Source organism: Eptesicus fuscus, chromosome 6 (assembly GCF_027574615.1).
Source record: "Eptesicus fuscus isolate TK198812 chromosome 6, DD_ASM_mEF_20220401, whole genome shotgun sequence".
Lineage (NCBI taxonomy): Eukaryota > Metazoa > Chordata > Mammalia > Chiroptera > Vespertilionidae > Eptesicus > Eptesicus fuscus.
In genome coordinates, this window is record NC_072478.1 from 66,996,751 (window position 1) to 67,068,839 (window position 72,089).

The 72,089-nt window shown below is 38.0% G+C and overlaps 2 long non-coding RNA genes across 2 annotated transcripts; both read right to left on the reverse strand.

Annotated features, from left to right (window-relative positions):
* Positions 1–16,759: 16,759 nt before the first annotated feature.
* Positions 16,760–40,287, reverse strand: LOC129149331 (uncharacterized). The gene is made up of 3 exons (XR_008556251.1): positions 40,228–40,287; positions 17,441–17,504; positions 16,760–16,832 (listed from the first exon to the last, which is right to left on the reverse strand). It is a non-coding gene; the product is annotated as an uncharacterized LOC129149331 (long non-coding RNA).
* A 7,594-nt stretch (positions 40,288–47,881) lies between these two features.
* Positions 47,882–51,764, reverse strand: LOC129149332 (uncharacterized). Its single transcript, XR_008556252.1, has 3 exons — positions 51,635–51,764; positions 48,641–48,692; positions 47,882–47,922 (listed from the first exon to the last, which is right to left on the reverse strand). It is a non-coding gene; the product is annotated as an uncharacterized LOC129149332 (long non-coding RNA).
* Between the last annotated feature and the right edge of the window lie 20,325 nt (positions 51,765–72,089).

Below are 72,089 nucleotides of genomic sequence, written 5' to 3' on the forward strand. Positions count from 1 at the left end.
AGGCCACATGCCCCTGGGTCCAGGTGAGGCCGGACTCCGGGTCCGGGTGAGGCCAAGTGCCCCTGGACCCGGATGACGCTGGATCCCGTGCCCGGGCGAGGCCAAGCGCCCCTGGGTCTGGGAGAGCCCACACACCCCTGGGTCCAGGCGAGACCATGTGTCCCTGGATCCGGGTGAGGCCGCGTGCACCTAGGCCCGGGTGAGCCCAAGTGGCCCTGGGTCTGGGAGAGGCCAAGCGTCCCTGGGTCCGGGTGAGACCATGTGTCCCTGGATCCGGGTGAGGCCTCGTGCACCTAGGCCCGGGTGAGGCCACGTGCCCCTGGGTCTGGGAGAGGCCAAGCGTCCCTGGGTCCGGGCGAGACCATGCGTCCCTGGATCCGGATGAGGCCTCGTGCACCTAGGCCCGGGTGAGCCCAAGTGGCCCTGGGTCTGGGAGTGGCCAAGCATCCCTGGGTCCGGGTGAGACCATGCGTCCCTGGATCCAGATGAGGCCTCGTGCACCTAGGCCCGGGTGAGCCCAAGTGGCCCTGGGTCTGGGAGAGGCCAAGCGTCCCTGGGTCCGGGTGAGACCATGCATCCCTGGATCCAGGTGAGGCCTCGTGCACCTAGGCCCGGATGAGCCCAAGTGGCCCTGGGTCTGGGAGAGGCCAAGCGTCCCTGGGTCCGGGTGAGACCATGCATCCCTGGATCCGGATGAGGCCTCGTGCACCTAGGCCCGGGTGAGCCCAAGTGGCCCTGGGTCTGGGAGAGGCCAAGCGTCCCTGGGTCCGGGTGAGACCATGCGTCCCTGGATCCAGATGAGGCCTCGTGCACCTAGGCCCGGGTGAGCCCAAGTGGCCCTGGGTCTGGGAGAGGCCAAGCGTCCCTGGGTCCGGGTGAGACCATGCGTCCCAGGATCTGGGTGAGGCCTCGTGCACCTAGGCCCGGGTGAGCCCAAGTGGCCCTGGGTCGGGGAGAGGCCAAGCGTCCCTGGGTCCGGGTGAGACCATGTGTCCCTGGATCCGGGTGAGGCCTCGTGCACCTAGGCCCGGGTGAGCCCAAGTGGCCCTGGGTCTGGGAGAGGCCAAGCGTCCCTGGGTCCGGGTGAGACCATGTGTCCCTGGATCCGGGTGAGGCCTCGTGCACCTAGGCCCGGGTGAGCCCTGGTGGCCCTGGGTCTGGGAGAGGCCAAGCGTCCCTGGGTCCGGGTGAGACCATGTGTCCCTGGATCCGGGTGAGGCCTCGTGCACCTAGGCCCGGGTGAGCCCAAGTGGCCCTGGGTCTGGGAGAGGCCAAGCGTCCCTGGGTCCGGGTGAGACCATGTGTCCCTGGATCCGGATGAGGCCTCGTGCACCTAGGCCCGGGTGAGCCCAAGTGGCCTTGGGTCTGGGAGAGGCCAAGCGTCCCTGGGTCCGGGTGAGACCATGCATCCCTGGATCCGGGTGAGGCCTCGTGCACCTAGGCCCGGGTGAGCCCAAGTGGCCCTGGGTCTGGGAGTGGCCAAACGTTCCTGGGTCTGGGTGAGACCATGCGTCCCTGGATCCGGGTGAGGCCTCGTGCACCTAGGCCCGGGTGAGCCCAAGTGGCCCTGGGTCGGGGAGAGGCCAAGCGTCCCTGGGTCCGGGTGAGACCATGTGTCCCTGGATCCGGGTGAGGCCTCGTGCACCTAGGCCCGGGTGAGCCCAAGTGGCCCTGGGTCTGGGAAAGGCCAAGCGTCCCTGGGTCCGGGTGAGACCATGTGTCCCTGGATCCGGGTGAGGCCTCGTGCACCTAGGCCCGGGTGAGCCCAAGTCGCCCTGGGTCTGGGAGAGGCCAAGCATCCCTGGGTCCGGGTGAGACCATGTGTCCCTGGATCCGGGTGAGGCCTCGTGCACCTAGGCCCGGGTGAGCCCAAGTCGCCCTGGGTCTGGGAGAGGCCAAGCATCCCTGGGTCCGGGTGAGACCATGTGTCCCTGGATCCGGGTGAGGCCTCGTGCACCTAGGCCCGGGTGAGCCCAAGTGGCCCTGGGTCTGGGAGAGGCCAAGCGTCCCTGGGTCCGGGTGAGACCATGCGTCCCTGGATCCGGGTGAGGCCTCGTGCACCTAGGCCCAGGTGAGCCCAAGTGGCCCTGGGTCGGGGAGAGGCCAAGCGTCCCTGGGTCCGGGTGAGACCATGTGTCCCTGGATCCGGGTGAGGCCTCGTGCACCTAGGCCCGGGTGAGCCCAAGTGGCCCTGGGTCTGGGAGAGGCCAAGCGTCCCTGGGTCCGGGTGAGACCATGCGTCCCTGGATCCGGGTGAGGCCTCGTGCACCTAGGCCCGGGTGAGCCCAAGTGGCCCTGGGTCTGGGAGTGGCCAAACGTTCCTGGGTCTGGGTGAGACCATGCGTCCCTGGATCCGGGTGAGGCCTCGTGCACCTAGGCCCGGGTGAGCCCAAGTGGCCCTGGGTCGGGGAGAGGCCAAGCGTCCCTGGGTCCGGGTGAGACCATGTGTCCCTGGATCCGGGTGAGGCCTCGTGCACCTAGGCCCGGGTGAGCCCAAGTCGCCCTGGGTCTGGGAGAGGCCAAGCATCCCTGGGTCCGGGTGAGACCATGTGTCCCTGGATCCGGGTGAGGCCTCGTGCACCTAGGCCCGGGTGAGCCCAAGTGGCCCTGGGTCTGGGAGAGGCCAAACGTCCCTGGGTCCGGGTGAGACCATGTGTCCCTGGATCCGGGTGAGGCCTCGTGCACCTAGTCCCGGGTGAGCCCAAGTGGCCCTGGGTCTGGGAGAGGCCAAGCGTCCCTGGGTCCGGGTGAGACCATGTGTCCCTGGATCCGGGTGAGGCCTCGTGCACCTAGGCCCGGGTGAGCCCAAGTGGCCCTGGGTCTGGGAGTGGCCAAACGTTCCTGGGTCTGGGTGAGACCATGTGTCCCTGGATCCGGGTGAGGCCTCGTGCACCTAGGCCCGGGTGAGCCCAAGTGGCCCTGGGTCGGGGAGAGGCCAAGCGTCCCTGGGTCCGGGTGAGACCATGCGTCCCTGGATCCGGATGAGGCCTCGTGCACCTAGGCCCGGGTGAGCCCAAGTGGCCCTGGGTCTGGGAGAGGCCAAGCGTCCCTGGGTCCGGGTGAGACCATGTGTCCCTGGATCCGGATGAGGCCTCGTGCACCTAGGCCCGGGTGAGCCCAAGTGGCCCTGGGTCTGGGAGAGGCCAAACGTTCCTGGGTCTGGGTGAGACCATGTGTCCCTGGATCCGGGTGAGGCCTCGTGAACCTAGGCCCGGGTGAGGCCACGTGCCCCTGGGTCTGGGAGAGGCCAAGCGTCCCTGGGTCCGGGAGAGACCATGTGTCCCTGGATCCAGGTGAGGCCTTGTGAAACTAAGCCCAGGTGAGGCCACGTGCCCCTGGGTCTGGGAGAGGCCAAGCGTTCCTGGGTACGGGTGAAGCCAGATCCTGGGTCCGGGTGAGGCCGTGCGCCCCTGGATCCATCCGGGTGAGGCTGGGTCCCAGGCCCGGGTGAGACCACGCGCCCCTTGGGTATGGGTGAGGCCACGTGCCCCTTAGTCCAGGTGACGCCGTGCCCCTGGGTTCGGCCGAGACCAAACCAGAGGGAGTCGGACCTCCATTACCACCATTTGTCCACCATCCAGAGCTGAGGGGTCAGTGCTGACATGTACACATAAGGAACTACTGGTCATCGAAATTGGGTCTCAAAAGAACTGTTGGTCCAGGGGGAAGCTCGCTACAGATTGATTCATTTGCCTGTCAGCATAAATATTATTGCTCGTCTCACATTCAGTTCTTATTAGTATATATCTAGTGACATTTGATCTTGTTCATCTAGAGGAAATGATGAACAACATAGACTGAGGAACAAGAACAGAACCAGAAGTAAGGAGGCATCAATCGGACTATCGGGCCTCAGAGGGAGGATAGGGGAGGGTAGGGGGAGGGTGGGGGGAGGGGGAGAGTTCAACCAAAGGACCTGCATGCATGCATATAAGCCTATCCAACGGTTAAGTTCAACAGGGGATTGGGGCCTGCGTGGGGAGAGGGGTGGGATGGGAATGGGGGGATGAGGACAAATATGTGACACCTTATTCAATAAAGAAATTTAAAAAAAAAAAAAAAAAAAAAAAAAAAAAAAAAAAAAAAAAAAAAGAAATCTGGAGAAAATAAATGATTTCAGGGCAGATAAACATAAGAAGATACAGTAATTTAGTTCCTCTGGTAATGTTTTCTACAAGTATTTTCAGTGAAAAAGAACGTATGAGATCAAAGAACAAGCTGTGTTAGAAAATCACAAATTTTGTTTCCAACAGCAGATTTATAGGTTCATGAAAAAATTGTAGTTTTTCTACTAATACAAGAATAATAATTTTCCTTTCAAGTTAAATAAGAAGGAATGAAGGCACATATTTATATAATTAAAAATAGACCTAAACTACGTGTATAAATATATTTTCTTTAAATATAATTTCATTGTGATTTCAAAATGATTGCAGTGTTTATTACTGTGCTTACCTTTTGAAACTATGTTTTATTTAAGAGGAAAATGTTTTAAGACAGTCATTTTTCAAGAACAATTTCTCAATTATTAAAGTTTTTAAAAAACCTGGAAGAGACTTTAAAGTGAAAGGAGAGGAATGGCTAAGTAGACCTTGAAAATTATTGAGATAGTGCTTTCCACACAACTTGATGTTTACCTTATCAATAGTGAACTAAAGACTCATTCTTCTAAATCCCACAGGATGGAATGATTAGTAGTAAGAACCATCCCTCCCTATGAGTAGACTTAAATGTAATGAAAATCAGAGCTTATGGTATATCTGGACTTCTTTAAGGTATTTACTTAGGTTTTGATAATAATATTGTGGGTGGGCTGAATAGAGGAATAGTATGCATCTCAAAATGCTAGATAGCCTGGAGTAATTGGGGGAAAAGTTACAGGATAAAACTGAATTTTGGTTTAAAAACCCCCAGGTCTTCTTAAGAAAGGAGGAAATGATAGACATATTAGCAGATAGTGATTTAATAAACACATAGGGATTTTAGTTTACAATAAACTTAAGGTGAATAAGCTGTATGATATAGTGGTAGGATTATTGTGTAGAGATGAAGGAAGAGGATATGCTAGTCTTACTTTTGATTTGTTAGAACACATTCAAATACTATGCTGTGTTCTGGGCACCACACATTAAGAGGGAGGAAACATACTGGTGAATATTCCAGAGTGAGGAACCCAGGTGAAAAATTGAGCAATTTGAACACTGTAACCCAGGAAACCATAGTTTAAAAATATAAGATGGTAGCTTTTGGCTAAATGTAAATAATTCTTTAAAAATAAGTATCTTTTGAAGATAGAATTAAGTTATCTAGGATATATATCAAATATGTTTGAAGGGGGGTATTTTGACCTCCTTTCCCATTGTACTCAAAGAATTTCTTTACTGGTCAGTGTTTCTTTAACTGTCAGATTAATAGATTCAAGATGGATGGATTTATTATTTACTTGTTTCATTGTTTGTTATGTTCTTATAATCTTCATTTTTAAATAATGTATTGCACCAGTTATTAATATTTAAATTGGAAATGATACACAAAATACTGTTAAAATTTCATGCATTAAATCCCAATATTTTGGTTAGCCCATTTGCCTCTTTTGTATTAAACTATACTTTATAATTTATATGCTTCAATGTAATCATCTGTTTTGGATTATGTAGAAAATGAATGAAGCTCACCTGGATTTGGAACAGTTTCAAATGTCTGAATTGTTGTGCAATCTTACACATTATTTTTTAGCATTTTTAAAAAGAGACCCTCCAAAAATAAATGCTTAGTTGAAAATAGACATCTTATTTTACTGTCCCCAGATATTAAGGCCCAGAATTAATTGGAAGAAGCAAGTACTTTAGCAGTGGGATACTTAGGAATAGCTTGAAATGTACAGATGATGAGCCACCTTTTATTAAATTCATATCTGGGCTAACTTATCTATGATTGTTTTTATAGAGGGAGAACACTGTGTGATAATTGATAATAAGTTTTTCTGTAATGAAGATATGACAGGCATGAAATGCAACAGAAGTCAAAATTATACTCATCCAACATATTTGTATTAAAAGACACTTGGTAAATCATTTTAAACTGTCTCAAGCTCAGTTAACTCTATGTAATAGGAGAATGAATAAAATGTCTCTTACCTTTAGCCAATATGAAGATTATGTTAGGTACAATGTATGTATAATACTAAACAGTACCTAGCACATTTTGAGTCTTCCATTATGCTTGTATTGCTCTGTGCTTTTTTTCTTTCTCAAATGCTTAGAGTGGGATTTTGGACAAAGAGTAGTGCCTTCTATTTAAATTAATGTTTCTAGCCCTAACTGGGTAATGCAGTTGATTAGAGCATCGTTCTTATATGCCAAGGTTGCAGGTTCAATCCCTGTTCAGGAAACATATAAGAAGCAACCAATGAATGCATAAATAAGTAAAACAACAAATCGATATTTACCTCTTTCCCTCTCTCTCTCTCTCTCTCTCTCTCTCTCTCTCTCTCTCTCTCTCTCTCTCATCAATAAAACATGTTTCTGTGCTTCTCCCTGCATCTATGAATATCTTGGATTCTACCCTAACAAAGGTGCAAAAGAGAAGGTATAGTTAATCTGAAAACAGAGAGAAGGCCGAGGAGTAACAGAGGGAAGACATGCCCTAAGTAGTTCTCATTTGAGATGGAAGCAGACCCCCATCTGTTGACCAGATTCTGAGCCCCTGGATAGGTTCTGTTTATTGGGGCTGATCCCAGAAATATCAGCCAATGTGGCTGACTCTGAGAACATAGGGAAGGTGGTGAGGGCTCAGGGGCATTTATTTTTTTGTATTTTTTGCTCATAGTGGGGAATGTCTGTGCTTTGAATTCCAGGTCAATGAGAATGTCTGGAAAATGGATCCCATCTGGTTACATGACTACATGAGGAAGGGAAGACTGTCATTGTGTACAGACTGGGGAATCAGACCTAAACAAAACCCAGAGTCAAAGGAAGTAGACTTGGGAGAGAAATTTCAGCTCGCAAGTCAATGCCAACAAGTGGGGTAACGTTCCAGGAGGAAGTAAGGGACAGCAAAATGGGGAACCTGCCAGTAATGAATTCCAGCTGGAATGTTGCAAAGGGACAGATGTGGGAGGCCCTGTGCCACAGGTGGTTTACTTTTCTAGTTATTATTAGGCATCTGGACACTTTGGGGGAAGCCACTCATTGCATGGATTTCTTGAAGGTTCATTCAAGGGCCTAGACAAGCCTGGGTAATCCATTCAAATCCAGGCACAGTCTCCTTGAATGTTTTCAAATGAGTTGGTATTATTTTGTTGAAATAGTTACTAAATGACTATTTGATAGTGTGTCTATCTGATAAGCAATATTTTTAACCCCTCCCCCCATAATTTGTTTTAGTAAAAGATCCTTCAGTTACGATCACAATTTCTTTAAAATTAGGCTCAAATTACTTCACAGGCATTTATTTTATGCATAGTCTGCAGTATTTATACAATCAACACTTAAAAGCAAAATAGGAGCAGTTATGCCACAGACCAAATCAATCATACAAAAAGCAAGCTTTTTTTGTAAATGTAGTCTTTTTGTTCCCTATAAAAATATGCTGCTTCCCTTTTATTATCAGAATCACAGGAAACAAGATACATTATTCATCAGTTCCACTCTAGCAAGTTCATGAGAGATGAACACTCCAGACTAGGATTGAGGAAACCTGAGGTTAAGAGAAAAGTTTAATACTTATTATGTGTTTGAGCATGATAAAATTAGCTAATCACTGGTAGCCTCTGATTCTTTCTCTGCAAATTATTACTTCTCACTGACTTCATGTCTAAGATTTTATGATATAAAATTGATGCCATTTTAGAGTACTTTGTGAAAACTAAACTATAGCTGTATATTATTTGTGCTCTAGAATTATGGTTAATTTCCTTGGTATAAATGTAAAAATAATCCAGCTGGTGTGGGTCAATGGTTGAATATCGACCTGGGAACCAGGAGGTTATGGTTCAATTCTTGGTCAGGGCACATGCTCAGGTTGCAGGATTGATCCCCAGTGTAAGATGCGCAGAAGGCAGCAGATCAATGATTCTCTCTCATCATTGATGTTTCTATCTCTCTTTCTCTCCCTTCTTCTCTGAAATCAATTTAAGAAGAAAAAAAAAGAAAATGTAAAAACAAATATCAGATGATCCCATTTCCTAGATAGTAATCATTTATACCAATATGCTATACTGGTTGTTATATAGTTCTTTAAAAATTAAAGACTTAAATGTTAGATTCAAAGCCATAAAAATCCTAGAAGAAAACATTGGCAATAAAATCTCTGAATTTCTCATAGCAATATTATATATATATATAGATATATATATAGATATATATATATATATCCTCAGGCAAGGGAAACAAAAGAACAAATAAACAAATGGGACTACATCAAACTAAAAAAGATTTTGCACAGCAAAGGAAAAACCATCAACAAAATAAAAGAACAACCCAATGAATGGGAGAACATGTTCGACAATACATCTGGTAAAGGGTTAATATTCAAAATGTATAAAGAACTTATAAAACTCAATACCACAAAAACTAAACAATCCAATTAAAAAATTGGCAAAGGATCTGAATAGATAATTCTCCAAAGGGGACATACAGATGGCCAATAGACATATGAAAAGATGCTCAATGTCATTAATCAAGAAATGCAAATTAAAACCACAATGAGATATCACCTCACATCTATCAAAATGGCTATCATCAATAAATCAACAAATGAGTGTTGGTGGAGAAAAGGGAACCCTTGTGCACTGTTGGTGGGAATGCAGGCTGGTGCAGCCACTGTGAAAAATAGTATGGGGTTACCTCAAAAATTAAAAATGAAACTGCCTATGATCCAGCAATTCCACTTCTTGGCATTTATCCAAAGAAACCCAAAACACTAATTCAAATGAATATATACACCCCTATGTTCATTGCAGCATTATTTACAATAGCTAAGATTCGGAAACAGCCCAAGAATCCATCAGTAGATGAGTGAACAAAACAGCTATGGTACATTTACACAATGGAATACTACTTGGTGGTAAAAAGGAAGAACATTTTACTCTGGAGAATATTATGCTAAATGAAATAGGCCAGTCAGAGAAAGACAAGTACCATATGATTTCACTCATATGTGGAATTTAATGAACACACTGAACTAACAAGCAAAATAGAGACAGACTCCTAGATAGAGAGCAGGCTGACAACTCTGGTGTGGGGATGTGTGGGGTACAGCGGAGGGACTGAGCAAAAAAGAAAAAAAAATAGAGAAAGAACTCATGGACACAGACAATAGTGTGGTGATTGTGGGAGGCAGTATAGAAGAGGGTATATAGGGGTGATAAATGATGATGGGAAAAATAAAGATAAAGAAAAATATTAAATTGTTTTATTCATTATTAACTCTGTTAAAGATAGCTAGCCTTACTTTTAAAATCAAGATTAGAACCAAAAAAGCATAGTGGAGTAAATTGTCACAGCATGATATTTGACAAAGTTCCATTTTAATCTGTGGTGATATATGTGGAATGTGTGCGTCTACAGATGTAAACTCATGTTAAGTCTTGGGCTGCAGCAGGATGGACTGCAGGATCTGGATCTGGAAACCAGATTAACTAGATGGTATGTAACAGATGGGACTAATAGTAGGACCACAAATTCATTAGCATTTCTGTGTAGACCAAGGGACTGTGCTCATACTTGGGGTGGGGGGCGGGCAGGGAATCTAAGCCAGGGTCCAGGGTTTCTGATCAAATTGGACAGAAAAAGAACTCTGTAGACATAATGTAAAATGAAAATGAACACAGGAAAGAAAATTAGTTTTAGTTCTCAGGCAGTAAACAGGATCAGAAGCAAATAGAGACTAATGAGTGTGAGAGAGAGGGAATTGGGACTTCTGGGTCCATTGCTGAGGATCACATTCTAAAATATTTAGTTTTTTTCTTTCTGTTGAGAACTTTGTATGCGTAGGTAAGCTCTACTTCCCAGAGTGAGGCAGGGCTCTTGGTCCTATAGCCAACGATTATAGCTTAATTGAAAGTGTTGTATTCATGGAGAAAATCTTAAAAATCTTAAACATGTGCATATACTGTGCATTTGTGTGAATAGCTTCAACTCATTCTATGACATGGTATAAAACGATAGATAATTGAAATTGTAAAAGTTGCTAAGAACCATTGGATTTTTATTTGGTCACCAAATAAGGACTCTCTTTGTTTATCACACCTATTGAGATCCCCACAATGATGACACATGTTAGGAAATGCTCTCGCTGTCTAAAAGAAGAAGCAGGTGTGGGGAAGAGAAGCAAACTCCCAAGTCCACATAATTCAGGGAGCTGTAGAGTCGTTTCAGATTCAGGTCAGTGATTCCTCAGTCCTTTCTTCCTAATCCCAACACTAATCTCTACTTTACACTATGACACTTGGCTAATATTATTTTACCCAAATGTTCCTGAATGTTCCATTAAATTATGAAATACAGCTCTTAGTAAACCATGAATTTAGGTGATTTGAATTTTACTTTGCTTATATTCTGGTCAAGGTACAATAGGCAGCAAAAAGGAAGAAAAACCAAGAACTCAATGAAAGAGCACAAAAGAGGATAGTTAATGTACAATTAATGCCTAGGGGGTAAGATAAAATATACTAAAGTGAGAGGGGTGAGGAAGAGGGAAATTTCCCTCTCTTGCCAAATTTCCTCTCTTCCTCATTCCTGTTCTCTACTCAGAAACTGTGATTTATTCCTTCCAATGAAATGGAATTCAGCATTTCTATAGTTAAATGTTAAAAGTAAACAGAATTCTGTGTGACTGATGAGACCCTGTGACTTAGGCTTAGCTCTGCCCTGCTTGGCTAAAATTGAGTTGCTTTGTGAATAAAACAACTTTTATTTTCCTTCTAATGGTAGGGGAAATGTATGATATATGTAGGTCTGGAGGCCAAACAAAACTATGTCTTTATGACATTTTTCTTAAAATTATATAACTTATATACAATTTTATTCTATCACTCTTACAAACTGACAGTCAGTTTTACTGAGAGTAAATGTTTTCAATTCATACCATGAAATGTCAGGTTTTAGAGGGAGATTATAAAGAATCTAGTAAAATCAGACCGAAGAGTTTATAAATAGCTTTCCTTAATTTACAGTCAATCCTGGTAAATGCTAGAGATACAAATGCTTGTTGTAGGAAAATCAGGTTTTCATTTTAAGTACACATGGCAATTTCACACTTTGAGCTGCATAATCTGCACATTTCAGGTACCATAAAAAGCCACATATAACATGGACTAAGCCAGAAGGAGTTAACTAAAATAATGCCTGATTTGACCTCCCCTGTCCTTCCTTGAATTCATTTAGCTAATTGTACCAGGTAAGAATGTCTCTAGTTGGCCAAATACCCAAGGTCAGAGTCATGACTAATGATCATTGTCTGGATAAGGATGCTATTGTTGTTTTAAAAGGAATGTTAGTGTTCCTGAGTAAATAGGGAAACATGTTATTAAACTGTGTAATTAGTTTTCATACAAATTCCAAAGATGTATAATAAACCACCAATGCTATATTTACTCCTAATTCAGGACATTGTAGGCTTATTGAACACAAGAATCATAGCAACTACTTAGTGTCTTACAGAGACAAGTACTCAATAAATGCTTTTGATAATAATTGTTGTTATAGTTTTTGTCTCTATTTATTTCTCTGTTCCCCTATGAAAACTTGGAGCAAGTTTGCATGCATCTGAAATCAGGTCAATTGATAGTGAAGTAATCAGAGAATTTGTTGCAGTAATGCACAATCATTCAAGTGGAAATTATAGGTTTCCTTGTTATAAAGCATTTAAAAAGATAGGAACATCAACATCAATTTGATTAGTTATATTTCTGTGAGATGTTTTCCTTTAATTTTTTTACATTCCTTTTTCCTTGCCTTTTTTTTTTGGTCAGTATGCTATCTATTCTTTTTCATACATCGATAGAGAGCTTACTGCCTGCAAAACACTGTGCTAGTTCCTGAGAATAAAATGGAATTGTGTGCATATGGCTAAGGACAACACAGGAAACAAGGGGGTGTTGGGATTGGAAGCAGGTCCTAAGGCTTAGGCAGTACACCTGAACCCCAACTGAACCAAGTGAATCATTCTTTTGTGATTAAGGTTATTAAGAGATAATAACGTCCTAATTGTAATATGTTCAAGTTAATTTTATTTATAATTGATAGACATAAGAATATATATTCAAGATTATATTAGTATTAACTATATTTAAAATACATTTTTACCTCACCAGTTATGTTATGAAAAAGTCATATGAAGACATGAGAAAGCACAGTTAAAGATATTTTAAACTTGCTTATTCCCCTTAACTATTTGCTAGTTTTAAAATTGATTGAGGAAGAGTTGGAAATGAGGATTAAGATTAACAAAACCAAATGTGAATAAGAACAGAACTTGGAGACTCTGGCACTATAAAGAACCTTTAATATCCTTCATGATCTTAATTTTTGTTTGTTTTAAAATTACTCTAGAGATAAGGATCTGAGCATAAATGCATCTATATCAATCCTCCTTTCTACTTAAAAGCATATTAAGTGATAGAAAAGACTGTTTTAGAATGAATAATTCCTAAGAAAGAAAAAGAAACAGAGAGAGACAGAGAGGGAATCAGATCTGTAGGTCAATGCCACAGCCAATCACAGTTAGGAAGAGCTAGGAGTGACTGCTGGGAGCCCGACTTTCACCATGAGAAGACACAGGCAGAGGAGCCCAGGCCCCGCTTCAGGTGATGGTTTAGGTGTGGCATTTGGACCAAATAGGGCTCTCTGACATCCTCCTCTATCTGTGGAAAACTGGCTAAACAAGCTCATGGGCTAAAGGTGAATCGTCAAGTTCTAGTTTGGATGCTGGGGGAAGCAAAGACATGTCCTAGATAGTTCCTAGACCAGGTGTGACACTTTGGAACCTCCATGGCAAAATAAAAAATAAAAATCTCTCTTCCTCAGTAACTATTGGGTTAATAATTAACATGACGGGAAGATGAACTGGGATTCACGGACAAAAATGTGTCACAACACATCTGAGGCGACCATTCCCTCTAAAGAAAGGTAGAAAGTCCCAAAACGAAGCAAGCTACACACAAGAGTTTCCACCAGTAGCTTGTAACTTCTGCAGTCAGACACTTTTCAGGGAAAACTGGGAAAAGTGCATTTTTGCCTCCTCCCTCTTCAGTTCATTATATAACTAACATTTACTTTGCTTCCTTTTTAAGTGAATCCCTGCCAATGATTAACACATACACATACATTTAACTGCTAATATGCATAGTTGCCACACCAAAAAATATCTAAGCATAAGAAAACATACCTCCCTCAGGCATACCACTTATAATCACATTTTGTACACACAGTGGTCCATTCTCTTATACTTTAAGGACACTAACTTTGGAGAAATAAAGTAAAATGTAATACAATAAATCTATGAATACTTTGAAGGATTTGTATTCTTGTAATAAAACAAGGCAAAGGATCTATAGTAAAAATTGTAAAATACTAGTAGACAAATTGGTCCATTAACATCATTTCAAAATTCTTTTATATGTTACTTGTCTGTCTTTATTTTAGTCCACATAAGTTCTAAGTGCTCTTTCTACCTCTTCATCAAACCATTCACTACTAGTGCCCTTTGTACTCAGAGTTTCCAAAGGGGTGACTTTAACATAATAAATTACATGTTAATTTATTATGTTAAGAATATAAATATCTTAACATTAAAAGATTTTTAATAGAAGTTAAATCATAGTATAAAAAAGAATATACCTTAAACATTGAAATTTTAGTAAGTAGGAGATAGATAAGTACATGAAAGTTATGAAGCCCTCAAAATTCATCATAACATAACATAATGCCAATGAATGATGCTTTAAGCAATTTAAGACTTAACTATGAATTCTCTGATTTTAACATTCTCTTTTGTTTTAAAATAGTTGAAAATGTAGTCACCAGTTTTCAAAACTTGTAATCTCTTTAAAGGTCAGTTAGCCCTGGCAAGATGGCTCTGTTGGTTGGAGCATTGTCTCATACACCAAAAGATCACAGGTTTGATTCCAGGTCAGAACTCATACCTAGATTGCAGGTTTAATCCCTGGTTGGGATGCAGATAGGAGGCAACTGATGGATACTGCTCTCCCACATCAATCTCTCTCTCTCCCTCTCTCTCTCTCTTTCTCCCAGCTTCTTGTTTCTCTAAAAATCAATAAAAACATATTGTCAGATGAGGATTTTAAAAAATAATAATAAATAAAGGACAATTAAATATTGTTTTAATGAGTTATGATAATAAGAATGATTCTATACTTAGCCACTATAATAACAAAGTGTGTGGTTTTGATGACCTTGTCAAATGAAGCTTGCTGGTAAATAGGAAACATTGATTATGTGCTCAAATCAATCTATATTGAAGACTAAGACAGCTGCAGTGAATTGAGCAAAAAGCTATGGAAACACTTAGGCTTACTATCTCAAAGATCCCACTTTATAACTTGTCATTCTCAAGAGGTAAATAACATAGGCTGTTTCTTCCATATTTTTATTACAGACAGGAGTCCAAGAAGGAAATTAAATTTAGATTCTTTAAGTGATGAATTGTGTAAACATTTATTACATTTTCATCTGAGTAAGACAGCTAAGCTGACCTATTTTTACAGGGATCATGTAAAAGAACATAAGGCAATAATCGTGCATGGATCCAAAGGCCCCATCTGTCTTCATGATCTCTTTTTCCATTGGCTTCATGTGGAACTTAGTGGTTGCTAGGCTCGGTAGTGCATATTGAAACTTGATTAAAGTTGTAGATGAAATAGCAAGACCTTTTTAGTCCTCACGAACTCGATCCATATAAGACTTCACAAGCTCTTCCACAGATGATTAATGCCACTTGCTCTGCCTGGATAGCAGTGTGTTTCCACAGCTTCTCTTTCTGCTACAACAGACTTAGATGGAAATCTATTTCCTATCTATGTGACCTTGGGCAACTTACTTCACTTCACTGAGCTGCTGCTTTCTGGCCTATAAAGGGATGGTACTATTTACTTCATAGTGCTTTTGTGAGGTAAAACCTGACACATAGTAGGAACTCAACAAAAGTCAGTGACTGCCCTTCCCACTCATGTCATTATTGCAAAAGGAAACATTGAGTTTAATCATTAATTTTATTAGAAGTGGACTGATTGATATTTTGGTTGAAACATGGAACAGAAATTTTATTTTCATTCTCTTAATGGTAAAATAAAGTCCTGACTCACAAACATGAACTTGTACCTATATCTCATTTTAGGCAATCCACTTTGGTCTGAGAACATAAATGACATTTGTGAACAATTATCCTAGGAAAAAAGAAATTGATATTGAGGAGCTGAAGTGCTATTTATTTATTTATTTATTTATTATTTTTCTATATCCTTACAGAACATTTTTGATCACTCTTCCTTTAGAAGATCAGGGGAGAGCGCTACTAGGACTCTCCATTCGTCATTCAATGATGTTATTTGCTTTGTTTTAATAAAAGATCATTTCCTTGAGAACAAAATAATATTCACAATATTTAGCTATTAGTTTAAGTTTTATTTCCAGACAGATATTTGATCTTTTCTAAGCCTTTCAATCTCCCTCTACCACTACTTCACATTCCAAGAGCAGTTAATAATCTATCTGTGAAGGGTTTATAGAAAACATTAAATGCAGGGGTGGACAAAAGTAGGCTTACAATTATAATACAAATAATATAATAATTAATAAATAATAATATAAGAATAAACTGTTTCACATAGTAAAATCCTACTTTCGCCTGTCCCTGTACATCCCTCAGAGCAAGTTCACTTGCATAGCATTTACTAGACTTGTTCTGACTGATGAATATCCCTGTGTAGCTCATTTTACTTAGTTTGGAAATTCTGTTTCTTTTCTCCTCCTGTAGTATCTCATTGATTATACAATTTACAGCTCTAATGCTTCTGAGGCACATAATTTTCCAGATCTTACTTGTAGGCAATTGTTCCCATGACATGGTTTGTATCAGTAAACTAGCAAATATTTCATCCGACTTTGCATGGATGGCTCGATGTTCTCTTGCCTGTCTTTCATTAGAAAATTTTCTTTCAGCATCAGGGCAGTGCCTCAGGTGTCACCTTTTCATAGTGGTTTTCCCCTGGGTTATGAATATATTCAACTAATACAAACAGAAACTGTGTCTCCAATGAAGATAATACTAACTTACTCTAACTCAAGTATCTCTATTCAAGTAACACATTTCATCAAGGTCCATTTACATGTTATGAATCAAGAAAGAAAGAAACATTCATTAGTCACTTGAGTTATTATGAACCTGGTCAATCATCTCTGTGACCATTTTTCCTCCAAAGACGATACATTTTGTGTCTTAACTCTAGAAGTGTCTGTAATGCACATGCATTGAAGTGAGATCTGCTTCTTTTAAAACTCTTATGCTTAGATTCAGGGCTTGTGTGAATGAAGAGTGTAGGGCTGTGAATAACAGAGCCTCCCCTAAATGGTTGGTTAAACATGATAGCCGTTTACTTCTCATTCTGGGGAATCTGGATGTGAACAGCCCATGGCTGGTTTATAATTCTTGGCAGTCATATGGAACCCAGCCTGCTTCCAGCTTTCTGTTCTGCCACTGCCAGGGATAGGCCCTCCATCTCATGGACCGAGAATGATTTCCAGCCATCATCTCCATGCAGGGTCAGCTATATAATTCCCGGGCCATGGTGCGAAATGAAAATATGGGACTCCCTTTTTCAAAAACAGGGAAAAGATGTAGTTAAAGATACTAGAAGATAAAGCCACTCCTATCTTATGCAGTTTCTCAGTTTGTTAAGAAAATTTTATTTATTTATAATTAATGTTTTCCTAAATAAAAAACATCAATTTTTACCAATCACCTTGATATTATACAATGTTAGTTGTAAGTGCAAATATAAAAGTATTTCACTCATATATGTTGTTACCTAAGACACCACTACTATTTCATAACTCATACATCCAGAACGGTGGAGACACTTTTGTTTCATTTTTTATGCATGCACAGTCTACTACCACTCTCTATCTTCACCTTAATGGATGCTAAGGGAAGTCTGAAAGGAAAAGGATGATGGGTTGCCTTATTTCCCATCCCTTCCAGGTTACTGTTTCCAGCATAAGTATTTGGCTAATACAAGGAAGTGATGCAGCTAAGAAAGACCATGACAAGGTTCCCTGGCCCTTTATGCATCTTAGAATCCCATCACCTTCTCCCTAAGTTTAAAGCAAGTTCTTCTTGAAATACAAAGTGTGGTCTCTTGCAACTGGCAGTATTGCCGGCTTTTTCAGTCAAACCTGTAACATGTTTACTTTGTACTCACTTTGCATCTCACTGAACTTTGTCACATGGTCCACTGGATCCTCTCCTCACAGGGACTTGAGATGCTACAAGGAGGAAACAATGAGCATCTGAAACACATACTGCATGCATCTCCTTGGATCACACACATCTCCACGGACCCTCAGGGCTTCAATTACAGAACATATGCTCAAAGATAAAATTAAGGATTTCTGGAGGGCTACAGCAAGGCAGTTAGATGTGGGTCCCTTCTGAGCATCAGGTCCTATCTAATCACGCTGTTTGAATGGCCGTGAAGTGGGTCATGTCTCCTTGTTCTCATTTTGAGGAGGTTGAAGGAAGGAGAAGGAGATGGGGCAAAGAACCTCCATCATTTCTCTTTGAAGGAGATTTCCCAGACACGGTCACCTTACACTTCGATTCAATCCCAGTAGCCAGAACGTTGATATGAGGCTGAAACTAACTGTAAGGAAACATAGTCATTACTGTAGGCAGACATGGGCTCAGTGGAGGCCACTGTGCTAACAAGTGCCTGACTTGGGATTCAAACCCCCCTCTGACAGGCCCCAGAGGAAGAGCTTCATGCACTCCACTGCACTGCCTTCCACCCCATCCATCCCCTGGTTTTCTCTGAGTGAGAGCTGAAACAGCAGGCATCCCCTGCTTCTTCAACATCCCCTGGAAACGGGCATGTTTGGGTGACTCCATTTTTCTTTCGCAGCTTTGTGCATGTTCAGAAATGGTAGGAACGTGCAGTGAATGTTGATTTGGGGGTTACAAGTAAGTTTTAGCAAGTAGGTGTATTTGAAAAAAAGGAATCTGAAAATAATGAGGATCCACTGTATTAACTTTTAAAACAAATATAAAATAAGATACATAATCATTTTGATTATGTCCAATGTTAACACAATTATAAACATCATCTGCATTTAAATACAAACATGAGTAAATATTTTAACTTTTTGAAAATGTCTCATCAATTAGGAAGGTGTCTGCTTTACATTTTCCTTTTTCCAATCTCTCATTTTTTCTTTCCCTCTTTTATTTCCACTCATGTACACATGCACCAGGATTATATGTCTCCAGCACATCTATGCCTTCCTTAATTAAATGTCAGGCAAGACTCAAATGGATCTGTTTGGTGCATGTTCTTGACGTGATAGTCAGTAGTGATGAGTTCTATGGAAGGAAAGGTATGTGAGATGATAGTGTCTCATGGGAGATCTCACCTGATGCTGAGGGTGAGGAAGTGTGGTAAGAAATACTTCATTTGAAGGATGAGTAGGAGTTAACTAGGGACAAAAAGAGGAGAAAAGTGGGCTCCAAATAATTGGAACAACATAGAAAAGACCCTCTAGTGGTATCAGCCTAAATGTAAAAAGTGAAGAAAGAAGCAGAGTGATAGTGAACATAGAGAACTGGAGATCTGGGCAGGGACTAGGACATGTAGGTCTTTATGGAAGGAGTGATGAAAAATCAATCTGTGTATTGAGGGTGTCAAGGTCAGCTAGGTATATTTAAAGGACAAAGAGTATGCTATGTGCATTAGTAATCAAAGAATCGCAAGAGTATATTTGGAAGAATTAGTTAGAAGGTTACTTCATTAGATCAAAGAAGGGATGATGGTATCTTGTATTAAGAACAGGTGGGAGAAATGAAGAGAATATTTAGTACATATAGTTGATTTGTATATAATTTTATTATGTTACCACTTGAGTGAAATGTAAGGATCATTCAGAAGAAAAATACTTTTGGGTGATTACTTGAATGTATAGACAAGATGTAATTTCTATATTTTACAACTACCTAATGTATCCAGATAATCAAATGTATAAATAATAGTTATTGCCCTCAACAGAATATCTATAATATCAGGGGTATTGGCCATTTATGGTACTGATATATGATGGGGGTGAGGAGGAGTCTATGGAGGTAAAGCAATACTGCTACCAGAAGCTAGTCCCAATTGAGATCAGTTTTTAAAAATATAAAATGAAAGTTCTATGAATGTCATATATATGTGTCTAAATGTGTCCATCCTTATATATCATCTGGCAGAATTCAAAGTTAGTGAATGTTTCAGTCAATTATCAATAATGTGCTATAATAAAAAAGATTGGGAATTATTATCTTAGCTGCCAACTGGTATACTGTTTTTTAATATTAAAAGAACAACCATAGCCGTAGCCAGTGTGGCTCATCTGGTCAGCCCAAGCACTGAAGGGGCTGCTGGTTCAATTCCCAGTCAGGGCACATGCCCAGGTTGCTGTCTCCATACCCAACCCAGTAGGGGGCATGCCTGAGGCAGCCGCACTATGTTTCGCTCTCACATCTGTTTCTCTCTCTCTTTCTCCCTCTCCCTTCCTCTCTCTCTCAAATAAATTTTTTAAAATCTTAAAAAATGAACAACCATAAAATTATAGAAGTTTTATAGCCAGATTTTTCTCCAGATCATTTAGGATTATTTTCTTTCAAGTATTACAAAGCCCACTGGCATAAGACCACCATGTGAACCTTGACAGTTCCTTTCAGATTATTAATATTTCCTGTGTTTTCCTAGCAGGAGATTTAACACCCTGAACGCTATGGCAGACATTGTCTCAGCTTACTTTTCTCCACACTCTTTGTGCAGTGACCATGAACTCATTCCATCCAAGATCGTACAATAGAGAATAACTCAGCTATGGTGTTTCAGCAAATTGTTACTTAAAGGTTGGATTTTTGTGGTGAACCATGACAACATTTTCTCTTTAAAATGGAAATACAAGAAGATGTCTGATTCATTCTACAAACAAAAGCACACTGTATCCCAGCGTATCTAGCATATATTCTCTTTATAGGCAAAGAAAAAACATGGCACGTTACTGTATGCAGCTGGTTCCTAAATCATACCAAAATTCTTCCTGTCTACTCCCAAAGATGTACATTTGCCTGTAAAGAAAATAGCAGGTAACATGACTATAAATAAAGACCATACAAGAACTCATATTGAAGGCAGAAACTAATGAAATCTAGGGAAAATGACCATTGTTTGAGTGAAGTGGGAAAATTAAGACCTCTCTATGAATTTACTATGTACATAGCTATCAAACTTCAGGCATATCATGGCTTCTTTGGAAAAGACAATAATGCTGGGGAAAATAGAAGGCAGCAGGAAAAACAAGGAAGATCAAATATGAGATGAATTGACTCCATAAAAGAAGTCATGGGCATAAGTCTACAGGAGCTGAGCAAGGCTGTTGAGAATAGGACATTGTGGACATCACTCATTCACATGGTCATCAGGAATCAGAGCTGATTCAAGAGCAACTAACACACACATTTGCATTTGAGAATGAGATAGGAGACCTACCAGGTGATCATGCGTTGGGATAGGACTGGTTGAGTAGCCTTTGAAATTTCTAGTTGAGAAGGCTTGAACCTGAGGTACTAATGCCCTAAAAAACTATCTTGTTGTCACAAGATGATTTGTTCAATCTCTTTATAGAAGAGTGTGGCAAGTGATTGTCTGCATAAATAGCTAGAAGTTAGAAATTATGGTGAGAAAGATAGCAAGGAATGACTTTCCCTTTTTACAGGACAGTTCTCAGCTTCCCTTCTCCTTCAATCTGCAAATGATAGCTACAACCTTTGAATTATCAGACTTGTGGGAAATGATTTGGCATTAGACATTATTCTTCTGTGTCCATATTTCAGACTATTTTCTACTATTGTATTTTGCCTATTAAACACCCCAACATTTGATTTATGCTTTCCAGAAATTTATGCAAATCTCACATTTGTTGATGCACTTTTTCCTATATTCTTTATGGTTTGGAATTATGACATTTGCATTTTTTTTACCATCTTTCCAATTATTTTAGAAGGGAGAAGAAAAATGAAGCATTTAGTCTACCATGCCTATCATCTTAAAATGGTGCTATTCTATTTTATGGCAAAAGCAAAACATTTATGATTAAACAATGTAACTAAAAGTTAGCAGTGTAATTTAGTTTACAGAAAAACTTGTACTTGCACAACCAAAGTTCTTCAAATAATTCTCCCAAGTAGATAATTTTATATAAATTAATTAATAAACTATGAAGAAGGACTCAAACCCGTAGCTTCTAAATCCCATGCCATTTCTTCTAGTTGGTGATGTTTAATATTCCATTCAAAGCAAATAAGCAAATAAAATAACTTTCTATTTTAGCATCTCACTAAGTTTGTAGAGGGGACAATAAATAGTGGCTGAATTAAATTAAATTAGATACAAAGATTCAATATTGATTCTCTGAGCCTAAGTAATCAGAGAAGAACTCATGAAGATCTCCATGCTAAAAGCTGTAAACATATAAACCCTTGAAAGAACTGCCTGCTCAGGAGCAGAAGACTAGAGTAAGAAAAATCAATAAATTAATTGGAAACACACACACACACACACACATACACACTTACTCACTGCAAGTATTTTTTGCAAGATCTAAATCTGGCTCATCTCTATTTCCACAATATGGTATACATTTAATCTATTCTTCAAGATGTAAATTATTAGATAAGGCAACTCTACACACTCTTTCAACTCCCCCAAAGTTGCTCTTCAAGAGAATAACAAAATATAATAAGGCTTGGGGAGATGTAAAGGTCATGAGTTGATGGATGGCCTGAAACTCATTATTCACATTTAATGTAAAGGGGAAAGAAATAGGAAATGCATAGAATTTTGGGAATTTATAGGATAAATTGTCACAAGGTACTGGAAATAGATGAAAGAAAGATGAATAAAGAATATGAATGTAGATAATAGTCAATGTGCTATTTATCAACTATGTTTAAAATATTGCAGAGGAATATTAAGAAAGTAGATTGCTTGGGAGACAGTGTTGATGAAATAGAAAAACAAAAAACAGAACTGGACTTCACATCTAACCATATGTATTTAAAAACCAGTTCTCCTGTTTGCTAATTATTTGATTCTGAGTAAGAGACATCTTAACTGTTCTGCATCCAATATCCACTCTGTATCATAACAGGAATTATAGAACCTTCCTATTATCAGTGTGAAAGTAAAATGTAAGATTGTATGAAAGAAATATATAAAATACTAGAGGCCTGGTGCACGAGATTTGTGCACTAGGGCAGTGGGTCTCTCAGCCCAGCCTGCGCCCTCTTGCAGTCCAGGAGCCCTCGATAGCAGGCCTAAGCTGTCAGTCGGACATCCTTAATGCTGTAGCGGAGGCAGGAGAGGCTCCCGCCACCATCGCTGTGCTCAACAGCTGTGAGCACTGAGCCTGGGTTCTGGCTGAGCAGCATTCTCCCTGTGAGAGCACACTGACCACCAGGGGGCAGCTCCTGCATTGAGTGTTTGCCCCCTGGTGGTCAGTGCACGTTATAGTGACCAGTTGTTCTGGCCGTTCAGTCAATTTGCATATTATCCTTTTATTATATAGGATTATGCATTCTCTAAATTCCATTCTCACTTGTGAAATATGGCCTGGATTGATCTCATGCTTGACTCTTGGCCAAATCATAAAACTATGGAACAAACAGTTCCTAGTCTGTCAACATTGTTTAGCAGTAATAGTAAAATTTATGATTAGTATCTGGTTTCCATGGAGCCTTGGGGTGGGAAGAGTCTAACAGTTAGAGTTGGGAACATGGATAGAATGTGCCCACGTACCCAGCTCACTAAAAAAGAATCTCAGCACAGGGAAATTTGGGCTTCCTGATATGAAATTTGCTAATGGTTGAAGGCCAGATGGCGATATGCATACTTTTTTATCTGGCCCAGTGGTAGGAGGGTCAACTGCACCTGAGATTTCTGGAGTCTTCCCAAAGCATAGCCTTAGTTGTTGTGTTCTTTACCCTTTGCCTATAACAAAAGAGATCTGCAGGTAAAATTATTTGAGTCTTTTGTGTCCTCACAGCAATCCAACACTTAAAGTGATTAGTATATAATTAACACAATCCTGATAAATGTCTTGCTTTAAAAAAAATGTTTTTCTGGCACATATTTACAGTATAACTTGCCACATCTGCCTGAGTGCACATGGAGATTAAACATTAAGCCAGGAAACAAAACTAAATTATTTCTACCCATCAGCAATATCTAAAAGAAAATACAAATAATTAAACAAAAATAATATACTTCACAACAATTTCCAAATGGTTCTGTGCCTTGTAATCTTATTTTTAGTATTTTATGAAGTCATTAAGAAAATTAATAACTCTTGGACATATAACAAGGTCATAAAATTAAGCCATTATTTCACAAATGATTATTGGTCTCTTATACTCATCAAGGCACTGTGCAAATTTCTGAGATCAAGCAGATATCCCTATGATTATTGAATCTGCAGTTTAGCAGAAGAGACTGAGAGTAAACAAATAAATTATAAATAAACATATTAAATTATTTATATGAAGTAAAATAGTGTTCTGAGAGGGAATACTAGTGGAAAGTGGCATTAATTTTTCATGATCACTATCTAGAAGCTGTCTCTGAGGAAATGGTGTCTTAATGACAACTAGTAGAATGAGGAGAAGTTAGCAAAAAAAAAAAAAAAGAAAGAAAGAAAAGAGCAAAAAAAAAAAAAAAAAAAGAAAGAAAGAAAAGATTGGGAAGCTGGGAGAGAACATTCCAGGCAGGATAAAGAGCATGTGCAAAAAGCATATTCAAAATCTGTGAGTTAAAATGAGTTGGGAGTGTCCTGAGAACTGGTCCAAGCCCAGTATAGTAGGTCCTCAAAGAGCAAGCAGAAGAATGGTTCTCAGTGTATGATCGGATATAATTGTAAAAAGAGATGTAAAGAAACTAAAATATTTAAAACAGAGGATGGCTATATATTATTTATTATTTAAAAATTCCATTTTTGTTGCTAGGAAGAGAATGGGTAGGTGTGTAAATATTTATGAAAAAAGAAGTTTGGAAACCAGTAGAGGCTCCTCAGAAACTCTACTAGTAGATGAGAAACAATGTTGATTAGGATCTGAGTGAGGACAATGCAGATGGAAAGATATGGAGGAATTCAAGGTACATTTGGAGGTTAAGCATTGAAAATGTGGAAATGGTTGAGTTGAGGGAAATAAAAGTATGTGGTTGTGCCTGGGTGTGGAGGGGATATGTAAAAGATAGAGGTTTATGAAATTTAAGATTGATATTCCTGTGAAATTTTCAAGGAGATCAAGAATTTAGTTTGTGTACAAAGCAAAATTTCAAAGAAAACTATAAGGTGCACATGGGTCAGATTCCTTAGCAAAGGGTACAGGATGTTACAAGGAGAAGACTTTGGAAGACAAGAGAAGAATCTTTTCAGAACAAGAAAGGGCTCCGTAATCTCGAGTGCTGTGATCTTCGGTGCTGTAAATATGGAAACCTCTGCAGCGTCAGGCTTGAAAATATCTGCAAAAGCTTAAATCAAGACCAGATCATAAAAGACAAACATGTCAACCTGCTTCTCACTAGAACAGAGAACAGGAAAGTTGTTCCCAGATGAGCAGCCCCAGGCAGGTGAGAGTAGGAAGATGAAGTGGTGGAACCCTCACTTCACATTTTTCATAGCATATTTGACTCTCCAAGATTATTCCCACCACCTCGCCCGCCTGCCAAAGGAGGAACTGAAGATAAACTGAAGACAGTCGGTCATTCTCCGGCTCCAACACCGTTTCAGGCTTGTTTCAAGTTTAGCTCCTCTGCATTCAACTTTCTCATAGCTTCAACCTGATAGTTCTTAGACAGAACTGGGTCTAGGAACCAGTTCTATCAACATTTGCAATGCACTACAAGTCATGAGAGTTAGCACCATCCCCATTTCCTCTGCCCTGGTGCAGGTCACCGCCAGGTCAATGTGTTGCCTGCCTTCCCTTCTTCCCATCACTCCCCCCGACAGAGCACTATGGGACACCCACAGTGTAATGGTACAGGTCAACCAAATGAAGGCAGATAAGGGGTTACCACACAGTGAAACACATGATGCTCTCACTTATGTTTCCCACATGTGAAATCTGTCCTTTCAAGACCTGACTTAGTGCACATGCTTGTATTGTTTAAGTCATAACATTCTCCACTCCTTAGCTCTTTCTTTTCTCGGTTTTGAAACTAGCATAAGGATGTCATAATGCACCATATGTACATTATTACCCTCGCTGTAGGTGTCTATTGATAATATGCATTCTTCTATGACTCTAGAATGCAGCAGATATATTGTGGTTAGGATATAATCTCCTTGTAACTGAGAAAAATACTGTAAAAAGCTTTTATACTATTTATCTACCGATTAATGTTTCCTGTGTTTTAAAAGACATGTTACCCAGCAGCAGATCAATGGTACAAAACGTTTAATTAAAGTCAGTCATAGCCTGCTGACAAGAAATGACCTTACCTTCAACTCAACGGTGGGACCAAAAGCATCTATTGTTTTCACTTTAAAGGAATTCAATGAAGAATATTATTTTTTGGCTCAATTCAAAAAGCGCTTATTGAGGGCTTATTATATGCAAGCATATTTTTTTGGCTAGGCATTGGGGAGTTTCAAACATGAATATATAAGTACTATGTCTATAAGAAGCCCTGGCTGTCCAGACAAGCATTTGCCACCAGCTGTCACACCAGAGCAAGTGATATGATAGAGAGAAGAGAGTCATGTTGAAAATGTGGTGAGAAGATTTCAGGGATGCTTTCACTAGCAAGTTACATTTTAGAGGAAATATGAAAAAATAATTATATTTCAAATAGTAGAAAACAGAGAGGAAACGTGCAGTCAAGCAAGTGAAACTCTCTGGTACATTGCAGGGCTGAGCGCATGACTGAGCTTTGATTACTTACCAAACCTTTTCCTTCTGGACATCCTGGTCTCAGGAATGACAGCACCCTTGAGGAATCTTTCCAAGTCACAAAGTTGACAAGCCTCCTTTATTTCTCATTTTAAATTATTTTCCCACAAATGTTCTGTCACCAAACCCTGTCAATTTTATCTTTAAATATTTGTCCAATTTACCCCTTCCTTTTAAACCTCACTCTCTGCCACGACCTAGCCTCAGACAATTCTAAGTCCTTGTTAGTGTTACTTAAAACAGCCTGTTAATCAATCTCCCCGTCTTTAATCCACTTCCAGCCACAATTTATCTTCAGCATTTGAGCCAGAATGAACTTTAAATTGCAAATATAACTGTCATTATCCTACTCAGAATCCTTTAATGACTTCCTAATGCCTTCAAGGCTCTGTTTCAAACTCTATTATGCTAGGAAAGGCCCTTCATGATTCCACCCCAGCTTCATGTTTTCCAAGGGCAGTGTTTTGCTATCTAAACTAGAGCTCTTCATCCTCTCTCTCTCTCTCTCTTTCTCTCCATTGAACCAGAACATCATCACTTCACTTAGATGGCTCTTGTTCTTTTAAGATTTACTTGTTCCTCATAGACAGTCCCTTTTCTGGTAGGTTGAAGCTCTAGGTGACCTCTGAAACCTATGCCTAACTTATATGCTCCTCCTATGGTCACCACAGCACACTTTGCATATCTGCCATAGCACTTACTGCATTGTACATTTATAATTGTCCAATTATTGCTTATTACTTGGTTGTCATAATTAACTTGATAGCATTGTCATATCATGTTTTTATTTACTTTTTTACCCCTAGCACTTCATCTGTTATCCATACATGGTAAATGTGAAGCTTCTTAAGTATTAAAGAAAGAATCAGTGAAAAAATAAAGGGATGGAAGTGGACATTTTTGTTTGTTTTCACCATTTCACCCAGGTTGGCTCACCTCAATTGTATGAAGGTGCCCAATCTCTCCCACATTATTTAGACTGAGTTCCTATCACTCTCAGCCAATCGTGCAGTTCCATTTTTTTTTTTTATGTCAGTGATTTATTTAGAGGTCTAGGCAATATGAGGTAATGTCTCCTGGGGAGTTTTTGAGAAAGATTTCATGCTCTTAATTAGGAAAATAGAGTCCTTTTTTGTGAGGTAGAGTTTTGCCTTTACCACATCACTCCTGGAAAGATGATAGTCACCCCAAAATGAGGTACACCAGCCTGAGGCCAAGGTCATGTACTCAGAATGGCCGAGTAAAGGGATTCAAAGAAACTGCAATCTTGATGGTATTAAATTGCTGAATGAACTATTCTAGGTCATCCACTGCTGAGAATTCTTGTTTTGTAAGGTAGTAAATTATCTATTGTTCATTCTAGTTGAGATATAATTTTATTTTCCTTGCAGCAATAATTATTAATTGACAATTATATTGAATTATTCAAAGTAATGAAATTAAAGATCACATTTAATTGATGTTTTACTTTTTTTTGTTGGAATCACAAATGGAACTGTCCAAATATTATGGTAACCTTAAGTTTTCTCAAAATTTAGTCAAATTACTTGAAAGTTAAATAAAACAAAGTTCATATAACATATGAAATGCCAGTGTATGAAGTGTAGAGAATTAAACTTATATAACTGATAAATGTGTGATACATTAAGATTTGATAGAAGTTTCAAATAAATATTTGGAGAAACATGATCTTAATCCAGGCTTCTCACAGAATATTCACGTTGAGCTGTACTCCATTCCCTCACCTCACTAAAAATGAGCTTAGTTTAAAATTAGATATCACAAAGCAATCAAAGGTAGTATGGCTCAAGAAATATAAGTTTCCAAAGATTAAGCAATTATTGAGTATGTCATTCCATTTTTATTATTATTACCTATGTAATAAATATTACATAAATTTCATATTCTAACTAGGGCGAAAGGAAGAAATATTTAATACACAATAATAATTATTTAAAGTAAATTTCCTCTATAAATGAATTACTGCATATATAATGTTAAGCATAAACATTAACTTCATTTTCTAGAACAGAAATATATTAATATAGCTGATCATGAATTGGGGGAATATTATTTTCCAGACAATAAGGAAACTTATCTAATAATCATTGTAACAAAATAATCACCTTTAAAATACTAATGATTTTATAGTCATATGCTGAGTGAGTTCAGAAAATATAAGGATAATGTTGTAGGCTACAGGAAACATTAATAGCCAAAAGATAAATTAAATTTAGTTTTGTCTACCTATAAAACCTATGCGTTCTCTATCTATATGCCACCTCCTACTATCAGGTTTGGAATCCATTATTTGGTGAGATCAGTAAGGAATGATTTTATCCCCCCTTCACAGAAATGTTTTTTGCATATACTTTAGTAAGAGTGTAAACCAGTATGGTTTATTGCAAAAGTACTTTTACATGCATGAAAGCACAGAGTTATTTTTGGAATAAATACCCATTTGGCCTGGAGAAAAGCAAAACATTAAGTGTTGATTTAAAAATATAGTAAGACATGGGGAAATATGAAATACTACACAACAATTTAATTTAATAGTCATCATTATTTCAAGTGTGCAAGAGTAAAGATAGCTAGTATATTTACCCTAGACCAAATATTTAACTTTCTGTTTCCTAAGATGTTCTCCCATGATAAGATAGTAAACGTTACACGAAATTTAAATTAAAACAAAAACAAAAACAGGGTTTGCTACAAAGCAAGCGTTTCTGCAACATAGATTTTCCATAAAACAATGGAAACTGCACATGCTGAATTTATAACTTGAGTTATATTGGGTTATAGTTTGGTTGTACTTGAATGGCTGCAAATCAAAATGTGATTATGTAGACAACTGTTTCAGTATTGCAGAGAGAGCCCATACATTTACCTTGATTTATATATAGTAAAGAAGGGTTTTCCTTTCAACGTATCTGAAATTTTGGTGAATTTATAGGGAATAAAAAATGAGTGGGGATGGAGGTAGAAGGCAGTAAAACTGTAGAATTCCAGCTTAGACTTCACATTCTGCAGTGACCAATAGGGGAATTAATGAGATTCCTGTGGAAGCTCTCTCTTCACATGTGAAAATCAGTCACCGAATAATCAGTGATTCACCATCGATTATTTGCTGATTTTCCATGATAGTAAATATAGAAGGAAGAGTAAGCCTAAATAAATAAATAAATATGTCACTTATGAATATATTGAGATTGATATGGCTGTGAAATATCAATGGGAAGACATACAAGGAGATCCAATGGTGAAAGTTTTCAGGATCTCACAGCCAGTTTTAGTGCCTATGGGTTTGTAGTTCTATTTTTATTTAGCCCCATTATAAAATGCATTTTGTTTAACCTGCCCTGCTTAAAGCTTGGGCCATGCATTCAAGATTATTGCTTTTGAAATCTGTCCACAAATCATAATCAATTAGACTTTTATTTTAGAATATAATCCTGAGCCTCTTCCCAGATAATTGGTTTTGGTAGGTCTGATACATAGTAAGCGCTCAATAAATATTAATGAATCGATGAAGTGGGATATACTGGATGAATGGAAGAACAAATGAATGAATAAAATGACATAGTATCTTCATATGTATTCATACCCTTATGCATAATTGTTTCTTAACATCGGTATATAAACTAAGAGCTATTTTTTGCACATGTGCTTTAGCCTTTTATTCAGTAAAAAAGAAAATTGTTATTGCTTTCTTTCATGTGTGTGTTATAAGTTGAACCAGAGAATCTCCCAACATGACCAAGTATTGAAACTACCAACACTATTTACATTCAGAGATAGCATCATTACAGCTGTAACCTGGAGATGTCAGCTTTCCGATTGGCAAAATGTTGTGATGCAAGCCCTCACTCAACTAATCTCTCTTCATGCACCATAATTGATGAGTTCATAGATAGATTCCCCTCACTTTTTTCTCCCAAAATTATCAACAATAAAGGCAACGAAAACATTTAAAGTTCCAAATATTCCTAAATGAATTTTATCCCCTCTTGGTCAATACTTTCTTTGCTTAGCACTTCTTTTTAGTGGCACATCTGACACTGGATGTCTGACCTCTGCTGCTCTAATAGTTGTTAATGGAAACCTCACCTCATGCAAAGATAAAATGAATTTTGGGCAGCTGTAAGAGATTATGAAGAGTAAGACCAATCTTAGTTGGAATAAGAAGAAAAGAAGGCATCTGTACCTTAAACTACTCAGCTGGTTTTCATTATACATCAAGCCTACATTTATTACAAAGAGGGTAGCCAAGAGACAGACATTGACAGGTCTCTGCACTTCGAATGAGAAGGGCAGTGCTTGATAAATTCTACTTTTAATTTTTACTTCAGTTCAGATGACTCTGAAATCTATTTGAATTAGGTGGCATATATCTGAGAGACAAACTCAAGAAGATCTCTACATTTGTTCTTATCTGATTTGTTTGCCCCTTATTTTATCTTGAGTACAGTGAAATCTTAGTTCTTCCAACTCATTAAAAGAAATGAGTGGTTCTATAAATCCCTAACATTTTATAAATAAAGCTCACTAAATTGGTTTTATGATATGCTTTATACATTTATATTTAACATGGTTTTGTTTGATGTATTGAGCATCAATACATCAATAGTATGCCCAAAGAGACTATGCACATAGTCCTGACATAGGAACATCTATATTAGTCTAATTTCCACAAGTAGAGAGCAATTACATTAGAATCCTTAGGATCGTGTGTTCTTTTCTTTTGTAATGTTGAAGCTATATGTTTAAATGTTGGTGAGAGAAATAAAGTGCTGGTTCTTGTGATATAACAAGTTTCTAAAAGCCCTAATATAACTGTAGGTCTAGAATAGGAAATAATGTTGTAGAACTGTGATTTTAAGACAATCTTTGTGAGTTCTGCTAGGGTGTGTTTCATTATCTCCTCATATCTCAATGACTCCTTAGGAATTTTCTTCCTACAGACTTTTACTTAATAATTTAAATAGATTTATATGTTATTCTAACTAGTGTTCTTAATTTAATAATAATGTCTTTCTAATTTCTCCTTTTTTATTGCATGTACTTCTAGGTGCTGTGCTTTTTTTAAAAAAAAAATTCTAGTCAAAGCATATTTTGGTGTTTTAAGACTGGTTATTTTAATATATTTCTATCATGGGAGTGGTCTATGCAGTATTATAAGGTAACTGTTTTTCTTAACTTAATATCTCTTAGCTGCCACAAAACTGCTTCTTGAGAATATTACGGCAGGAATTTTTTTTTTTTTTGCTACCTTTGACATGTTTTGTTTCTCTAAAACTAGTCAGAGGGTCAAAGGGTTTATTTGACATCGCCCATTTGCCTCATTTTTGCTTCTCATAACTTCAGAAATATGTTTGCTTCTCATAACTTCAGAAATGTTTGACTTTTGACATCATCTTTATAAGTCTCCACTTATATTTCTACAGGATGATGTTTGCATGAATTTACTTGCTTTTACCAGCCCTCATTAATAATCTAGACATCCTATCTAATAAAAAAGTAATATGCAAATTGACCATCACTCCAACACCCAAGATGGCTGCCCCCATGTGGTCAAAGATGGCTGCCCGCTTGTGGACACAAGGTGGCCGCCACAAGATAGCCAGCAGGGGAGGGCAGTTGGGAGGGATCAGGCCAGCAGGGGAGGACAGTTAGGAGGGACCAGGCCTGCAAGGGAGGGCAGTTTGGGGTGATCAAGTCTGCAGGGGAGGGCAGTTAGGGGTGACCAGGCCGGCAGAGGAGGGAAGTTGGGGGCGTCTGGGCCTGCAAGGAAGGGCAGTTGGGGGGGACCCAGCCCTGTAGGGGAGAGCAGTTGGGGGGACCAGACCTGCAGGGGAGGGCAGTTAGGGGTGACCAGGCCTGGAGGGGAGGGCAGTTAGGCATCAATTAGGCTGTCAGGGGAGTGGTTAGGGCAGGGGTCCTCAAACTTTTTAAACAGGGGGCCAGTTCACTGTCCCTCAGACCATTGGAGGGCCGAACTATAGTTTAAAAACAACTATGAACAAATTCCTATGCACACTGCACATATCTTATTTTGAAGTAAAAATCAAAATGGCAAAAACACCCGCATGTGGCCCGCGGGCTGTAGTTTGAGGACGCCTGGGTTAGGGGGTGATCAGGCTGGCAGGCAGAAGCAGTTAGGCGCAATCAGGAAGGCAGGCAGTTGGGAACCAGCAGTCCTGGATTGTGAGAGGGATATCCGACTGCCTGTTTAGGCCCAATCCTACCAGGATTGGGCTTAAATGGGCAGTTGGATATCCCTCGAGGGGTCCCAGATTGGAGAGGGTGCAGGCTGGGCTGAGGGACACACCCCCCATGCACAAATTTTGTGCACTGGGCCTCTAGTATTTTATAGTTTTGTTAAAAATGGAGTTTGAATATTTGTTTTCTTTTTTTGTTTAGATTATTTCTATGGAAAAAGATAATGTCTAAGGTTCCACAGACATATACATACTGAGGGTCTCAGATTGGTATTCACTGATTAACTGATGCTTATATGGAAATGAAGGAAGTTGACATTCCAATTTTTATTTTTTTTATTTTCTCCACTAAGCAAAAGTCAGGAAATTTTTTACAGAACCAAAATATAGAACTAATATTATTTCCAGCATTTAAAAAGCAGTAAGTTACTTTTTTTTAATATTTAAGGATTTTTTAGATTGTTTCATGACCAGCTACAAATCAGTCTCAAAACATGAGCTGAAGTTCCTAAACCTGGCTGCCTCACTATAAAGTTTTGCAATGAATCTTACTTTGTAATGTGATTAAAGAGCTGATGCATCAGATTCATTTAGAAAATTTTGTCTAGAAAGGCAGAATCAGATTAAATGAGGTCTGACCAACCCATTTAATCTACTTTAGTATGACTTCATCTTCCATGTGAGTCACCAGGTTCAGCAATTGGCAATAAAGATTATCAAATGAATATAAACTACCAAATAAGTTAAGATCATGTGCTTATTAATTTATTAATCCACTCATTAGCTATTTGTTGTGTTTATTCATTCAACACATAATTTATGTGACCCACTGTATTATTGATTGAGATACTCATAACCCTACCCTTGAAGAGTTTACAATGTATGGAGGGAGGGTGGATAACTGAAAATATGATATGTTTTAAAAATATATATTCCTATGAGTGTATAAACTATTTTTTTCTTCCAAACTTCATTCTTACATTTTATGAGTAGATGAAATTAATAACTTTTGTTTAAATCCTTTCCTTTTGTTGGACTGAAAAACTAACAATAAAATAAAAATTGTGGAAAACTGTAATATTCAAAAATAATTTGATCCAAACAAGCTAGAATTTTAAACAAGTTTTGATAAGGGATAGTTTCCTATTATTTTTATGTTTTGGTCAACCTTTCACTATTTCCTATTCTTAATATTTATAACTTCCAAAAACATGACTCAATTTTCTAAACAAAATTTTTGGAAATTTTATATATGAATGAGTAATATTTATAGGTAAACTACTTAAAGAAGTATCAATTTAATATTAAGGGTTTTATTATTTATTTTTACTTTTTTCTATAAAAGTCTATCTTTTTTATAGAAAACTACTCATAAATATAACAGAAACATGTTTTAAAATTAGGTTTATTCGGCTGTTGTAAAATGGTTTATAGGCTAACCCAATTGTATTAGTGGTATGATTATCAATAATACACAGTAATTACAATTTATTGAGTATATACTCTATGCCAAGCATTATACTAAGCACTCAACATTTATTGTCCTTGTTTAAACTCCATGTGAGATAGGAAATGCGATGTTACCCATTTGTGGAAGAGAAACAGGATTGTTAACGATGCTTTGATTGTTCCAGATGATGCAGTTTAGAGGAAGAGCCATTATTTCAATCCAGATTGTCTGACTCTAGACTTTGCCCACCTAAATACTGTGCTACACCACTTATTACCATTACCCTTACCTGCCCATGTGAATCCAACCAAAAGTGCACTCTCTTACAGGAAATTGAACATATTTACTGTCACTTTCTGAACAGAGGAGGAGTTATCGCCTGTTATCAACCCTCAGCAATTGCACCCAGTTTCCTATATCAGAATGCATTCATGACCTCAGCACCCACCTGCTTGGGTGTGGCACATGGCGGTATGAATGACGTCTTTATCAGTGGCTTTTTACAAAACTGAGGGTTGGCTGTGTCGTCCTCAACTTTCCTTTCCACATTATGTGAAGGGTGTCAGAGAATAACTTGAATAGCATATCAAGCTTGACTATGATTCTGAAAATTTTTAGGACACAGTTGTTTTCAGTGAAAATGAGTCAGAATTGGGACAGATTCTCTTTCAACATGTCTGTCTTCCAGTATCATTGCCTGGTTCTTTATCAGTGTATTTATTCTCAATATTTAGTGTGGGAGTTAGGAGTCTAATTAATATAGTTTCTTAGCTTCCTTAGTGGAAAATGGCTTAAGTAATATTAACTTTTTTAACCACAAATATCTTTTTTATTTTTTATTTTAACTAACATATATTTTAAATACACAGATAAAATATTTTTAGAATTAGGTTTATTTTCTGTTTTCTAAGCGAAGACTGTCTTAACAAGAGTTCATCTTTAGGATTTCCCCCATATGTGTGAATTCTTTTCACTTACTCAAAAACTACACTCTAACACCACAAAAAGAAAAAAAATGTAACAGTTACTGAAAATAATCACTCACATAGCTACGATACTCTACATAGTTCTACTATTTCCTTTAACAAATATTGACTCACCACCTACAAAATGCCAGAAACTATATTTTATAATGTAGCTATAATATAAACAAAAACTTACAGAGCCCCAATTTCATGGAGATTAGAGTCTGTCAGAAGACAGATATCAACCCACACTTTAAAAAAAATAATTTTTATATTGATGCCAATACAGTCTGCTAAGGAGTGGTTAGAATAGGAAGTATTTAAGTGTGAAAATAAAAAAAGTCAGGGGAAGCTTTCTGCTAAGTCTTGAGTGAACTGAGGTCTGAAGAAGAAATGGCAGGTACTTGGGTGATGTGGGAACTGGCTTTTCCAGAAGAAGCAGGGGCAGGAGTGCTCTGTGGGATGTGTGGGGAGGACTGCAGGAGGTTCAGCAGGCACAGGACCAAGTGCAAGACGAGAGGAGATGATAGCAAGGCAGAACAAGGTGCTGTTTGGTGTAAAACTAGCTGGAATACTAGAAAAGGGCCAGACCCTCCAGGATGTCCTAGGCTAAACGTTGGATTGATTCTGAGAAATGAGAAGTGATTCAAAGTCTTTGAGCAAGTGGTATGTGGGAAAGTAGGGGCATGGGCATAATCAGAATTGTATTTAAAATCCTCCTCCTCCTTGAAGAAGGAACTTGAGAGCAGGACAGGAGTAGAGATGGGTAGATTCCCTGCAGTAGTCCTGGCAAGAGATGAGATGTTTTAATCTAGGATAGTTCCCTGAGTGATGGGTTCAAGAGATAATTAGCAGGCCACCTGGCAGGACCTGATCTGTGTTGGGGGGAGAGGGAGTGAAGGAGAGGGAAGACTAAAGAAAACCCAACTACTGTAGTCAGAGGATGGTGATAAATTGTGTGACAGGATAATCAACCAGAACAATGATTGCCTTTTGTTTTCATTTGTAGAATTTGAAGAAAGCATGCTACCTTAGGTCCAACCTAGCTTTCTGGGTCTGGGCTTTGTTTTTCTAGGACAGTGGTCGGCAAACTGTGGCTTGCAAGCCACATGTGGCTCTTTGGCCCCTTGAGTGTGGCTCTTCCACAAAATATCACATGCAGGCGCACACGTACAGTGCGATTGAAACTTCATGGCCCATGCGCAGAAGTCGGTTTTCGGCTCTCAAAATAAATTTCAATCGTTGTACTGTTGATATTTGGCTCTGTTGACTAATGAGTTTGCTGACCACTGTTCTAGGAGAAGATTAATAGCCTGTGTTATATCCAAAGCTGGCGTCGCACTAACAGATAGTTTGTCCACAAGGGAACGATAAATGCTTGAAGGAAGGGGCAGAACTACATGATCATATTTCTTGAATCACGATAGAGAGCAGGCAGGCTTCAGGAGGGGTGGACACCTGTGTTCTGCACCCAGGAAGGGTCCTACGAACATAATTGCCCCAACTATTTGGAGGGGTGGTTTCTCAAAAAGGGACAGTAAACTACATAAAGGAATTTTAAGAGCTGAGGAGGAGATCCTGGCAGAAAGTGGATCAGAACAGCAAACTGTGCCTTTATATAAACCATGTATTTTTGAAAATAAGCAATTCCAAGGTAACCACACTTGGCTCAAGTCCTGATGAATTGCCCCAAGATTCTTTTTCTTTTTCTTTTAATATATTTTATTGATTTTTTACAGAGAGGAAGGGAGAGGGATAGAGAGTTAGACATCGATGAGAGAGAAACATCGATCAGCTGCCTCCTGCACGCCCCCTACTGGGGATGTGCCCGCAACCAAGGTACATGCCCTTGACTGGAATCGAACATGGGACCCTTCACTCCGCAGGCCGACGCTCTATCCACTGAGCCACACCGGCTAAGGCTGCCCCAAGATTCTTAAGATTCACATTTCTTTGTAAGAGAGGGACAGAGACTCTCTATTCCACAATGACTTAGAATTAATTCCCAGCCAGCCCTGGTAAGAATAGGCTCAGCCAGACTTGCTTTAATGTAGAAAAACCTATTCCTGTAACTCAAATGTCATGCAACAAATATTTATAGGTCACTATAGAATGACATTTAATGAGTCTGTTTCTAGTTAGTAATAGATTCTTTTGTAATTGGCTTTCTAAGAACTAGTCTCCTTATAACCCCCTCCCCCCACTGCCCCTCGTTATAATATGAGAAGGGATCTGAGGCAAGTGACTTGTGGCCAAAAACAGTGCTTTAGCTGGCATTTCACTGTTAAACAAAAATAACAGATTAACAGGTTTCAACAAGCAGAATATAAGTCTCAATTTTTGGAGAGACAAAGCACTGAGCAAATGGAAAAAGATGCTATTAGCATTAATAAGTACCTGGGGCAAGATATACTGCAAAGCATATTAGAGAAAAAAAAAAAAAACTTCTTAGGAATATTGTTTAGGAAAACGCTGTACTTTAAATTCAAGTTTGAGCAAAAGTAGATTAAGAAACAGTGAAATATCTCTCAATCAAGTGAACTGAACGTCACCTAGAAGTTGACTGTCCTCAGTAAGGAAGGGCAACGTGCCTTGAGCGCCTCATGTCTTAGTCTGGGCATTTCTCACACTCTTCCCCTTGATATTTGTAACCCTGGCCTCATGCTCTCTCTCGGCTCGGCTCAGGTATTCTCACCTGGAAGAAAAATTTCATCCCTGACCTCCTTAAGGAGTTTAACTTCACCACATTTGTTATGTATTTATGTACAGGACATCATGGCATATACCATCTTTCCTCGGCTACTCATTTTAATTTTATTTTTGTTGTTTCTTATTTGCATTCTACTTTTGATAGATTATTATATACCCTTAAAATCACTTTATAACATGTTAAATCCTTTAAACGAAAGCAGATATTTTTTAAAAATGTTACGTAAATGACCTTGCACCCAACTTGTGTGTCTCTTCTGCAGTTTCCAAGCACATTTCTGTGTGTTGATTTCAATAGAACCTTGGAGTAAACCAAGAGCAGGGTGCCCAGAAAAAGTGTGTCTAAGACATTCCTTGAATATATCTCAACCCAAATTTGTGTCCGGTAGAGACAATTGCCATATGCTTCCACTGGGCATTCCCAGGGTTACCCTTAATGAATATATCTTGTTGCCTAACATTTGCAGTGGCTCATGTGTAACTGATGGAGCTTCTCAAGATGCCAGATGTGCCATCTGTGTTAGTTCAGGTTGTGAAAATCCATTTATTTAATGTTCGACATGGTCACTGGTTTGGAGACCTTTCATGTGGGTTTGAATTCAATGCCAGTTTGGTCTGAGTCTCTGTCTGCCAGTCTCTGAAAGAACCTGGTGGCCTTACTTTGTTTATATAATTTGTCACATCAAACATTACTGAAAGGACTAATTTAAAGGAATCAGAATACATGGAAAACTTTTAGCTCCATGCTACATATTGTTATCTACAGACTTTTTTTGTATTCTCATAGTTTTAGTAATTGACCAAATTGACTCATATTTTAGTTTTGATTTATGCTTCAATATCTCAATAATAATTAAGCAAAAACACACAATTCACAAGTGAAACACTGGTAGGCCCCTTTGCTGCATAAGTATATGCCCAGACAAAGCAACATCTCTGTCTTGTCTCATCTCCTCTCTTCTTCTCTCTTTTCCTCTCGTCTTTCTTCATCCCTCCTTCCCTCTCGCACTCACCCACATTTTCCTTCCAAAATCAGAAGTTGGATTTTCCTCTTTAGGCATGGAGAAAGTTTAGTTGCATTGCTTAAAATTGTTCTGGATTTTTATGTTTAAAACAAGATGAGCAATAGTATTTCTACCTCATTTTCTTTCCTAAAACCATTCAAGGAAAAGAAATAATTTTACAATTCAAACCACAAACTACAAAGAATAGCTGTCAAATACATGAAAAAGAGACCCAAGAAAGGGACAATTCAAAGGGAACATATATCTCTATCTATCTTTGGCAGGACAAAGTTTTCCAGAAGTATGTCTCATAGCCCCAGTGTCCTCTGATACATGTTTCTTGGAACCATAACCTAGGCATAAGTATCAACTACAGAAGTGTCCCTAGGTACCAGACCACAAAAGAAATATACCAGGGGAGGAGAGATGAAACAAGTATAGAGGAAGTATGGAGTCAACGGGTGGAGTGGAGAAATAGTAGATGCTAACTAGCTTTTGAGAAATTGATCACAGATAGCTGAAGGGGAATAAATGATCGCTAAGTCATCACACACACACACACACACACACACACACACACACACACACACACGCGCGCGCGCGCGCGCGCACCCACACACAGCTATGGTGCTGACTTTTGTGAGATAAGCCAGTTTTCTGCTCACCCCAAAGCATGGACGTTGTGGAAAACTTGCTCACTGGCAATGACTGCATAGAAAATACAATTAAGATCCCATAAGAGATTATTAAGACTCCAAACATGGTCTGAAGCTTTCTTTAATCCCAGCTAACTTTTGTGGCCAACCTACATACTATTTTTTTTTTTAAAGTGCTGTCTCCAATAGGAATCTTATTTGAAACGTTAGTGATCAGAAAGAGACCAAAAGGAAGCTGTTGTTGGCTATGTGATAAAATAGACATGTTCATCCACTCTCTTGATTACAACAATAAAAGGAAACCGGATAAAATATTGTTCAAGTATTTTAACTGCATTGTTGTGTTGACCAAAATAGGAAGATATTAGATGTAAACCCTTAATTATCCATATGTGCATTACATATAAGCAGAACCAATAACAATTCAAAGACAAAAATTGACAGTTTAAAAACAAGTGATAAAGGATTATAATAGCCACAACTGAATGCTGCTTTCAGGAGTCCTGTATTAGGACTAGGCCAATGAAAGGTTGAAAGTTAAAGGATGTACCTAAGTCAGGTGGAAGCCTTACTGTCAAAATATGTATATCAATCTTTTAAAATTCTTCCATCAACTCTAAATACAGAGAAATTTGCACAATGAAGTTTTATGCAAGATTTGTCCAATAAAGAAAAGCTGTGGGATTATGCTAAAGGGATTTTCCACTGAATGGAATCAGGAGAAGCTTAACATTAAACTTTCCGTTTAGCATGAGCAGTGTAACTGAAGACATGGTTTTAAAAATCCGTTAAGTTACTTCGGAAAAAGGCAGTAAACACGGGTTCTGGAGACTAAAGAACTCTATTTGGCAATATAAACCATTAGTGATACTATTTCCATTAAACTACATGAATTTGTTCTACCTCTTTTCTTATGAAACACTATTTACACAAAGTTGTTTTGCTTTACTCCTAAACATACTCGAAAAGATTGGCTGTAAAAATGAATACTCTTACCTGTAGCAATTTGCATTGGAAGAAGTCACACGTCAGCATCTCTTAAAGTGCAACTTATTTTCTGATGGTTTCACCAAAGTGGATTCATTACAGTAATGATCCTATATTAGGATCTTCAAAAAATCAGGAGAAAATGATGGGGAAATGGTTTTTTAACAAACATTATATGACCTTTAATTATCATAATGGCAAGCTATGCTGTTAAAATATTGCTGTTTCTTTCCTTTTTTAGAATTGATGATTTATCTGTTTTGGAAAGCTGGCATGCCATATGCAACATTTTAAATTAGGTCACCAGGATTATGGGAATTCTTTTCCCCCATAAAGCAGAATCTGGTTATCCCAGCAATGCATTTTCTCCAGAGCTTTTGTGTAAATGATTTGTCAGCTCACAGTTAGATGACTCTCAATAACACTAAGGATATTTAAACTTGTCTTAATTGGACCATAAAGTTTTGTAAGGTGCAAATGTTTTAAATTCTTGTTGTGATCCATAGTTGCCTATGGCCTGAATGAAACATCTCCAATATACCATTTTATGTCTGTTGCTTACTGTAAAACTTATTTTCACATGGTAAAAGTCCTAAATCTTACTTAATAGTCATTTTCTCCAGATGAAAATGTGTTTCCCAGAAATTTTATTTCTGGCACTCAAATGTCATTTCTATGTGATCAAAAAATAGTCTATTATATTGACTTGGCAAGAGATTAAGATGTTAATGGTTGGGACTTCATAATAGGACTTTGAAATTTTATTAAGGCCAGCGTATGGTGACATATTTTCATTCATGACCTGAGCAGTATATGGATACTAACCCAGTATATGGATACTAAACATAGTTATTATATTTAGATCTACATCACCTTTTTCCCTGCAGACCACAGGCAGGGAAGCTAAGCCACAAATGGTAAGCATTAAATCTTACACACAAATAAGAACTCAATGTGATATTGAACTATGGTCGATTGTGGTTTAGACATTTATATATACTTTAAAAAAAAAAAAAACACTTCCAGAGAATGAAACAATTTTTCTGCAGTTTAATAAAAGTTTCTTATTTCTTTCTATTTTCAATTTAAGTACACATTTATTCCATAGCATTACTAAATGATTTGTATCTAATTTAAGAACGAAGTCAATGTATGTGATTCTGATGCCCTTTGAAATGATATAAATAGTCATTTTCTTTATGTAACGATATGTTTGTAAGGTAATGATCTAATGAGAGACAACTGCTATCTTATAGGGTGTTGGATATCACATATGAATAATAAGTATATACATTAGAAGATTATTTTCCACTTGATGACATGATAATCCTAGATAAGTTTATTAGTATTCATGAAAAGTACATTATTTATCCTGATACATACAATTTATTTTTATATTTTTCATAAAATCCAAATATAAATATTAAAGTCAAAGAATTGGCTCAATGATTGATAATAAACCAGCAATACTTCATTTCTCATACTACATGATTTACTCATACCACTCTACATTTATTAATTGAATTAAAAAATAGAAGAGTGAAAAGGATTAGATTTCCCATAACTGTCACTGCACTAAACTGAAAAATATAGATTTACTCATCATCATTTTACCCTGTTGTATAACTTCCTGATGAGGACTCAGTGACTTTTCCAGTGTAAATTTAACCTTAACAGAGTTTTAGTTATTTGATTTTATTCAAGAAAAGTAACTAAATATATACATTAAGCCAAAAAATACACATATATGTGCTATGCAATCTATAACATAAAAGGTATCTGCCTTAATTAGCAATGCTATATCAATCTAGTGAGTTGAATTACTAATAAAATACCAGGTGCTATATATTTACTATAATTACATATTACTGACAATAAAAGAGAAACCAATGTAAGCTTAGGTAATCTAGGAAGGCTTCTGGGAAGAAGTAGACTGACCATGAAATAAAAAGAAGGACCAAGATTTATAAATATTAATGTATAATTCAACTGCATAAATTAATATTATTATTCCTTTTTAAAGATGGTGGAAATGAGGCTGAGAAAGTTTAATTAATTTGTCCAAAATCACATAGGTAGTATTTGTCTTAATCAGTTTGAGGTGCTGTAACAAGCTACCATAGACAGAGAAGATTGTAAACACCAGACATTTATTTCTGAGACTTCTGGAGATTAGGAAGTCCAAGACCAGGGTGATCCATGGATAAATTAGTTAAAATAAAATAAAAATTTCATGGAAATTTCTTATTTTCAAAAAGCATTACAATACTACAGCAATTAAAACACTATGACACAGCATAAAGACAATCATTTAGACCAAATGAAATAAACTAGAAATAAACTCACACATAAAGCATTAACTGATTTCAACAAAGGTTCAAGAATGCACATGGGGAAAGAATAGCTTCTTCAACAAATGGTGCTGGGAAAGCTGGATAGCCATATGAAAAGAATGAAACTAGTCTCCTATCTTACACCATATATAAAAATCAACTCAAAATGGTTTAAGACCTAAACATAAGACATTACACTGTAAAACTCCCATAAGAAAACATAGAGGGAAAAGTTCTTGACATTGGCCTCAGCAATGCTTTCTTAAATATGACACCAAAAGCACAGGCAACAAAAGCAAAAATAGACAGATGTTATTACTTAAAACTAAAAAGCTTCTGAAAACAAAGGAAACAACAGAATGTAACAGCAATTTCTGGACTGGGAGAAAATATCTACAAACCATATATTTTTAATGGAGTTAATATCCAAAACATAAGGAGTGCCTACAAATCAGTAGCCAAAAAAGAAATAACCCAGTTACAAAATAGGCTAAGAACTTGAATAGATATTTTCCCAAAGACATACAAATGGCCAATCCTACATAATAAAAAGGTAATATGCAAATTGCATCACTCCGCTACGCCCACGATTGGGCCGGCTGGAGGTGCGGGGGGCAGGACTCAGGGTGGCCGATTGGCTGGCGGTAGGAGCAGGGGGTGGGGACTCGCGAGTCCTCGACCCCAGTTCCTACCGCCAGCCTAAACGGCCGGCGCTGCGGAAGGACCCATGGGGCCAGCGGAAGATGCTGGTGGCGGAACTCTGGGTGGCTGCCGGCACCAGTTTTCCGCCAGCAGCAGTTTTCCTCTGGCCACCCGCCAATTGGAGCGCCTCCCGATCGGAGTTCCTCTCGGGGTGGCCGATCCAGGATGGCCGATCATGCTGGCTGGAGGCACTCTGATCGGCGGGTGGACAGAGGAAAACTGCTGCTGGTGGAAAACTGGTGCTGGCAGCCAGGTGAAAGAAAAGTCTATTGCACGAAACTTCGTGCAACGGGCTTCTAGTATGTATATAAAAAGGTGCTCAACACCGCTAATCATCAAATCCAAAATCATAACTTAATGAGATATGACCTCAAACCAAATAATATTTAAAAACCACTTCACATCTGTTAGGAATCATCATTATATTGATATTTAAATTTACATTATTAAATATTTCATTATTGAAAATGATGGTGTTGATTATGACTGGTGTGTCTAGAAAACTACCCATCTATTGGAGATTAATTATTATCAAGAACATGTAAAAATATGTCCCCAGCCCTGCCGGTTTGGCTCAGTGGATAGAGCATTGGCCTGTGGACTGAGAAGTCCTGGGTTTGATTCCGGTCAAGGGCACATGCCTGGGTTGCGGGCTCAATCCCCAGTAGGGAGCATGCAGGAGGCAGCCAATCAATGGTTCTCTCTCATCATTGATGTTTCTATCTCCCTCTCCCTTCCTCTCTGAAATCAATAAAAATATATTTTTTTAAAAATTTGTCCATAAATACAGACATTGGTATCTACTTCTTTGAGAAGTAGAGTTTTAAAACTAATTTTTCAATGGTTAGACAGAAATTCTGTGGATAAAATTGTGCATTTATCATTCTTCTCCAAGAAAAATTGTTGGAAAAAAAAAACAAGGAAACTTTTTTCTTATCTATGACTCTGGAGTCTAACAAGGAGAAATGTGGCAAACTTTTAAAAAAATTCTGATTGTTTAATGGAAAATAATCTAAGGAAACCAAAGTATTTTCTATATCAATAGAAACAATTCCCTATTGAACAAAGTGTTCTCTGGCTCAGACCTCTTAACTTGGACAAAGCAGTACTTTCTAAATAGTTCGTTTTTTTTTTCCTTTTAAAGGATGACATTGAGGATTCAATTGTATTTAGATTTGGTTTCCAGAAACATTAGCATTATGTCCATACCTGAAGACATTATACAGAAAACAGTCATCAGCATGGTACTCATTTTTTTTTTTTTCTTCTTTCTTTCTTTCTTTTTCTTTCTTTTTTTTTTTTTGTGTGTGTGTTTGTTTCATATCCACACAGGCTTTTGTTTTGATTCAGACATTAGTAGCTATAGCTCCCCAGAGATAAATTACTTTTTAGCCATAGAAATGAAGAAATGCAAACTTGTTTTGGAAATTAGATTAGGAGATAAGAAACAACTAGAACCTAATTTACTATTTGTTTTAATAACTAGGGTAAACCATGAGTTTATATTCCTTTGAAGTAGATGGTGTAGAGCAACATTAAATATTTTATCATGAAGGCAATGTAACCACAGATTGACCTCATTCTTTGGCTATGTCTATAGCTATGTCTACATATCTCCAAAACACTTTGTTTGATTTGTTTCACTGATTTATGGTTTTAAACAAGCCCATTGTTTCAGAATAGTACATGTAACTTATGCCACAGTTACTGTAAACATCCTTTTGGCAAAGATGAACTTGTTGCATATGGTTGTAGGTGGTAATGTCTGGTTAAAGGATTGATCTTCTTAGCAGAAACTTTTGATCAAACCATTTGCTTGGAATTATCCACTGCGCTCTACTAAAGGAAATGTCTTACTCAAATACTCCTTGGCTACCATTTACAGAGCTAAGAAGGCCAATCAACACAATCTGGAATCAATTTAGAATTTTTCTGTAGAGACTTCCCCAAATTCTTTAAAATTTTGTGTATAATCCTAATTTTAAGCTAAAATATTAATTAATTAAGCAAAATAATAGGTTTAACTACACATTGCTAAACAGAAAGTTTATTTTTATACTAATATGCCAGTGTTTTAAAGTAAAGCTTATTGGATCAAGTAGCAGCTAGTTAAAGCATGGCCAAGTTGGCTTTAGAAGTTGGTGTAAATCTCATCAAGTACAAAGTTCAATACTGCCATCTATGATATCCATATAATTGTGAAGTTTATAGGACATTGTGATGGTAAACAATATTTTCATATCTATCTGTGATCAGTGTAATTACATCTTTGTACAATTTATTCTACCAAAGGCATGTTTAGTTACTTATATAAACAAATAATACATAGACTCCACATATGTGGAATATAGGATATTAAGTGGTTGAGAAATACACAGTTTTGGCTGTGAAGTTACTATTAATGAACAACATAATGTATAAGGCATCTCCAATGTGGTACTTCAATTCCTTCCAGTCCGCTTGTCTCCAAGGCCCTGACTTTTCCCATTATTTTTTTATTCAGTGTTGACATGCTCTAATGCCTTTCCTTCCAGTTTTCTAACCCTGTCCTCTGATAGGCTGTGTCCTTGGAGACTGTAGCTAAGCATAGATTTGAGCAAGCAGAACTACATGATCCTGAGGATCCTGAGGTAATAACTGGACATTACAAGGCAGATTTTAGACCACATATCCAGAGATGAAACATAGTTGAAGCTAAAATGATTATGCTATTCTCATGAATCAGGATTCATGTACCCAAATCGATTGTGTACTCTACCACTGTTTTTACCTTTACTAGGGATGTAAGAGTCTATAATAATCTAATTGTTAACATCAAATACATGTCATATCAACATACCAATTACATTTTAAACATTGAAGATGTGTAAAGTGTCATTTAGTATTAAAGATTATTGTAGTTACATTTTTCTAATTTCATATAAATTTTTCCTTTTCCTCTTTTTTTTTTTTAGATTGGAAAATATCAAGGGTTAAAAAACTACACTAATTTCCTAATATGACAAGTAATTGTATTGATGAAATTCTTCCAATGCTAAACTAAACAGAATAATAACCCACCAACCCAAACCAGAAATCTGGGAATATTTTTCTAAGAATGTCACTGAGATTTCTGAAATGTATTTATAATATTGCAAAGATTATTAAGATATTACTATCTATAAATATGATTCTTTAAAATAAAAAGTGAAAGTATCTTTGAACTGTTAATCTTAAATGAAGATGACAATGTCAAATGAAATTATTAACTATGCTTCCATTTTGAAAGACCAATGCTAGAAATAATTTCTTATTACACAAAACTAATGTTTAAGAATTAGAATAGCATTCTAGCAGACAATTTTTATATAATTAGAAATTTCTTGATAGGATTGCTAATTATGAGTTAGTATTGTCTTGGCAAACTTAATTGCTACTGCATTACCAAAGACAAATGGTATATTTATCTAAACCTCTATAACAGACAAATTAAAAAATATTGAATGTTGATACTTACTCCCACAATCAATAAATCATCAACTCTGCCAAGATTCAGGAAAGAAATATACCTCATCAGTGTAATCTTCATCAGATATAATTGGTTCAATTTAACCACATAAGGAATATAAAATATAGGGTCAATTAGTGTAATAAAATAAAGAAAATTTTTGTAGAGAGACTAGCAGCCCATATAGTCCTTAAGCATATGTATGTTTAATTACTCAACTATACCAAACATATTTAAAAGGATCTAATGAAACTCATAAGCTCTTAGTTAGCTGTTAGTTGAACAAGCAGGTGCCTAATATTCACAAAATATAATGTTAGAAACTATATTTTTGGCATGCCTCCAAATTATTTAAGTTTTATGTTTTTGATAGTATATATTATTAACAGAATGTTCTGGAAGTATTTTGTTACAATATTTTTTAAAGATTTTTATGTTATTTTGCCCATAAAATTGCTGAATTTCTTACAAATGACAAATTATTTTTATGTCTGGTTCTAAATCTGACCATAATAGTCTGGAGTGCTAACAGAGGGGACTTAAAATAATAAACACATAACTACTTATCCATAGCATCGATGTACTGAACCGTTTCACCTTTTAGAAAGCAGTTAAAATAAAACACTTAACTGCAAACAATGGACTATATATAAAAATAAAAGGCAGCTAAAATGAGAATAACAACAAGCAAAATATTTAATGATCTGTTAACTGACTAAGGATTTTGTGGTATTTTAATTTTTGTTATCAAAGACTTCCAAATAATGTTCACTTACAGTCAGAGGAGAGTCATGCTAATATTTGCTAACATTCCAAATATGTAGCACATTGTATAAAGAAAAATAAAAAATCCTAGACAGTGATGTAACATGCAGCTTTTTAACACACAACTTTGATATTTTCTAAAAAGTTCATTAAAAAATTAGTTCATAATAGCATCAGTAATTAAGTTAAGATGCAATTTTTACCTTTGCCAACATGTATTTCATTTATCTTTGCATTTTTCATTTGAAATTTGAGGAGAGATATAAATGTTCTGTTTTCACCGGATCCATCAGTGATTTTAATGCTTCTTGTCAGACAACATTAATGAGTTTCTCCAATCTGAGTTTCTTTCAGTTTACCTGGACCTGCATGGAGTTCAGTTTACACTCCCGCTAAGTAAAATCCTGAGTCAACTTCCTGTAGATGATAGCAAGAAACTCTACGCAAGTTACAAAAATAAAACAGAAAACTATAATTATATGAAGACACAAGAAGGCTCTTGAGAGGTGTCAACATTGTTATTTGTTTTGTTTTTTTATTGTGGCTTTTAGCCTGAGATTAGGTTGTTAATAGATGCAACACAGAGCCGCCATAATGCAAACAGAACATCTGAAGAGAGATTGCTGTGTCTTATGGTAACTTTCAGGCATGAAGGATCAGAGGACAGAGTTCAGGACAATCACAGCTGCCTATCCAATAAACTATTCTGTATTTTACAGAAGACTGAAGTGAAACAGTTGGAATTATATTAAAGTCAATCATGATGCTAAAATAAAGATGCATAGAAAAAAATTAAAAAAAAATAAAAGTTAACTGAATTCTGATAAATTTGGTCTTAGAGATACTTATAATAATTATTCCATTTCTTATTTTTTTCTAGATAAAACAGGATAATATACCTTGGATCACTAGGCTAGAAAAAAGCAAGCTAGAGTTCTTACTATCTTCAATTGTGTCTAGTTTTTGTAAGCCTTTGGACCACATGCTTATATGTTATGCATGATGCTCACAAGAACAGTGAAAGACAGAAATTGTTTTCAGTTAGAGAAAGTCTAAGGTGGTTAATTAACCATAGATTAACTCTTAGAGCTAATATTTGAATCAAAGCCTATATGAATCTAAATTATTTTCTTACCTGTGGATTTGAAGCGTTTGCTCTAGAAGAAATTTGTCTTCTCTGGATCAATCTGGAACAGACCAGATTTAATAGGGTATTTTAGGTGTGTAATTACTCGCTCCCAACTGCAGGGTTTAGCTTCTGTGCCTTCTATATCATTTGTGCTTACTCTGAGTTTTTGGAGGATGCACTATTAAATTCTTTTTTAATTTTGTGATATAGCTAGCATCTGAACAGAAGACCAGTGATAATCTTTGACAATGTACCAAGCATGTATTTTATAATTTATCTGGTTGGTAGACATTTTTTTGTTGTTGTTACGTTATTAAATATGTCTCCATCTGCCGCTCCTTTGCCCACCTCCATCCAGCCCCTGCCCCCCCTTCCCTCTGGCCATTACCGTACTGTTGTCTGTGTTTATGGGTTATGCCTATGTGTTCTTTGGCTGATCCTTCACCTTCTTTTTTATTTATATCTAAGAGTATTCTTACACTTATCTATAATAATAAAATCATAATATGCTAATTAGACAAGATAGCCAAACGACCTTCCGGACGTCATTCTGGACATCCTTTCTGATGAAGCCATGGTGGCGGGGGCCGAGGCAGTGGTGGTTAGAGGCAATCAAGCAGGTAGGCAGGCAGGCAGGCAGGTGAGCAGTTAGGAGCCAGCAGTCCCAGATTAAAAGAGGGTGCAGGCCAGGCTAAGGGACACCCACCCCTGTTGTGCACGAATTTTGTGCACTGGGCCTCTAGTAAATTATATAACAATGATCTTAGAGACTGAACTTAGAGAGAAAGATATTTTTCTGGTTGGATAAGCATTATTTTTCACTACTTTACTACTTGTAAGTAGGTCTTTTTTTTTTGGCTGTTTTATTTTTGTTTGAGTATTAGAAAGAATATATATATTTTCTATCCTGGGCTCTACCATATAACTAATGTTTAATAAAAGACAGATACTATGTAATCACTGGTCCTGAGAATAGTAGAAAATGACAGAAAGACAATGTACAGTGCTCTCTTTTCTATTTTGGGGAGATTGCTTAAGTATTTATTATTAATAAAGGATAAGAACATTTTAAATAGAATGAAAAACTTTAACAATGATCTGAAATGGTGAAAGGTAGTAAAAGGGGAGGAGAACATTCCATAGGACAAGAAATGGAAAACTTTTTCTGTAAAGGACCCAATAGTTAAATACGTGAGACTTTGTGAGCCATAATGTATCACAACTGCTAACTATGTGTTGTAGCCAGAAACATCACAACAACACACAAATGGATGAGTGGAACTCTTGTTCCCAAAAAGCTTTCTAAGTGCAGAAGTGGGGTCAGTATTAGACTGTGAGCAGCGGTCTTATATTTCATGTAGATTTACACAGTAACTTGGAATCATGCTGGTTTGATTAACTGAGAATGTGGTGAATGTTTGAATGTTTTGTTTTTGTAATCCCTGAAATATCACTGTTTAAAAGTACAGGTATGTAATACAGTACCCAGTATTAAAAAATAGGAGAACATGGGGGTCTGAATGTTGACTTAAAAAATGAGAACTACTAGTAAAATAGAAGATCTGTAAAAGACCTAGGCCAGCACCTCTGTCTACTTGCCTTATATCCATTCTGGAGGCAATGAAAATAATGGAAATTTAGGGTTCATACACTATTCATATGAAAGTTATTTTAAGTCTAGTTTTTATTATTTGGGTTGTGCCCATATGAAATTTCTTGCAGGAAGAGTCTCTGTCATAGAACCTTGTAACAATTCCTTTGTGACTGGTATTGCAACAGAATTTCCACTGGGCATCCCAGAATTGTCAAGAATTTTGGGTGGGAATTATCCTCAGTGATTGGCTTCAGGGAAATACTAAGTCACATCTATGATATTACCACCACTTGCTGTGCTGGATGCTTTGTTCCACTGAACACTGGCAAAGCAGAAAAATGAGTTCTTGGATTTTCCTATGCAGATGAAGCCTATCTCAACTACCTACACTTGCAAAGCTGTGTTCAATTGCTGCTTTCTCTCTCTTCCTTTGTTTCCCTTTCTTCTTCTCTCTTTCTTCCTTCCTTTCTTCCTTCCTTCCTTTCTTTCTTTCTTTCTTTCTTTCTTTCTTCCTTTCTTTCTTCCTTCCTTTCTTTCTTTCTTTCTTTCTTTCTTTCTTTCTTTCTTTCTTTCTTTCTCTCCTTTCTTTCTCTCTCTCTCTCTCTCTCTCTCTCTCTCTCTCTCTCTCTCTCTCTCTCTTTCTTCTTTCTCTTTTATTTTCTTCATGCAGATGTTGCACAGTGCAGTGGACAGTTACAGAAATACTCAGAGCCTTCTGTTTAAATCCTTAATTTGTATTACTATCGTTAAAATCTTCAGTAAATCCCTTGGTAACCTGTGACTTCAGTCTCCATATGGGACTGATCATTTATGCCCAATTTTTAATAGGGAATGCTTAAAATAATATGGGGAAAGTACTGTATATTATTAAAAATTAATACAGAGTACCAATAGAATAATATAGGAAAAGGATAGTATATTGTTAAAAAAAATTTCAGAGACTATCACCATCACTATTTCTGGTTTACCGGAACTTCTTATGGAATGCCATTGTCTAATTCTGTTGCCCATCTTTCCATAGTGTCCATGGGTCCCTCCCTAAGAAATCAACTATCACTGGTGTTTGACCACTAATTAAAGTGGGAATCTTGCCTCAAAGTCTATGCACATATCCATTCAAAGCAATGATTTTATATGCAAATGAACACTATGGATTTGTCAAAACCCTGATGAAACTATGAACTTTAGTTGATAATAATGTGTCAATATTGGTTCTTCATCTGTAAAAACTACACAACAGTGACGCAAGATGTTCATACAAGGGAAGCTGTGGGAGGAAGAGGAAGAGGCAGAGGCATGTGAACTCTGAACTCTCTGTTCTATTTTATGTTCACTAAAAACTGTGCCCAAAAAAGCCTATTGAATTAAAAACAAAGGAAGCACTCGAGGCAGGAGGGCTGAAATACCTGAGGCAGCTCCAGTTAGAGTGAAAAATCCGGTGCCTGAAGGAGCAGGACCAAAGAAAGATGAGAGAATTCGGGGATCATAAAAGAAACTTGACTTTCCTGCAAATGAAGAGTGATTACAAATAATTTATAATATCTATATTCCATTTATATTATCTCATATAATTCAACAATCCTCCTGATTTCTTAGTTGATTACACTAAGGCTAATATTCATTAACTTGTCCAGTATCTCCTAAGTAACAATCAGTGAAGACAGAACTTAGGTATGTTTTCCTGTAACCTAGTAACAGTCATACAAATGCAGATACTATTCTAAGCAGATGATAGGGGATTTATTATCACAAAGAAGTGTGTCTATGTGCAGGTTCACATGAGTACGGGAATTGTATGTGTATTGTATATCTTATCTCTAGAAGAGGAAAAGCAATATTCTTGCTTCTTCATTGAAACAAGTCCCTTAATTGGGATTTGTATGTATGCATGTATGTATGTATATTTATATGTATGTATTGGAAGAAAGTAAGGCCCCTTAGTGGACCTAAATGGGAAAAATTGGATAAAGTTGCAATAGATTGTGTAAAAAAAATAAGATATTTTATTTTTTTTAGTCAGGAATATCCAGAATAATGATAAGGGATCCAGAACACAGATAAGAATTGAGTGGGGCAGTTATGTGTGAAAGGAAGAATTTGGGTGTGGTCCAGAATGAACCAAGTAGAGGTCATAGGGAAGGAAGTAATATCAGGATCAGGAATTCAGCAGTTTCTGAGACCTGAATCAAGTGTAACTCCACACATGAAATGTCAGAGGAATTTACAGAGAGGGTAGGGACACACAACAGAATGTGGTATGTAGATTAGAGCTACTTCATTCTGTTACTAAAATAATGGGGACTCACAGAAGATGCTTATCCATGTGGTATACCTTGACTTCCAAAATAACTAGAAGTGTATGAATTCTATGTAAGCTAAGGAATCAACATTTCCTTTAGTAATCTTTGAATAAGCCCTAAGGTCTTTATTCATTTTTTTCAAACAGTATTATAGGCATCTCAGAGAGCACACATACATAGAGGGTGATTTTAAGGTTAAAGTATTCAACTAAATGCTTAAATAACCATGAAGTCATGTTTTTCTGTCTTTTCTGCTACCTTGCATAATACATTGGAAATGTAAACTTAATAGGGACACAGATTTTTGTTGTTTTGCTCATTGTGTATTCACAATGCCTAGAGATTATGTGGTACAGTTGTTGAAGAAATATTCATTCAGTGAAATGATGCTATGTGCTTAGGTTGCTCTATCTGCAAACTCTATGTTCTTTAATGTCTCTCCCAAAATAACTCAATCTATTTGCAGGTCAATTTTGTTTTTTTCTCATTAAAGCTTTAATTTCTTGTGCAGGAATTAAAAATCAAAGCCTTTTATTTTTAGCTCTTATCAGTTGAAAAGATCCAAATCAAAATGGAGCTGACATATTTGTTAACAGATCACAAAGTAGGCTGGAATTAATTGCAACTCCACTAAAGCTCTATTGTTTTACACTTTAACACATGTTCAAAACTACTTTTGTTGAAAAGAGTCAAAAGAGAAATTACTTTAAAAATCAGAGATCAGGATTTTATAACTCAACATGCAATGAAACACATGTGCTTGCTAAAAGGTCCCATTTTGTCTTGTCATTTTAACTCCTGTGATCACATTGAACATGAATTGAGTGAATCAGATATTTCAGTATCTTGCTTAATGGTTACCTAGTAGTGTCTCTAATTTTGTTAAAATTACTTTTAGAGAAAAATGTTTGCAAACTCAACTTACCAAGACTGAAAGCCATTTTCTTTTGCCTTCTTTTGAAATTGGTGTTAAGGTACAATTTAGTTGAAGATCAGTACGATAATACCAGATGGTGAGAAGCTAAAGGAGTCCTATGTTAGGATTCGACTTCATGAACAATTATTTCCTAAGTACTAATAATATTTTGCACATGGGCAGTACTTTCCAGTCTTCGCTGTCCTTTTGCATTGGATACTCACAGCCCAGTAACTATGACAGAGCAGATTTTATTAGCCCAATGTTACAGATGTGGAAATGGAGACTCAAAGAAGTTAATGGATGAAGTCAACATCACATTAAAATGTGTGAATCAAGTTCTTAGAAGCAAGTTCTTTGACTTACAAAGATAAGGATATTTATCATTGAATCGCACATTCCTGAAATGTTATGTCATTTTATATAAAATACTCATTTAAAATAAATGTTCTTGTCACAGTTTTAAGCAGGTTGCACTGAGATGTTCATGGATCTTTAGGTAACCTAAATATATAAAAGCCTAAGCGACCGTCGCAACCAAAACAACTGAACGGATGACCCAACAGGCTGCATGGGTTGACCAGGCCAGCAGGGGGGTTAGTGAGGAACAACCAAACAACTGAGCAGCAGGTTGCATGGAGCAACCAGGCTGGCGGGGGGGGGGGGGGGGGGGGGGGGGAAGGTTAGTGAGGGGCGACCAGGCTGGTTGGGGGCAGTTGGGGGCAACCAGGCCAGCAGCAGTCAGTTAGGGGTGATCAGGCAGGAAGACAGGTGACCATTTAGGAGCCAGTGGTCCTGGATTGTGAGAGGGATGTCCGACTGCCGGTTTAGGCCCGATTCCTAGTATCCCAAGGGATCCTGGATTGGAGAGGGTGCAGGCTAGGCTGATGGGACAACCCCCCCCCCCCCCCCCGTGTACAAATTTTGTGCACCAGGCCTCTAGTTATAATAATAAAAGTAATAGTGTTCATAAAATTAAGATTTTTTGAGACAAGGTATAATACTAAGTGCTTTAGGTGATTATCCTATGTAATTTTCTCAATATCTTCATAAGGTAGATGCTATGGTTATCCTAGTCTTATAGAAAAAGGTATTTAGATATTTAGGTAACATTAATAAATACAAAGGTGGGAAGAGGTAGGTTTACAGTTGTTTGTATTGAAAATAATGCAATAATTAATAAATATTAATACAAGAATAAACTCTGTTTCTCATACTCACAATTGTAACCCTACTCTGCCTACCCCTGTAAGGTATTGGCAGAGAGCTTTGCAGATACCTTGGACCACCATAAAGATGAACAAATAGGTCTCTGAGCAAAATAAGTCTGAAACATCATTGGGGGAAAAAAATGACAAAATGAAGCTGTCCTACTTTGGGCACATCAGGAGAAAGCAGGGTTTTCTGAAAAAGACAATAACCTTGGTAAAAGTAGAAGGCAGCAGGAAAAGAGGATAATCAAATATGAGAAGGATTAACTTCATAAGAGAAGCCATGGACATGAGTCTACAGGAGCTGAGCAGGGCTGTTGAGGATAGGACATTGTGGAAGTCACCCATTCATAGTATCACTAGGAGTCAGAGCAGACTCAGTGGCATGTATCACATTTAGGCTGAGAACATAACTGACCTTATAGAAGGTCAGAAAACTTCTTGGGAGGTACCCCTGGGAGCTGAATTCAGACCAGAGACCAGTAATTCTGTCTCCTGAATCTGACTTTTAATTGCATAACTCCTCTGTGTCAAAATGTAATATCGAAAACATGGCATGATTACAAGTCCTGCTCATTGGGACTGGCATTAAGTTTTGAATTTTAAAAAAATAGATATGAAAATCATTTGCAAGCTGCAAATATGAAACAAATGTCAGATTTCATGAGTTAAAATTCAACTTTTGGGTTCTTTATCATTAGTACTTTTTGCTTTTTCTTGTTTTCTTTTCCATTTTTCTATTTGGTCTCCAGTTGGTTGCTTTACCTTTATTCCTTTTATATTTTCATCTTAATTATTCTTTAACAATTCCAAAATGTTATTATGTGGGCATTGTTGTTTGTAAAATGTGAAAAAAAAATTCAGTGATTTTTTTCCCTACAAATGTTTAAAAAGAACATTTAAGTTAAATATGGTGAGCTGTCATCAGTTTCTAATTGTAGAACTAGAGTCCTCAGAAAATTGGACAGTGGAACAAATCACTTACAGCACTTTACTCTTTTTCCCTCCTTTTGGCTCTGAATCTATGTTGACAGGGTGACTTAACATTAGCTTTATGTCCTTAGAAAAAAATGTAGCCCTATTTGCATTTGTTGCCATTTTCACTATTCTTGCCCAAATGCAGAAACTTATGTTGCAATAAGCACCCTAAAATGAAAACTGATATCATAAAATGCCTCTTTTCATAAAAAGGTGGAATAACAACTGGCATTGAAGACAAAAACAAATGACATGTGACAAAACTTAATGAACATATAACTAAACATCTTATCTCTTTGTCATCATCTATTAACCTATTTCATTTTCTTCATTCCCCCCAAGTTTAATATGTGTTACCTTGTGGCTACACACATGTTGATGATCAGCTAATTTATGCCGTATGTTGTATATAGAATTTCACGGCTGCCAATAATTACAGTGGTAGACAAACTAGAGATTTTTCACTTCTCTGCTAAAAACTAACCATGTGTTCTTCTTTAAAGCAATGTGGTTTTATTTTATGATTTTTTTGCAAGAAAAATAAAAAGAAAATCAGAGCTGTAAAATTTGCCATTATTCATGAAAAAACCTCTGATGGAAAGTTAAGCTTCAAAAAGGGAGTGAGATTTTTTTTTTTTTAATTTTTGCTTTAGCATTAGAGAAGAGGGTGATAGAGTTTAAGGATCACATCTTTATGTCACATTTCAATGCTGGCTGATAGGAATCCTGTTATCAAAATGCCCATGGTTTCTTATTTGAATTCTTTACTTATAAATGAAATCAGGAATTTCAGTATCATTTAAATTTTGACAAAATAAAAAGAGCCTACAGAAGCTTACCCTTTTAGTTAAACATGTCAGCATATCAAACATGCAAATATATATATATATATGTAAATTTTGATATTAAATTAAATTTTAAAATATTTTCAAAAAACAAATACACATTTATTCTTGAAAGTCAATTGATTTATACCTACTGTCAGCATGTATTTCTTTAGCAACTCTTAATTTAACTATCTAATGTAGTACAGTGTTTTTTCCTGGATTATTTTGAGGTAATTTTTTTATTATTTAAAGAAAAAGATTATGAGAGAGTTTAGAAATATATAAAGTGCTTTTTATTGAGATAATTTTTATTTGAACTGTTTTTTAGTCACATACCAATATTTTATATTGTCCTTCTTTATTTAGTGAACTTTCAAAATTTTATGTCCTCTAGCTTTCTTTTCTTTCTCATTTATTTTCTGTCCTATTCTTTATTTCCACCCCTTCTTTCCTTTTCTTTCATGGCCTTGTTTCAAATATAATAAAAGGCAACTGATAGTCATGATGTAGACAAAGCATTAGCATTATACTAGTATGCATGGCGTTTAATAACGTTCATATTTGACTTGACTTGGATTAGTGAACACACCATACAGCATACAGATGATGTGTTGGAGAAATGTGCCCCTGAAGCCTGTATAATTTTGTTAACTAGTGTCTCCCCAATAAATTTAATAGAAAGGAAAGAATAAAAATTAATATTTTTCATTGAAAGGAAAGATATTTGCATTATATTATGCTATCATGTACAGTAAATATTTGTGAACTTTTGTGCAGCGCCAGCATAGCCAAGGGTTCGGCGAGCCTGAGGGAGGGCAGTGAAGGATGAAGAAAGAGACAGACAAGAGAATAAGCTGGGTCTAGGTGGATCTTCTGTGCCTGGCTGAGGCCACAGAACAGATCCAGACTGCAAAGCTGATGCTTTATTTATAGTCAGGGGCAAACAAGGTAATTTACAATGTTCTTGTAAGTTTCACTTGTTTTGGCAGCACTTGCTGCCCCGCCCACAGCCCATTAGCTACCCAGGAAAGATCTAGGGAGCAGTCAGAAGATCAAGCTTAATTATGCTTAGAGGACTGTGCCCTCCAAGCTGGGACTTGTTTGCTACTTTGCCAGCAGGTCAGTCCGAGGCTTAACCCTATAACCGCTTCCTACAAAGTTTTTGTCATTAATAATAGAATATGAATATTCTAGTGAGTACAAGTTAAGCTGTTGTTACAAATAAAATCCAAAATACTGTATTCAGCTATGGAAGAAAGATTTTTCTCTACCATGTAACAGTCTCAATTGAAGAAGGTCTGCCAGACTTCCTACCTTTACTATCTTTACCTTCCTATCTTTACTACCAGACTTCTGATGTTGCTTCAGGGTTGTCTTCCCCACGAAGTCGGAAGAGAGAAAGGCACCCAAGAAGCACCTTTATCTTGAAAGCGTTGCTCTGTGTTACCCACAAAAGTTTCTCCTCACATTTTATCAGCATAATGTCCACACAAGGCCACGCTGCCCACTTCCAATTCAGATTAATGTACAGGCAGCAAAAGTTCAGAGAGTTTTATTGCAAACAGAAAACTAAGAAGAATGTGTAGCAAGCAACAGTTTAATAGTCCCCACTCACTAAAGAGTAACCCTTGTTGTTCTTCAGAGTTGAATGACATGACAGTTTATAACCCTGTAGTCGCAAAACATAATGATTTCCTCCACTTGGGCAGAAGTAGCAAAAAAAGAGAAAGGTAAAGAAAAACACTAAAAACCTGGGACATCTAGTTCATGGTAACCAATTAGATATAGGATTGGGGAAAGAAAAATGTGAATATGGTTTTATATGTTCTTTTTGGCAACTGAAGAGTTGTTGTTATAATTTAATAGTATCCCATCTATATATATAAAGAGGAAATATGCAAATTAGGCCAGGACGCCATAAAGGGTCACAACTGGTCAGGAGGAGGTTGCGTGCGCAGATGAGGCCTGGAGTGGAGACAGAGACACAAACGGGGGGGCTGGGGAGCTGCTGTGCCCTGGCTTGGGTCGGGCCCTGGAGCTGGAGCGAACACGGACAGGGATGGGGGGCCAGCCCACAGCCTCCATAGCCGAGCGCAAGCCCGCCTCCCGCAGAAGCAGTGTGGCTCCTGTGGAAGCAGTGTGGCTCCCGGCGTACTATGGTTCCCACTGGCTTCCACAGAAGTGGCGGGCGGCCTACTGCGCGCGATATCACTCGATGTGCAAAGGTGTGAAGCACAAGGCTATATTCACATTGATAATACACTAGTTATATTTAGTTAAATATAAATAAAAAATGGGAGAAGAGATTGGGTGTCCCTTGTCACGGCCTCTGCCATTCTGTCTCAAATTGCCCATCATATTCTAGTGTTATTTTTCTTCAGTTCCAATCTATGTTTGACACTGATGCTGCATTAAACCTCTTTAACTACAATATCAATCATGCTGTTGTTTAACAAACCCATGTAAAGTCTAAATTATGCTGATTTTCAAGCCCTACAATTACTTGATGTCCTTATATCTTTTTTTCTTTGATTTCTAATAGATTTTTCAACTTAATTTTTCTTATTAAATTCAAAATAAAATCCCCCATAGCAATTTTCCTGGCAAGAGGTGAGCAAGGAAGCAAAGGATAATGAAAAGCTACTGGTCACTCATCACACATCTGGTGACAAGAGGTGTGGGTATCAGAAGTAGACAGTGTTTTGAAGTGAAGGATGCCACTTGAAAGAAGAGATGCTTATTCATGTAACAGAGGCCAACTGTAGTCAGGGAAGGTAAAGTGTGCATGTGCTTGGCATGCATGTAAAATCCTCTATGCAGAAAGTCTACTTATTTCCCAGTCTAGTTACCAACATGCTACATTGAGTCTCAGGCTCCAGTAAGTTCTTCAGTTTTTGAAATTTGGAGTTTATACTATACTGAGCAATAAGCATTTAATAAAGGTAAGATCTAAGAGTACTATTTTTTAAGTTTCTTATTATAGAAAAGTTTAAATATATATCTTTATTTATCTATTTATTATGTATTTATATAGAGAGAAACCATTTATCATCTTTCCTTATGAACTCATGGCCAATCTTGCTTTGCCTATAGCTATTGCCAATTCCCACCACTTCTGGTTTATTTTGAATCTCAATAATCATATTATTTTATCTTTAATATTTCAGTATGTATCTATAAATAATCAGCAATCATCCTAAAAAGTAGTATTTCTATTATCATATTTAAATTATTAGGAATAATTTTTAATATTATGAAATATCCAGTTAATGTTCAAATTGCCCTGTGGTCTCAAAATTTGTTTTATAGAATATTTGTTAGAATTAAGATACAATTAAGATCCATACATTACAATTGGTTTAAATGAAATTTCTCTTATACTTCCCAGGTGCTCTTTTCCTACAATTGTTATCTTCATTCAATAAACTTCAAGGTGTGTTTTTCCCCCCCTTAAAGTTTATTGAATGAAGATAACAATTTTTCCTGTGTAATTTCCTGGAGTATGAAATTTGCTAATTGCATCCCTTTGGTACTAACTTGTATGCTGTGTCTTATATTTTCTATAAATTGGTAGTTAGATTTGTGAGTATGATCAGATTTTGTTTTTGAGGCTGGTGATAAATCTTTGTAGGGGGTACTGTACCCTGCAGCCTAAGGTACAAAATGCAGCAAGTTTTAGAAAGTAGAATGAAGCTCCTACTTCATTCCACCTATGTTTCCCTCCTAGATAAATTCTGAAATTACATTGGACCCGTTTATTGGTGTCTTATTCAAAATGTGAAACTTCTATTTTGTTTTATTGAAAACTGTCCCAAGTAGATCCCAGGAAAGGATCTGGGGCGTTCATCTAAGGCGTCCCTTAAGATAAACTTTAACTGTCCAGGAATTGGGACATTCAAGTTGTTGCTGATGGAGAGACTGCTTACGAGGGCAGGCTTAGGACCAAAAAGACCAAAGGCTTTAATTTTAAGTTTAAGCGTACGCAAATTAATTCAATTAACTGCCAGAGGAATCACACCACATGAAACATATGCAGTTGCAAATCACACAGCTTTTTATTACTCACACAAATTCCTGAGCGGCTGCGAGTACAAACTTAGTTAGGGATCCCCATGGTGTTGTCCTCTGTGGTCCAGCAGCTAGGCTGGTCTGGTCCAGGTGCAGGGGGGCCGGCGTTCTTCTCCCAAGAGCTCGGTAGCGTCTCAACTGGGGATTGCTGGCCGTTCTTCTATCATCTGTCAGGAAAAGGAGCGTGGAGTGGCGTTGCTTGTCAGACCAACAATGGGACGGGCCTTAGTAATGTCTCAACAAGACGAGCAACGTTGGCTGTCAGGAGTCCATATTTAAAGCTTGTTCGTACCCGTAGCAGCTCAGGTGGCTATCAATGATTTACATTAATGCACATATGTTAATCTTAAACATGATGAGGGGGCTAGGAGAGCACGTCACTCACGCAAGTGTTTATCTTGACACAAGTCACTCTGCATCAGTTCAAATCCTTATCTCCAGGGTATACATGCTTCAGGGCAGTGGGGAATGTATTTTTAATATCAGACTTTAAGTTTTAAGGGAAGTTAACTCAAACATTTTTTAACTTTTCTAACATTCTTTAAGCATTTTTAAACATTTCTATATTTTTACTACAACAAAAACTGATTGAAATAGAGTATATTATGTTAATTTGCTAGAAAATTATCAAATATAAGTGATCAGAAGACTTATAATTCTTTTGTCCATGTATTTGCTTTATAAATAAATTTACTTATTTCATTAGCTATCAACAAATCTTTAGAATACTAGATGTATATTCCAAACCTTTTTTATTTTTGTTGTAATGGCTGTACATTTGACAAGAGGACTGTTGCAGTATCTATAATTGAGGGGATAAGCTGACTACAATGGCTCATCACTTAGTTTTCATTGTAGTTCCTGTTCAAAACAAATATAAATACTAAAGTTCACTTTTCTTTGTCTTCTAAATGTCCAGGAAATAGTTCATGTTTATTCCTGACCTTGAAGTTTTTCTTCTTCCAGATTATTTATCATAAAAATTTAATTGATGAAACACTCAATGAAAATTCATTTATGTATTCTTATGGATAATTCTCTTAAGATCAAATTAATGCCCTGTGTGTGGTCATGAAACTCTATTAAACAATTCAATATTTGGATTTTTTTCCACATGTGTTATTTACTATCAGTTCCAAATGGGCCTTGGAGATTTGCATGGTTTATTTAGGGTGTCACTTGGAATTAAAATAAAGACTCTTTTGGAGAGTTCAAATACGAAACTATGCAGAAGTGATTCTGTCTAATGGCACAAAGTGCTACATCAGGTACTGGACAGAGATAAAAAGAAGTGCAAATTGAAAGCCTAAAAATCAAAAAGCAACAGAGAAACTTACATATAAGGGGATGTATAAAGAGATAGAGAATCTGCAAATATGGGAATCAAAACACCCAGGATACATTTGAATGGAGCTCATCAAATTCAGCCTTATAGACTGAATTAAATTTGAAAGGTTTGAAGCACAAGGCTGTATTCACATTGAAAGAGATGGGGTGAAATGTGAAGAAAATGTGAAGGATTGTATACAGACTGGGTTTGCTTGCCTGGGCATCTGCGGCTTCTGATTTCCCAAAGCGAAAACAACTTGTTCCCAGTTTCTGGGACCCACCTTGATCTTGTGTAGTAAGTAAATAAAGTAACTTTATCTTATTCTCTAGAACAAAGCCTGTCTACTCTAATTTGTCTTCCTCTTCTGCTAAGGGACTTCTGCCAGATTCCTAAAACCTAGTCCTTGTATTTTTCCCAGTATGTGACAGCCATCCTCTATTCTCCCTCTAACCTTAGCCATTTGTGTAGCTTAAGGACCAGTGTTTTGTCTGCCCCTCTGGCTGACTCCTGCCTGATTTGTGTCTTCTCTCTACCTGTCTACAGCTCGGATGTCACCTAGTCCTGGACTTCCAGAAAGTGCTGTGGAAATTCCGTGTGTTAGTCCTTCTCAGATGCTACATTCTATTGCCTTTTGTTTTAAATACTATGTTCTGCCTGCCAGGTCTGATTCCTACTTGTGGTTTATCTGTCCCCAAAGACTTGCTGTATTTGAATATTCATCTTTCAGTTTCAAAATGTCATCCCCTTTTAAATGGCAATTTTAGGACACTTAAAAAGTATGCATTAATGTGGTCAGCAAAATGAACATTTTTTCCCCTTGCTCCACGAGAGCATCCATGTCCCGTTGGCATCATGACAGCCATGCAATGGAAATGCTGCAGCTAGAGGGACTGACCTCCAGTGAAGACTCTGTGTAGACTGCCACTGTGCAGAGCCCCTGTCCCTATCCTCCTCCCAAGCTCCACTCAGCACACTCCTCTCTCCCAAGACACTATCATCATAGGTCTCTCACCATCAATTGATCCTTCCACGTTAGTATGTGTAGGTCCCTATAAGAATGGAGGATCTAGAAATCCCTATATTTTCTTTTCATTTGCACGGATGCTTGGAAATGGGTAGACTATTGATCCAGCTGCTGGGACTGAGACTGGAGAAAAAAGAATGTGTAAATGACACCAGTGTCTCACAGTAGCTATGTCACAAACCAGAATATTTAGCATGTTTCCATAGAATCAGTATATTTATTAATTTATTTCATCATTCAATGTATAATTCTAGAGTACTACTACTCATGAGCCAGGCACCATAATGGAATAAATAAGAATTAGTTTCTTATGTATTATTTTTTTCACTTAGGTTGAACTGAAGAGTTAATAGGCCTTGGTGAATCACTATTATAGTACAGTTTCGAAGAGAATGTTCATTTTAAGTTCAAACAATTAAGATACTGTAGACATGCTAGAAAGCTTTTGTAACAACATTCCTACTGACAACCGTGACTTGTGGTGGAGTGACGCCCTGGAGTTACATCACCATGTCCATTTATGGATATTACCTAATGCCATAATTAGTTCTGCATTAGAGAAATCATGTTAAAGGAATAAATTATGCAGTTTTGAAAAGAAAAATATAACCCTGCCTGGTAGGGCTACACAGAAGTTTGAATAGCTTGTGCAGCCCATGATTCTGAGGGGCACTATTCAGAGAGACTGCAATGAACTGCTTGCCACTTAGAGTTGCTCAGGGAACACTCTGCATGACCATCGGAGGAAGCCTTGCTGCCCATCTGACCACGATCTTTACCTTGGCAATGAAACTAGTGGGTCTGGACTATACTAGTAGATAGCTCTAAAAGTCTCTAGTTTGTGTGCCACGCCAGCATAGCCAAGGGTTCAGCGAGCCTGAGGGAGGGCCGGTAAAGGATGAAGAAGACAGACAAGAGAATAAGCTGGGTCTAGGTGGATCTTCTGTGCCTGGCTGAGGCCACAGAACAGATCTAGACTGCAAAGCTGATGCTTTATTTATAGTCAGGGGCAAACAAGGTAATTTACAATGTTCTTGTAAGTTTCACTTGTTTTGGCAGCACTTGCTGCCCCGCCCACAGCCCATTAGCTACCCAGGAAAGATCTAGGGAGCAGTTAGAAGATCAAGCTTAATTATGCTTAGAGGACTGTGCCCTCCAAGCTGGGACTTGTTTGCAACTTTGCCAGCAGGTCAGTCCGAGGCTTAACCCTATAACCGCTCCCTACAAGTTTGTTTTTGTTTTGTTTGTTTTTGCCTGCTTAGCAGAGAACCAACTGATAGTTCCTTCTTTTCTTCATGAGTAGAAGTTCCGATGTAGAAAAGCAGACACCATGTGGTTAACTGTAACTCTGCTGTTGTTGTTAGTATAGAGTCAGATGAGAACCATCCAGAGGCGATATTCCCAGCACCTAAGAAATTGAATGCTTTAGTCCTAAAGGGTGGACCTGGGCGGGGAACTATAATATCCACTACAGAATAGAAAGTGCTCACAAAGAGAGACCATAGTGGGAGCAGTCAGACACAGTAACATCCCAGGTGTGTGGCCACGGTGTGCAGATTCTAATTCACACTGGTGATGGAGAGAGATATTACCAGAAACCAGTGTAGTTGGAATGCATCAATCTCTGGAAAGGAGATGGGCAGCACAAAATCAAGTTGTTGGATAACTGCATATAATTATCCAAATATCTGAACTAATGTCTCAGGGAAGAAACCTGAGTAGCTAAAATTAAGAAAGTTCATCAAAATAAGACTGTTGCATTCAATTATTTATTTGGGGAGCTGTGGAGACAAGGCATGTTATATCATTAAAGGAAAGAATTGGAATTTGGGAAATACAGGTGAAAGTGTAGGCCTTATAACTAGTGGGGATGGGTAGGGGAAGGGCAGAGTCAATTGGATGATGAGGGCACACTACTACTGGCCTGGGAGGCAGGCCAGCATGAACTACACCACTGACTGCTCCCTGCCTGCAGCACTGTAGAGACATAGCAGGGCTAGAAGCAGTGCTAGCATAGCCCATTTGCAAAGAGAAAGTGTGAGTTTTTCACCTTCTCTCCAGCCCACTTACTAGTAAACCTGAGCTAATTCTGCTTATATGGGCCCCAGCAGACAATACTAGTGCCTGACTTCAGTATGGCCAACAATACCGACCCAACTCAAAGAGCAGGAAGCGATCCTTCATTGCTAAAGAAAACATTCCTTTTATTTATTTCTTTATTTTTCCTCCAGGTGAGAGTAAGAAGGTTTGATTCCTTGAGCTCAGTATCCTCCACCATTCCTGGGAGTTCGCAAGAACTAAAATTATCAGGTGTGGAAGAAGGCATTCATTTTATATGACCAATATGAGAAAAGTAACTTTGTTGAGAATTAAAAGGAACTTGACTTCATGCTGGTAAAGCGATTGGAAAGATTTTAGCTCTGTGCCTCTGCTTGGATACAATGTCTTGATTGCAGTGCAGGGAGCTGAAGCCACATAAAGGACAGAGCTGTTTGGAGTCAGAACAGAAGACTCCTGAGGGTCTTGGCTGAGGGCTCAGTTGTACATGTGTTAGCAGAGATTGCACTAGGCCTACTAGAGAGCATTGGCTGTGGTAGATCCACAGGTACATCCACAATGGGATTCTTTGAAGTTCTGGCCCCAGCACAGGAGAGAAATCTCTTAGTATTACCTTAAGTATCCACTGGGATTCCAGCTACCTGATGGGCTTGAGGGTGACAGAAAAAAGGCTCAATGAACCTGAATATAAATAGAAATAAGACAATATAAATAAAAGAGAAAAAAAATTCAATAAAATTTTTCAGAATCTCAGAATTGAGAGGCAATAGCAAACAATCTAACATTTTTAAGGAGTGAAAGACAGGGAGAATATGGCTGGAAAACATCTTGGATTTTTCCCAAAGTTGAGGGTTAATATTTACCATCCATTAACAGGCCAAGACAACCCATAGTTAGGATAAAAATCAAAGTAAAGAGAAAACCAAGAAGTTAATTTAAGAGGAAAAAACACATTCTATACAGAGAAACAATGATACACATGATGACTTATTTCTCAGCTGAAATCATGGGTCTAGCACATTAGAGGACTTCTGAAAAAGCAGTCTATCCAGAGTTCTATTTTCAGTAAAATAATCCTTCAGAAACACATAGGATGAAATAAAGGCATCTTCAGATAAATGAAAACTGAGAAAATTTTTGCAAGCAGATTTGTGGTGTAAGAAATGCTAAAAAAAAAAAGTTCTTTGGGTTGATGGGAAATGCTATCAAATGGGAACTTTGTTCTTTAATTGAGAATGAATGTACTAGAAATGGTAACAAAAAATGGGGGCAGGGTGGAGGTAAGTATAAAATATTACTTTTTCTGGTCTAATTTCCTTACAATAAAACTGTTTTTAAGAAACATTGTTGGATGGGGTTATTTTAAAAAATAAATAAAACAACAATAGCACAAAAATGGAAAGGTGGTAAGGCTATTCATGGAATTTTACTGTTGTGAGGTTGTTACAAAAGTCAGATGTGAAGTGGCAGATATACAGTGGGAAGTTTACCATGGGAAGTGTGACTCTCAATAATAAAAAAAGGGGACTTTTTAATTTTATATTTTGATAACACAAAATATAACACTTGATCACAATATCAAGGGCTATACAAAATCTCCTCATGATACAGATAATCAAAATATGATGAACAACCAAAATTTTAAAAAGAAAAAGATTCATTGCACACCAAAGAAAGAATTCTTGAATGTTAGTGGTTACTTTTTTTTTTTAATCTTTATTATTTGCCCTATAGCTCCCCTCCACCCCGTTCCCACCACACTCCAGGCCTTCCCCGCAACCACCACTGACCTCATCCATAGGTGTAAGCTCTTTGTCCAAATCTCTTCCTGCACCACCCACAATTCCTTCCCCTTGAAAATTGTCAGTCTGCTCCCTTTCCATGCCCCTGATTCTATTACATTCACCAGTCTGTTTTGTTCATCAGGTTTTTTATTCATTTGATTTTTAGATTTACTTGTTGATAGATATGTATTTGTTGTCACTTTGTTGTTCATAATTTTTATCTTTACCTTGTTCTTCTTCTTCCTCTTCTTAGAGAATACCCTTCAGCATTTCATATAATACTGGTTTGGTGGTGATGAACTCCTTTAGCTTTTTCTTGTCTGTGAAGCTCTTTATCTGACCTTCAATTCTAAACGATAGCTTTGCTGGGTAGAGTAATCTTGGTTGTAGGTTATTGCTATTCATCACTTTGTATATTTCTTGCTACTCCCTTCTGGCCTGCATAGTTTCTGTTGAGAAATCAGCTGACAGTCATATGGGTACTCCCTTGTAGGTAACTAACTGTTTTTCTCTTGCTGCTTTTAAGATTCTCTCTTTGTCTTTTGGCCTTGGCATTTTAATTATGATGTGTCTTGGTGTGGTCCTCTTTGGATTCCTCTTATTTGGGGTTCTCTGCGCTTCCTGGACTTGTAAGTCTATTTCTTTCATCAGGTAGGGGAAGTTTTCTGTCATTATTTCTTCAACTAAGTTTTCAATATCTTGCTCTCTCTCTTCTTCTGGCACCCCCATAATTCGGATGTTGGTACACTTGAAGTTGTCCCAGAGGCTCCTTACACTATCTTCATATTTTTGGATTCTTTTTTCTTTTTTCTTTTCCAGTTGGGTGTTTTTTGCTTTTTTATATTTCAAATCTTTGACTTGATTCTTGGGATCCTCTAGTCTGCTGTTGAATCTCTGTATATCATTCTTTATTTCAGTCAGTGTATGCTTAATTTCTGATTGGTCCTTTTTCATATCCATAAGTTCTTTGGAGGTTTCTAGAAGATTCTTGAGTAACATTATAACTGTGGTTTTGAACTCTATATCCGTTATTTTGCTTTCATCCATTTCTTTCATTTGTGACTTATTTTTTTTATCTCCGCATTTTGGCTGCTTCCCTGTGTTTGTTTCTATGTACTGGGTAGCTGCTAAGTCTCCTTGAGTTGATAGAGTGGCCTTATATGGTAGGTGTCCTATAGGGCCCAGTGGCTCAGCCTCCCCAGTCACCTGAGGTGGATGCTCTTGGTGCAACCCTTTGTGGGCTGTTTTCACAGTCTTGTTGTAGTTAACCCTTGATTGCTATTGGTATCACTGGGAGAAATTGACCTCCAGGCCAACTGGCTGTGATGACCAGCTGTGTCTACACTGGAAGATCTGTTGTGCAGGAGACACCCTTATGGGGCAGGATTTGCTTTAATGGGGCTTTGGTGCTCACTGAGTCTACCCCTTGAGTGCATCTTTTATGGATGGGAAGAGTTGTAATCCAGTATGGTCTCACTCTGACCATTGGGTACATTGGTTCTTGGATCTCCAAGGAGAGGTGCAAGGTCAGCCACTGTCTGAGGCCACCCAGGAGGAGCTACAGATACATATGCAGTTTCCTCCTCTTTGTATGGGGTTTAAAAGTACCCAGACAAAGCCCAGCTGTGAAGCAAGGCAGACTGTTGCTGCCAGGCCTTGGGCCTTCTTTTGGAAGCTCTGAGGCTCTCTGACCCAGCTCCAGTTTGACAGGTTTTAGGATGAGAAAGGACAGGACATTCATATGTAAAAACCACTGCGCACAGCTTGGGTGGGGTTGTAAATTGGGTGGGAGAGGGTCTCAGATAATCACCAGGGCAGAGCAAACAGCAATGGCTGCTAGTCATCCCTGCACTGGAGAGGTCCCTGGGTCTCTGTGTCCTGCGCCCCTATGCAGGAACAATGATCGCTGCGAGCACCTCTGAGAGAAAGCCGCCCTCGCGTTCCTGTCCCAATGCCAGACAGTCCAGTTTCTCCCCATATGTGTCTGGGTCCCCCAGATTCTCACCTGGAACTGGAGTTCAGAGCAAGCGGGAGCTTGTATCTCCCTCCCAATTGAACGAGCAGCACATCCAGGTGCCAGCACTTTCTGCACCTCTGCACCTCCTACCAGTCTCAATGAGCTTTCTTCACCTCTCTAGTTGTGGAACTTCCACTCAGCCAGCTTTTCACAGTTATGGGGGGGTAGTTGTTTTGCCATTTAGTTGTAATTTTGATGTGGTTGTGAGAGGCAGCAAGTATAAGTGTTTACCTATGCCGCCATCTTGGTTCTCCCTAGTGGTTATTTTATGTGTTCTATAAGATTAGTTTTTTATTACATGAATACACAATTTAAAACTAAAATACAATATGAATTTTTTCTAGTGAAAGTCAGTCTCTGATGAAATTTGAACTAGACCAGTAAAGAGCAGTTTACTCATTTATTTATTTTTATTTTTTGTTAATCCTCACCCGAGGATATTTTTCCATTGATTTTGAGGGAGAATGGAAGAGACAGGAAAAGACAGAGAGGAACATCCATGTGAGAGAAACACATTGCTTGGTTGCCTCCTGCATGAGCCCTGACCAGAGCCTGGGCCTGGGAGGAGCCTGCAACCAAAGTACATGCTTTTAAGCAGAATCGAACTTAGGACCCTTTGGTCCATAGGCCAAGTCTCTATCCATTGAGCCAAACAGGCTAAGGCCAGTTTAGTCATTTAAATGTATATAGGATCACCCTTAAAACACACACACACACACACACATACACACACACACACACACACCAACTTCCATTTAACTCTAAGCATTCTTTTAAAAGCCCATTTGTTTGGTAGACAGAAGGAAGGCTCAAACTCATGTATGACAGGGTTGTAAATATTTCTACTCAGAGAATGAAATCAAGACTCAATTCTAGTTGAGGAGAACAAGCCAACTTTAAGAGAAGTTGAAATTTAGCACGGCCTACTTATCGCTGGTTTTGAAATGACCTGGGGTAAACAGAAACAGCCTTTTCATGTGGCTGCTCTGATTAAAGCAAGGTCTGTAAGTTGGCAGTATATCATCTGAAATTTCAAAGCTTAAGTGGAAGCTGGGTTTCTTTTCCTTTCCAAAAAGCCCCCCTACTCTTCATACAGGGTCTATCTGAGTAGCTGGCATACAGATATAAAAGTCACTGGGCAGTAATCGCGAGCACACTGGTCCTTATGGCAGGCATCAGGGCCCTTCCTGCCAGGTCTTTGAACTACAAAAATAAATAGAGAATAGAAGTGCATTGTATTGGCCAAGCCTGAGGCCCAGTCATCTGTCTTGGAGCATGCTCTGGTGAGAGTGTTTAACTTGGATTTCTTCCATCACATGTGGTAGCTGCAGAGTGAAAAAGAAGAGGAAAAGAACAATGTTAGGTGGTATATTTAATAGTGTGTTGGCTTAACAATCCTCAGGAAACGCTTACTTCTATTTTTCTGTTAGCAGCCAGAGTTACATTGTTGGGATTCTGAATGAGTGGATGTGTACTTTAGACAGCGTGATTCCATTCCCTCCACCCTTTCCATTATCTTACAAAAGGCTTAAAGAGCTAGCAGATCCTCTCCCAAACACAACCTACTAAAGGAAGTAGCCATTGCAAGTCAAAGGACAGTCTTTTTTTTTTGTTGTTGTTTTCCATTTACCAGCAGCCATCAGATTGCTAAATTAATGGACCTCTTTCACTCAACCTGAGAGTTTGAAATTCATGGTAACTGGATGTTTGTTGTTTTTGGCTAAATTATCCTCTTCTCTTGCTTTTCAAGGACATGTAACACAAACTAAAACAATTTAGGCTCCCTTTGCCTTTTTATTCTTTTATGTTTTCTACAATAAGAAAGGAGATCCTTAATCACCCAGCTGTGCCTGTAATAGGAAATTGATTTTAAACAAATAATACCTGTAGTTTCAGAAGGAGTGGATTCTTTGCAAAGACAACTGTTCTGTATTAGAAGAAATTTTGCTTGATGTCACAGCCAAATTGTCTTGCTTTCTGTTATCGGGGGAGAGTACTAAGAAAATCAAATATGAGATTTTCAAGTGATTGTAAAGACGTTTTACAGTTTTTAGTTGCTAGCACATTTCTTTTCTAGATCATGTAGCACATATTTTGTAACCCTCATGAAAGAGCATAAAATAAATATGTCAAGGCTTCCTGTAGAAATGCATTCCTCAGGGTTGCCAAAATAAGGGAGGCTGCTGGATTGGTGCAGACAGATGGTAAGATAAATTTATGAGCAAAATTATATAAAAATACCAAGCTTAATTGGCCATGTATCAAAATGAGTGATTTTTAACATTATTTGAAGATTTTTTTCTCTAGATTGGTGATTTTCAACCAGTGTGCTGCAAGAATTTTTAAAACATGCAATACTTGACTATTTAATCTTGACCTCTTTTCCCTTAGATTGCCAAATTAAAAAATGACAACAGCCAACACAACAATAGCTGTCCAGTGTGAATGAATCAAAATTGCATCTATTTTTTTTGTCACATTGGCAAAAAATATAACATATTTTTGGTATTCTGCAGAATTTTAGAAATTAGTTTATGTGTGTCATGAGATGAAAAAGGTTGAAAATTATTGTTCTAGTTCAACAATTGTATAGAAATTGGTGAGATGTATTGCACATAGTAGACATTTTCTTTGTGTAATAGCCTAAATTATATCCATCACAATGAAATAGGAATATTAGGAGGATATAGGCAGAGTTAGGGAATTTTTAGAATTGGGGGTTCAAGGAAAAAACACAGGGCTACAGACTGGGAGAAGTTACATTTCCATAAGACAGGAGAGCTGGGAGAAGGTACATTTCTATAACACAAGGGAGCCAAAACAGTTACATTTACATAAGACAAGGGAACTGGGAGTAGCCAAAAGGTCTATATTTACAAAATAAAGAAGGAGGAAGAAAGCCCAGAAGGAATAGGAGGACAATGAGAGAGGAGACATCCCGGAGTTACTATAGTAACCAATTCAAAAAGGAATGTTGACCAATCAGAAGGGATATCAGGACACAGGCACTTGCAGCCTTTATAAACCACGGAAACAGGAAGTCAGCGGGACTCTGTCCCCCTCCCCACGTGGGAGTCTGTGCTGTGAGATTCTTTCCCCTTCCCCAGGTGGGAGTTTGTACTTGTTCTTCAATAAATCCTCACCTTTGCTATACCATCTCCATCTTTTGGCTGTGGATTCATTCTTTGACTCCTACGGACAAAGAATTCAGGGAACCATCCTGCCCAGGGGAACACTGCCTGTTCCAGTCCAAAAATCTCGTATTAACAACAACCAAAATTGTAAGCCAGTTTTTAAAATATTCTTTGAAAAAACTTCATAATATGACAGAAATGCATTCTATGCATT